General features: G+C 36.8%; 5 protein-coding genes across 7 annotated transcripts in view; 3 read left to right on the forward strand and 2 right to left on the reverse strand.

The window, feature by feature from the left end:
* Positions 1-4,125: 4,125 nt before the first annotated feature.
* lifra (LIF receptor subunit alpha a) lies at positions 4,126-19,741 on the reverse strand. The gene is made up of 18 exons (XM_079251416.1): positions 19,604-19,741; positions 11,698-11,900; positions 11,352-11,488; positions 10,785-10,938; positions 10,292-10,570; positions 9,812-9,938; positions 8,631-8,755; positions 8,323-8,459; positions 8,064-8,217; positions 7,634-7,698; positions 7,194-7,425; positions 6,716-6,898; positions 6,365-6,466; positions 6,110-6,256; positions 5,742-5,879; positions 5,432-5,525; positions 5,171-5,237; positions 4,126-5,063 (listed from the first exon to the last, which is right to left on the reverse strand). The coding sequence occupies exons 2-18, from the start codon at positions 11,798-11,800 to the stop codon at positions 4,374-4,376; spliced, it is 2,934 nt and encodes a 977-aa protein (XP_079107542.1). The 5' UTR covers positions 11,801-11,900; positions 19,604-19,741; the 3' UTR covers positions 4,126-4,373.
* A 3,526-nt stretch (positions 19,742-23,267) lies between these two features.
* Positions 23,268-36,661, forward strand: cep78 (centrosomal protein 78). The gene is made up of 16 exons (XM_079251130.1): positions 23,268-23,348; positions 25,043-25,304; positions 25,447-25,628; positions 25,982-26,054; positions 26,167-26,270; positions 26,730-26,904; positions 27,020-27,133; positions 27,381-27,445; positions 27,565-27,667; positions 29,926-30,043; positions 30,278-30,320; positions 30,499-30,651; positions 32,061-32,138; positions 32,840-33,021; positions 33,917-34,079; positions 36,062-36,661. Exons 1-16 carry the CDS (start codon positions 23,340-23,342, stop codon positions 36,599-36,601), a joined length of 2,364 nt encoding a protein of 787 aa, XP_079107256.1. The 5' UTR covers positions 23,268-23,339; the 3' UTR covers positions 36,602-36,661.
* A 12,461-nt stretch (positions 36,662-49,122) lies between these two features.
* cdo1 (cysteine dioxygenase, type I) lies at positions 49,123-53,493 on the reverse strand. The gene is made up of 5 exons (XM_079250965.1): positions 53,276-53,493; positions 52,268-52,345; positions 51,650-51,807; positions 50,996-51,165; positions 49,123-50,053 (listed from the first exon to the last, which is right to left on the reverse strand). Exons 1-5 carry the CDS (start codon positions 53,443-53,445, stop codon positions 50,024-50,026), a joined length of 606 nt encoding a protein of 201 aa, XP_079107091.1. The 5' UTR covers positions 53,446-53,493; the 3' UTR covers positions 49,123-50,023.
* A 3,628-nt stretch (positions 53,494-57,121) lies between these two features.
* On the forward strand, positions 57,122-68,882 carry ap3s1 (adaptor related protein complex 3 subunit sigma 1). Of its 2 annotated transcripts, XM_079251835.1 has the most exons (7): positions 57,122-57,358; positions 60,498-60,589; positions 61,371-61,482; positions 61,566-61,637; positions 62,783-62,890; positions 64,116-64,157; positions 68,136-68,226. In XM_079251835.1, the coding sequence occupies exons 1-6, from the start codon at positions 57,290-57,292 to the stop codon at positions 64,149-64,151; spliced, it is 489 nt and encodes a 162-aa protein (XP_079107961.1). In that variant the 5' UTR covers positions 57,122-57,289; the 3' UTR covers positions 64,152-64,157; positions 68,136-68,226. The 2 variants fall into 2 exon arrangements, with proteins under 2 accessions (XP_079107961.1, XP_079107960.1); XM_079251834.1 differs by lacking the exon at positions 64,116-64,157 and having other exon boundaries at positions 68,136-68,882.
* A 2,745-nt stretch (positions 68,883-71,627) lies between these two features.
* Positions 71,628-72,089, forward strand: part of commd10 (COMM domain containing 10) — a 79,464-nt gene continuing 79,002 nt past the window's right edge. For both annotated transcript variants that reach the window (XM_079251862.1, XM_079251863.1), the window contains exon 1: positions 71,628-71,742. In XM_079251862.1, coding sequence (XP_079107988.1) covers positions 71,714-71,742 — 29 coding nt within the window. In that variant the 5' untranslated portion in view covers positions 71,628-71,713. The remainder of the gene's footprint in view (positions 71,743-72,089) is intronic.

Genomic DNA, 72,089 nt, shown 5'->3' on the forward strand with positions numbered 1-72,089 from the left:
TAGACTTTGAGTTGTGCCATCTGCTGGCTTGCGTCTGCTACCACAGAGTTGGCATTCAGTTGCTGGAATTTATCACCATAATGCTGACAGGTTTTCTTAAGTTTCAGGCAAACATCACAATTGACCACCTGAGGAAGCTCCTATATATAAAAAAGATGCTTGAAAATAATTATTAATATCAACTAGTGATGTCAACTATACTGATTTTTTCTTCATTTGTTTTTAAAGGTGGTGAAACTATACAAAATTTACTTTGTACTGGCAGACTTTCTGTCAACATATCTTATTAATCAAAGTGAAGTTTTGCAAATAAACTAGCCTCAAACTAAATGTACATAATACAAATACATTTCCCTTACCCGATCCTCTGTGAGCAGGTTTATCCTGGCTGCAGGCTGCATTTTTGTTTTAATGAAATTTGAATCATTCTTCTTTTCAAGTGAGACATATAGTTGGTAAAGGAGATGCATGGCAGCACCAGGCTTCTCCTCCATCAGGTCTTTGGTTGTATTTTTATCTAAGTAGATTCCAAGAAGCTCTAATGTTGGCTCCAGGCGTTTAAAGTTATTCACTTTGGAGATAGAGGTGCTATAAAAAAAAAAGTTGATTCAATTAAAACAATTATAAAAATACAAATTTTAAAAACTTAGAAATACTTAACATTAGCTTTTTTGTTTGTTTGTTTTTTGATGATTTTACAACAAAGTACCAAGGACTGACAGAAATAGAGAGGGTGACTTACTCCATCTTCATAAACATATTGAAATCATCCTGAATTTGATGTTTATGAAGAATCTCTCCAATTAGGTATCCACTAGAGAAATCCCTGGCAAATGTCCTGGAGTCTGTGGTTGTTAACAAGTAAAATCAGCTTTGTGCAAATGTTTTATTATCTAAAATGTTCATTTTAAGTCGGACACGTTTTAATAAATGATCATAACTCATTTAAACTGGGAAACATTGTCTTGAGAAATTAAATAGTAAGGCATAATTTCGGTTAGGTTAAACCCAGTCTGCTTTTGTGAATGTTAGCGGATTAAAGTGCATTTTGCTGTACTGAAGCGGCCGGTAAGTGTGGCTTACCACCTACTAGCTGTAGCGCTAGCCGAATTTAGCTACACCGATAACCCCCTTCCCCAGTCACACTTACCGGCCGCTTGTGACAGCCGGAGATCCTGGTTAAGCCACCTGCACAGTATGACTGACATTCTGTGGAATAAAATTAAACTTTTTACTAAACTTTTAAGCTCAATGAAAATATGTAAATGACAGGCAAGGAGGGAAGCGTCAATTGTGTGGAGTTGCCATGGAAACAACTCATTGTGATTACCTGGGGTTTTTTAACGGAGCAATTCATTTAAATTAAATTCAGATTTATTTGCGCATTACTTCACAACGATATAATTTCAGGGCACTTTACAGACATATCATTTCAATCTAATTCACAGTAAATAGCCTAGCTAATAGAAGAATACCCGTTGAACTGTACCCGTTGAACAGTAGTATCGGTAAAACTTATAATGGTCATGTTAATTGAATTAAAGACACTACATTGTTGACTGAACACTGACCAAGGATTGAGTGGCCAGACAAATTACTTTGTATATAAAATGAACATTTATGTGTTCACTCTGAGGTAATGCAGTCTTGTTTTATTTCATAAAACATTTAGCAAAATACTGTAAATTTTGCAGCAATTACAAGGACAAGTGAAAAACACAAAGCTTTTCAGGTTGTCATTTTTATCATGCAAGGCATTTAGTTAGCATTAGTGTTTTAAAGCTGTAGTGTAACATAACTAAGAATGAAAGAGTGTATAAGCTATTTTATCACAGTGAATGTTTACACAGCATGCAGCAACTTCACAAAAATGCTATGGGTCAGAGATAGAAATGTTTTAGGCAAGTATACCCTTTACGCTGTTTGACAAAGATTTCATAGCTTCTGATTAAAATCTGGACAATGGATAAAAGAATTAAACTATGAAAATGGTGAGTACTCTGTCTCTGCTTACGCTGTCTCTGGCAAAGCGATACAGCTGTGATAAAATAGTGAAAGTAAGAAGTCTTAAGGCGCACATTTTCAACATAGCATACGTGGTTTGTCAAATTCTTTTCATGTGTTTCAGCACAGAACAAGATAACATTGTAATGTGACAATACACAAATATTTGCATTATTTGTGTCAACAAAAGTGGTTAGTGTCAAAAAAATCAAATCCAATCTATGATAAAACCATGTTTTATATTGTGAGAAAGACACCAGAACATTAAAAATATGTACAGTTAGTTGCATAAAATCACAGAGGAAATGAAAAAAGTGCCATTTTGCTGATATAAATCAACATAAACCCTGAAACACAATTTTCAAAGTCATGCTTGTTACGAAACTACACTTCAAAGGCAAAACAATCTGCAGCCATATTTAGACACACTTAAAAAGTATCTCCACTCCATGTAACTTCCTTCAAATAATTAATCATTTCTAATGCGCAGTGGTCTCTATTTACACATTTTAATGAGTGCAATTTAAAGCTTCTCCACCATTAAACATGTTGACTTTTGTAACTGCTTAACAAGGCTTAGAAAGGGACAACATAATTTCTTGGTTATAAAAAAGCAATGACTGCCCAGCTGTTATTAATCTGTGAGCACTTTGTTTTTAATAATAGTAAGTCACTTTTCATATCACAGTAGTTTTACTTACAGCTTGTTGACTGGAGACACAAAAAGAAAAAAAAACAAAGTCTTGCCACATCGGCAAGCTTTGGCCAAACTATTAAAAGAAATTTGAAAATTAACTATTCAGAAACTTGGATATTCCAATGAAAAGGATAAAATTTGCATATATATATATGCCTTTGAAAAAGCCTCAACAATTTCCCACTTAAACAAGGAGTATCTAAGAGACAAGAGATGCTCAAATACTTGACCAATGTAATTTTCACTTTTTTGTCACTAAAAAGGTAAATGACTTGGAAATTCATTTCACAATAAACACTATCCTCTTGGTCCCCTTTCCCAACCATAAACCTTAGAAGACGACATTCAAAAGTTTAGAAACTAAAAATGTAGTCTTGACTCAGATCTCCAACATCCCATCTCTTATTGCCCAACTGTGTATGCTTAAAAATTAAGCAAACAAAGACTAAAGATTCACAAAAATGCATTAAAAAAACAAAACAAAAAAAAAACCAACAAAAAAAAAAACATCTGCTGTAAACACAACTCCAGTTAAAACTAAATCTTCAACATAATGCATTTTTCGGATCAGCCCTAAATTGCATTATGGCAAGATATTTTAAACAAACACTTATAAGCAGGGTTGTGAAAGGTGATAGATTTTCTATTAAATAAAAAATGCTTATTATCAATCATCATATTGATAAATCACACCACAGCTTAAAAAAAAACGCTGGCCTTACTGTGAAATGTATCTCTAAAGAAGCAAAGCAGAACAAAAAAATAAACTCTGCAGGTTCAGGAAGACAAAACAAAAACAATCAAAAGTAACAAATACTCTATTTATTCATTAAATGACATCAGTCTATATTGATGTTCTAGCTTATATTAGTGTATATCCAATGGGCCCAACACCCACCTAATTCCAGACATAGTAGAAAGCACCACTGTTTCAAAAAAGCAAGTGATCTGTCGTAAGTGCATCTTTCAATTACCATCTCACTCTTCGGGCAGTAACTTGAGTGTCAGTAACAATGGGTACTAATTTAGTGCTGACCCAAGAAGTCATACCTTTAAACTACATTTTAAAGGCAACTGACATATTTGCTTTCACTGGTTTTTTAGCTGTCAGCAGGCAAGATTACAGGGACAAACAGAAGTCATGTACACTGCAATGAGTGGAAAACGTTATGTCCTCTATGCTGCATCACACCACAACTGTTCTTCTGTAGTGCTCCACAAAATACTGTGTAACTCAAAACTTAAAATGAAAAACTAAAAACCTAAATTATATATATATATATATATATATATATATATATATATATATATATATATATATATATATGCATATTCAGGTAAAACTCAAGACATGCCATTGCAAAACATGGCATGTCGAACAAAATGAAATGAGGAGACACCAAACACCAGGTGTCAAAGGGTGCAAAAAATTTACTACAAACAGAAAGAAATGTACATTTATCTCTATATATTTTTTTGGTTTGAACATCTTAAGAAGCACTATTTAACCTGCTTTCACAATGAAAGTTCAACAGTTTCGTGCTACCTTGGAAGGGATATTAACAAAGACCATAAATAGGTCAGAGTTGGTGATACATGACACTGGCAACAGAAAAGAATAGTTTATGTTAACCCCCAGAGTCTGGTTACTCATAGGGAAAATGAGATGGTATCAAGGTTTCGTGGAAGACAGCAGGTTGGTGAACCAGGATGTTGCAGATGACAGCTGTCGTTTCTCCTCTGCGCATTCCTCACCGTCAGGGAGGAGAAACTGAGTGGAAGCAACAGAAGTGGGGGACCCAAGAGATGGGGCCAGGCTGCCTCTTTCACAAGCCTCTGTGGGAGAGTCCAGATGCCAGGAGTTCTGGGGTTTGTACCCTCCACAATTAGAAGCCTGAGGCTCCAGGAATGGATCTGGGGAAGCAAAGCCCTTGTCATCTTTCGAGGCTGTAGGGTGCATTTGAGGCCGGTAATCCCCTCCAGCCCCACAGTTGACACTTGGATCAGCCTGAGGATGGTGGCCATTAGAAGAGCCCTGTGGATCCAGCTGGAAGACCAGAGAAGAACCAGAGGTCTGGATCCCTGTGTATGTCACATCGGTGTGCGCTGAATCCAAAGATGATGCGGATGAATCAGAGGAGTCTGGAAAACGTGGCCTTATGGGGCGCTCATCAACCACTTGGTTATAGTAGCGTAATGAATGTGGCTCATCCGTGTCGACTGGCTCATCTCCTATTCCATGTCCTTCGTCGTCTTCATCTTGTTCAGGAATGACCACAAGTGCCTCTTTACTAGAATCCCGCTCAGATCTTTCTACAATATGGACCAAACTATGGTGAGATGGCTTTACATCCAAAGGCCCCTAAAAGAGAGAGAAAGAGAGAGATTTTGACAGAAACAGGAAAAAAAAACTTAATAATCAGATGCAGCACAGACAATGAGTTACATTTGCTTAGGCTGGTACAATACCTGTGTTCTGGACCAGTCACCAGGAAGCTTGGGCTCAGGTATGTCTGGATAGAATGCCTTTTTTACCCTGATACAAACAAAATGCAAGTTCATAAATCACATAATCAAGCACCTAAAAAAAATAAACCACTGAGTAGCAGGTCCATATTTCAGCTGTGTGCCAAATGCGGTTTTAATTTTAAGAAATGTAGCTGATTGAGCCTGTAACGCATCATTGCAAGAACACAATGACATAAAATGGACACAAAATACAAGCCTCACCATTTTCGTTTCTTGTAGCAAACAAAGGTAACAATAATCAGGAATACGCTCACAACTCCCAAGGAAATCAGCATTTCCAGGATCAGCTTATATACTGTTTGGACAAAAGAATTTGAAATGTTACAATGGGTGGGAAATAATCAACGAATACATAACAAGTCACATAATATCTGAATTCAAGTATGATATCTGTAAGCATTTATGTTTACAAGAACGTATCGGTGGTCACAAATAATGACAAAAAAAAAAAGGTGTATAACAAACACAAATATTAGTCGAAAGCTAGTTGTGGTTGTAAGTGTTGACATACTGTTTCGCTCCAGCGTGATGGAAACAGTGCTGCCCACGTCCTCGCCCGCAGATGTGTAAGCCTTGACAGTAAATTTATAAGAGCTAGCAGAGAGACCGTTAACTCTGTATTTCCTTGTTCCAGGGTCTGGCAGATTTGCTACTCAAAGCACAGGATGACAAAAAAAAAAAAAAAAAAAAAGAGGACAGAGACAAGAATGCATTTGAGAAAAAGACCTAAAAAAACCAGTAAATAGAGTAATAAAGATAAAGTGACTTAACGGTACAAAATGTAGCTTTCTTAACATTTTCTTTTTATTATTTTTTGCAAAAACATAATTATTGTATGCGCTGTAACAAAAACAATGTATTGTTTACATAAAAATTTACCAAGAAGTGTGAGCTTGAAACCATTATTGCTGTAAACATTGTATCCCAATAGGAAGCCTTTTCTGTCAACCAGTGGAATCTCTCCCCAGGTGAGGAGGACAGTGGAGCCCTCCTGAGCGACTGATAGAGGGACAGGCCTGGAGGGGGCTGTGGATAAAAGGGGTTGGTGGTTTAACAGAAAGAAATCATTGGTTGTCTTAAAAAAAAAAAAAAAAAAAAAAAAAAAGAGATTCCTGCACAGAGAATTATCCTTACCGAGCTCCTGCATGTAACCCTGCCATCGCTGTACTACTCGTGGGGAATCATAAGGGCAACTGTAGAGGGAAAAATTGTATCTCACACCCGGCTGGAATTTTTCTGATGGAAAAAAGAAAAAGAGATAATTAAGGATCATAACATTTATAATTCCAGGGTGATTACAGGGAGTATGCTTTCTTGAACAGGTGTGTTTTGAGGATGGATTTGATTAACCTATCCCAGCTTTAACACTTGTGCTTGAGTATGCAGAAAAGTAACTGGCCTAAATCTGAGATTTTAGCTTTCCTCAACAACAAAAATGACATACATTGCCTTTGAAACTTTTCCAAACTTGCATCCCAGACATACCTGAGTTAATAGTGATGTTAGTGCTTCCAGAAGGCACTTTGATCCACTCCACGCAGTCATGGGAACACAAGGGATGAAGCCATTCTACAACATAACTACATGTGATGTTGCCATCATTCTGCCAGAATAGAGGGAAACTGCTGTCTGTATAAACTGCTCTGGAAAAGATGGGGGGTTCCACATCTGGAAAGAGGAACATATGCATGTCAACATAAAAGTAAAAGCAAGAAGTCTCCATATTGTCTATTTTGTAAATAACCACTGTTCTGGTATTTCAAACAACACAACAATTTCAGGGCTGTAAAGTCAACTCTGAAAAAAAAAAATTCATTCATTTGCTCTCAGAGCTTTCAAGTTACACATAAACCTCTACTTAAGATAAAAATACAGCAAATTTCTTTTTCTCTTATTAAAGCCTTCACTGTTTTAAGCTGAACAAACATGATCTATAATCTAAATAATATCCATTTTGACATACCTGTAAAACGCAGAGGGACACTTGCAGGTTGAGATACTCCGGCATCATTCTCTGCAGTGACGGTTGCTGTGACCTTCTTATCACTCCTGAAGGAAGCCAGTTCTGTGAGGTTGACTGGTACAGAATAAGTTTCTGGTGGCAAACGTTTTGTGCAAGCTGGATCTTCTTTGGAGTCACAGAGAGTAACTACATAACGTGTGATCAGACCATGGCTTTGTAGTTGAGTTAGAGGCTAAAAGTAATCAAATACAAAAAGGACAATATGAGAAGAGGAAGAAATAAAGATATTAGCGATTTCACACAACCTTGCATTCAATAGATATTCAGGTTGTGCTTCTTTGGACCAAAATGGCAGAAGACTGCAGGTAAAACACCACCATACCCAATAGTTACACTAATCTATAATTAAATCAATTCAAAGATGACAAATTAAAAATTACCTTCCAAACAACCCTCCCAGTATTATCTCTGTTCATCCACATCCAGACATCAGGAGCATCTGGGGCTATAAGAACAAAAAAGTTAAAGAAAAAAAAAAAGACAATAAATAAGTAAATAAATAAATAAAATAAAATAGCTAGAGGAAAACATGGTACCACTGCTGTTGATTTAATTTTTACCACAAAACAATACTCCTCTAATCTGTAAAGTAAGGGCTTTAAAATGAAGTTAGTATGAAAGATACTAATTATGATTAGATTACTAAATGCAGCAAGTCATCAAATAAAAGTGGCTGACCAAGCTTTTAAATGTAAAAACAAATAAGAAAAATAAACAATAAACAAACTATCACTTATTATAATTATTACTAAAAACCTAAGATTAGTAAAACATGCAAAAATGATGACGTGCCGTTAATAAACTATTTACCTGAGGATTTGGTTTTGAAGTCAAACCGTGTGCTCCAGTTTCCCCACTTCCAAAAATTCTTTTGGGCTCCACAGCGGACTTGAAGACTGTAATCCTCATATGGGAGCAGGTTTGACAGAACCACAGATCGGAGGCCCACACCAGAGAAGACAAGCTGAGCAGATATATCAGACTTGTTACTTATCTTGATAAGTTATTTGCTTCCCAGGCATGCAACACTTTAGTTTACATCCCCACAGTTTACACACATACTACTCACCTGTGTTTTGGACCCATTGTTGTTTAGTTCTACCTGGCAGACAAGTGGTATGGAGTAATTATACCTCCACTTCCACGTCACAATAGCATTCCAGGCATGAACATCAGCACCCAGGTCAACGGGGGCTACCGGACACACTGAGGAGAAACAGTGAAATGACATCATAGGTACATTGAAAAGTAAAAAGAAATTAGTAAATGATGTGAAATCATACATAAATGACCAATTTGCAATCAATCCAACTGAATTTGCTTAATTGGATACTATATATGCAGCGATGGCTGATAATAGCAGGTTGAGCTGCCTACCTCTCTGAGTAATTTCAGCTGAGTCAGATAGGCTGTACTGGCCAAGAGGATTAACTGCTACTAGGGTCCAGTTACTATCCCAGTGAGAGAAACTGCACTTGTTTGAGCTGTCCTTAAAGCAGTCCCTAGAAACATAACAGAATAGTCTTTTAAAAAAATGTGCGACAAACAGAGAAACATGTTGCAATAATTATTAAGCACTTTAAATATTTAATTTAAACTCTAATAGAGGTCACAGGCACATTTTGGCCAGCTTTCAGACCATTCCTGTAAAAGGCCTGGAAGCCAGCCAACCAACGATCAAATGAACACACAGAAGCAAGCTGTTACTGAAACTAAGTGCTTCTCTCTCTTTCTCCTTGTCCTGTTTTTTATACAAAAAAATTTAGAGGAAGGCAGATAAAATTGTTATAAATAATTCAGAACCCTAATCTCAAGAGCAAAGTCACACAGAACAGTCACTGTCCCAGCAATCAGCACTTTATCACTGCCACCCCTGTGATGGCCAATTCAGGTTAGACTCATTATTTCCCTAATTTAAGTATTAAATATTTAGATATAAATGCAAGTATCCAGAGTTTGTCACAATTGGCTAAAAAATGCTCATTCAACACTGTTGCAAACTCCCCAACTGCAATTTAGAACATATAGAAAGCCCTCTCCAAACACCTATTAATTATCTAAAATAATCCCACATCAACTTTACGTCCCGCTTTGACTCTCAGTGGAAAAGTACACACTACTCCTTTATCTAACTGTCTTGTTGCATTTATTACTCAACCTTTGTGGTGACATTGTCCTTGAATCAGAGCGGTTATTCACCATTGTAAGCAAGCGTCATCATGATAACTAAATTATTTTGTAATGTATGCCAGACAGTAAGATATCAGTTTGAGATTTGTCACGTTTAGTGAAACGAAAAGATAAAATTGATCACAATTTGTACTTTTTTTTTTTTTTTTTTAAATTATTATTATCACTGATTCAGTTTTAACTTGACCACCAACAGACATGTTATGAAACATTGTTAGAGTCTAAAAGAGCAGAAACATTGAAGCAAATCATTCGTCTTGTGAATGAATGACCAAGTCAAGCTGCATCGGTCAATGATTCTCTTTTTTTTTTTTAGATCATAGTCTAAATCTTTTAAAAATAGTTATATTGTGAAGGTGACCATGTACCTCTTATTCACTGAATAGCGTGTGTCTCGTTTGCCATGTAAGTATGTGTATCGTCCTTCCTTCCAACGGCACACTGCTGAGATCAAGTCGTACGTCTCGCACACAAAATCAGTAGGTTGTGGTGGATCTGGAAATAAAGCCCACAAGTAAAAATAGACATGCTTGATTAATTAAGATTAAAAAATTTCCACTGACTTCCATAATAAAAAGGCTTTAACATAAAACAAAGAAAAGCAATCAGACATGCTACAAATTATTTGGCAGCCACAAAATACTGATTAATTCCACAATATTTCTGAATAAATTCCTGTAGGTACAATAAAATAACATTTCCGTGCTGTAATGCTGATTGATACATAAACCCACTTCAAATGACATCTTGTAAATCAGTCTGAATAATCTAACCCCACTTTATACCATTTCTACCATATTTTAGTTCAGACAACCATTAGTTCTTATCTTTCAGTGTATTAATCTTACATCCAACAAACACGACAGTTCCAGTCAGTGATTTCTCCATGCTTTTTGAAGAGCAGACAACGTTGGTTCCCGTCCTGTCAGACGCTCCCTGATTGACCATTGTCGAGGCATAAGTTCGCCGACTCAGTCGTTTCACTTTCATGACTGTGCTGCTGTAGTTCATGCCACCAAACTCTGACCCCTCCTCCACAATGCAGCAGAAAGTTGTGTTGGCTCCTACAGGCACAATTCTATCCTGGGGAAACATCTGGAAGTACATATTGCTGGGAACATCTCTTCCTGAACAAAAGAAGAGATATAGAAAAATGGCAAATGAAAAGGAACAAACGGGAATAGTTAGAATGCTACGGCACATTTATCATCAGAAGAAACTCAGCTGTTTGTCCCAACAGGGGACAAAAATATTAACCCCAAACTGCCTGGTAAGGCATCCGTGTTTGTATATGTGTACTTACTGGAGAAGAAAACACATGTTAGTTATCATCAAACTGACCTTGCAGTATTTCAGTGTTGCTCCATTCACTTGTTGTCTGTCCATCTCTTGATCTGATTTTGACTGACAGTGATGTACATTCCAGAGGTTCAACAGAGGTCCAGTTCCACTGGTGCCTGCCACTCATTTCACTGACTGCTGCAGACACTGTGTCCTATCAATTATGCACAGAAAACACAAAAGAGTACTGTTGAAAGGAAAGTTTGTGAATTAAGTAGTACCTCAAGCAGGAAAATAATCTAATTTAATATATTATATGTGGAATAAACCAAATTTACCCACAACAGATAGATTAGTCCTGGTCTTTATGTTAGGAAATATATAACTAAAAGGAAACACTAACACATTTGAATGCACATTTCTGGACTGAAGCTGTAAATAAAAAACTACATATGAATATCCGAAATGAAAACATGCACGGTGAAAGAAAGGCGGTGCACAGCAATTGCTTTCTGACTGTGATGCAACTCCACCCACATAGAAACATAATAAACATGCTGTACCCAATGCAACTGAACAGTGAGAGGGGAAAAAGATTTAAAAAAAAAAAAAAAAAGATGTTCTTACAAAGAAGACAGTTTCATTAAATTCAGTTCGCAGAATGATGACATCAAAGGTTGCGGCTTCTCCTCCCAACCAGGATATGGATAGCTGCTGCGTATACGTGTTAGGTGAAAGGCTCAGTTTGTGAGGTACAGTAAGAACTGTAAAAAAAAAAACAAAACAAAAAAAAAAACAATTTGTTATATAATTTGTTAACTGAAACATTCGTAGCTGAAATAAACTAAATAAACTTTACACTGCTTCATAAAAAAAAAAAAAAAAATCATCTTTTCATACCAACACAGAGTAGCAGACTGATCAATAAAACAAAATAACAGTGTATTTTGCTTTAATGTATTTTGGCCCTTACCAATCTTAGTTTCAGTGTTTACAGCACAAATGCTGAGAAGAACAGAAATGAGCCAGAGCCTACAGTATGGCCTGGAGGCAGGACCGATGCTTGAGCAACGCATGACTCAACTGGCTGAGCGGCTGATGTTAACGTGGTGGTGTTCTGCACTACAGCGACACTGTGCTAGACATCCCGAGAGGCCCGATGCAGACAGACAAGCCCTGCGGGAAATAAAAGCAAAACAGAAAGTCAGAGATGTGTGACGAATAACAGTGAAAAACTTTTCAAAAACAGAAACGAACATAAAAACAGAGCAACACCTACATTGCAAAGCAATTGTAAAAGAGAAAAAAAAAAGGGTACTGCAGATGAAAAATAGCTTTTTAGATAACTTTTTAGCTACATTTACACTAATGTCTTATGTACATTGTACCAATACAATAAAACAATACATAAATAAATAAAAATCCACCACAAGGATTAGAATCAAATGAGAAACCCATGTTGGTCAAATAAACAACACCCGGCATCGTTGATTTGCTTTTGTCACCATTTATTCAACATTTCCATCTATTACTCTCTATTCAGCTGTTTGGAATATCTGATAAGTCTCTCTGCTCGCTGCTCTTTTTGTGGGCTGGGGGTCAAAGTCAGATGGACCACTGCCAGGACTGTTTTAAGGAAAGACAGAAAGAATGAAAGAAGAAAAAACGCTGACAGCTACCATTTAGTTACACATTGCAACACATTAATCAGAAAGTAGTACCACCATAAAGCTAAAAAATGTTTCTCACATTGCTTACCTGTCCTCTTTTAGACCAATTTATCATTTATAAATTCTGCAATCTGCTGGTTTTTAAAATATTTAGACAAAGATTCTACACAGATAACAGCAGTGAGACCAGAATAAATAACTTTAACCAGCACTTTTAGTAATATCTGTTATTAGTGCTTTATTCATTCATGCATTCATTTTCCGAACCGCTTATTCCAATTCAGGGTCGCGGGGAAGCTGGAGCCTATCCCAGCCGGCTTTGGGCGACAGGCAGGGTACACCCTGGACAGCTTGCCAGTCCATCGCAGGGCTATTAGTGCTTTAATCAAGTGAAATTAGATTTTACATCCAAATCTTTTTTGATTTGCACAGTGTCAATCCATCACAAGTCAGACATCTTGGGGCATAAAGACAAGCCACAGCCCTCTGCGCAAACACTTAAAAGTGAACAGAAAATGTGCTGGCAGACCACAGAGCAAAAGCATGACTGGATGCAACACAATTAGCATAATGCCAACTGGTCACACAAAGCACATCTCTGTTCTAACTTATTTTCTAAATTAAAGACAGCACAGTGGACAAGAATGACATGCCCCCCCAACAAAACTCAGTTCATGCAGTCTGCACACGGTCCATCCGGTTAACCGGATCAAACGATTGCCAGCTAAATGTAATTATTTGCAGAGTTTCCACACAGTGTTGAGAGGTAAAGCCACAAAATTTGCCAAAGTAACAGCTAAAAATAAAACCTCTCAAAGGGCTGGGGAGTGGGAAATGGAGCTGCACATTCTGGGAAATCTCATCAAGAAACTGATAGCTACATATAAACACAAACACACGGATCAATAAGCCTCTACGGGGCTCTGGTCCTTGTCCTTGCTGCTGTAACAAATGTAACCACAAGTTACAAAAACCACAAAGAAAACGCTGCATAGAAAGCAACAATAAATCCCACCTGTCTGTGCAGCCTACAACAGTAATCCCATTTGCACATTTTTAATGTCTGTGCACAAGCAGTGATGGGAAGTAGGCAAGGAGGTTCCATAGAAAATATGTGCAGGATGGACTATCAGCGGGATCTTACAAAAACAGTGAAAGATATTAAGCTTTTTGTATGATGTCAGAATGGACTGAAGCATAATAACCTTTACAGATTAACCTGATTTGACCTTTTCTAAACTTCTGAATGCATTACTCACTGAAGAACATGCTGTTCTTGAACAAGGTGATTACTCCAAATAAAGAAAAAGAACTGTGTAAGTATCAACCCCTAAATGTTCTGGTCCATTGACAATTTTATTTAAACAGTCCTCTTAATTATACTTTTCATATTTTGACATCATCAGACCAGGACGAGACCTTATACTTAAGAAGTTATGGTGGTGTACCTATCACAGTTGTTGGGTTTTGTTTCAGTAAGAAGTTTGAGGTGAAAAAATTAACAATAAAAAAAACATTTTGGAAACAAAAATAAAGTATGAACAAAACTGACTACATGAAAATGGCCTTTTCAGAATCCTGGTAATAAGACTGCAAAATGTTTTAATTAAAATAAAAAAGTAAAGGGAAAGAAAAAGAAAATGCAAAACAAGAGAAACTGTGTCATTGCACAAAATGAAAGGCTGCAACTGTGCCATCTACCTGCATGAGCATGTTTAATGGTTTTTATTGAGTGTTGAACAATCCCAGTACCAGTTTGCAGTTGGGTTCATCGAGTTTCCCTGACAAGCTAGGACAGGCCTCAAGTGCGACCGATCCACCAGGTCCTTCTACAACAGCAGCGTTACCTTAACATAAAAATACTAAAAAAAAAAAAAAAAAAAAAGCCTGTCTTTCATAACTGAGTAACCAGGAAGCACAAGAAGTGTTCTTAACACTATTAACACTGCTCAGCAATACACTGAAGAACTTTGTTCATTCATGGTGCAACCACTGCAAACTTTGACAAAGCAAACAAAGTAGAGTTTTCCTCCAACCATTTTCACAACTAATCTGAGTTTGCTAAATCGAGGTTAAAACAGATTTATTTAATGATGTGGTAGGAATCTCATAACAAAAGTGAAACTGCTCTCAAATCCTGGCATCCTCACATTTCTGAAGAAAAGTTTCCCACTCTCACATCAGTAAGCAAAACAAGCCGCTACAGGTGACAAAGATAGCATCTGTTTAACAGCACTGCCTGCAAATCTACACGCTGTTTCCAGAGAAAAATTGTTTCGGACGGTACATGACTATGTCATTCACATTTATCCAGCTGCTCACTCAGGTTTTCACTTTAAATCCCTACTTTTATTTATCATGAGCTGAGCATAGTAACATTTTCTTTCCTCAACAGGAGAAGCAGAAGGAGAAGTTTTACATTTCTGGAGTAACTCTTTCCAAAATGTTGTCGTTTTTTTTTTTTCCAAAGAGCTGCCATCTAGACAATAATAAAGGTCACCAAACATGATGCATACATTTCATGCAAGACTAATTATTTAAATTCATCATAAAGTCTTAAAGACTGGAAACGAGGCTGAGCATTATGCTAACCATAATGTTTTTACAAAACGTCTTCATTTTAACCATAAAGTTTTTACAAAACTTCTTCATTTTAACACAATTAACAACATCTGGACAGCTCGCATAATGCCAGCTGTCCAGATGTTCTGGACAACTGGCATTATACACAGCTGCAGATGTTGCTGCTGTGTTCTTCTATAAATAAAATACTTAGACTACATTCCTGTCCCAAAAAACATCACCTTTGTCTGAAATTCAGAAGCAAGGTTAAAAAAAAAAACAATACAGTCACATACACACGTGGCTAAGCCAAAATGCTCTTTCACACCAGAGTGAAATGTATCACAATCAGGAAAAGAGTCCGGGTATACTCCCACAAAAACATGTAATATGCATGACTGACAGCTACTATAAAAACAAGATTTTCTTCCAATCTTTCATTTGTTTCTGTGTAACCAAACTGTAAGCTGGTACTTTGCCAGTCTGGTTGTCTGCTACCCAGTCGGTACATGTTCCAGCTATTAGGACTTTGCACAAGTCAAACATTGCAGACATTAACCGACATGTGAAAAAAGCAAGTAGATTTACTGTAATTACATGCCAGTAGTCAATTTATCCGTTTGTTTTAATACACAAAACATAGGGGGTGGGGAATCAAATTGGGGGGAAAAAAATTTTTTTTTTAATTTAATGATTTTTTTTGCTTCACAATTTTAAAAATAAAAACATAGATTTTTTTCTTTTCAAATAAAAAAAATAATCCCCTGTAAAATTTTTGTAATTGCTTTGTTTTTATTGATCTTTTTACTTGTCTTCTTTGGGAATTATAGCAGCAGAATGATGGTCTGGCTACTGTGTTGTATTTTCCTAATTGAAATTAAGAAAAATGATGAGTAAAAAAAAAGTTTTGTACAGTTTTTCTTTCTTTTTAGTCTACAAAAATCAGCAATATCAAAGAATTTTGAGATTTGCAATTTAAATCAAATCAGCACCCAAAAAATCGTATTCAAATCGAATCAGGATGAAAGCATATCATCACAGCCCTAACAAAACATCAAATATAGATTTAATCTAAAAGAAAAGAATTAATGGTAACTGAAAAATGGTCTGTAAATATACACTCCCTGGCTACTTTATGCAGGACACCTTTTTAATTGCTTTTTAACCCAAACAATCAATTAGTCAATCACACAAGTCAATGTATGTAAACATGTAGACAGGTTCAAAACGACTTACTGAAAAGAGGGGATTTAAGTGACTTTAGACTTTAAACTGTATAGTCACAGGCAGGTGTTATTATATCCAAAAAGGCATAACCATTTCAAAGACATATAGAAGGTGGTCTGAAAAAGAGAAAGTATCCAGTAAGCAGTGATTACCTGGGGAAAAAAATGATTGCACAAGCTCACTGAAAACTACAGAAAGGCAACAGTAAGTCTGAACTGAACGCACTGAACATGCAACTTGTGAAACCTTGAAGTGGATGCTCTACAGCAGCGAATACAGTGGGTGTCACTCCTGTCAGCTTAGAACAGGAAGCTGAGGCTACCATTTCCACAACCTCACCAAAGCTGGACAGTGGAAGAAAAAAAGAACACAGTTAAAACGTTATCAAACTTTTTATATAATCTAATGTTTTTATATTTTACGCAGCAAGCTAAAGACATATTAAAAGTGTTTCTATATTTGTCCACTGTATAAATGGCAGCCAATCTGAAAAACAACTTACTATCATAACCACACTTTACATCAACAATCAGCACGGCTGATAGCATTTTCCTTCAGCCAAATACAGGGAAAAGCCTTGTGTTTGCTCTCAGCCTACACTCGGCAACGCTGTCATTACCCTGTCATACAATGACCACTAGAACTAAACAAGTAAGCGCAAAGTGGCTCTGAATCGCTCTGGAAGTGTGGGTATATTTTGAAATATGAGCTGAAATTGCTACTAATTATGTTTGACCTTTGAATGTGATGAGAGGAAGACCGGATGCTGGTGAGAGAGCAAGTGAAAACAGGGAGATTTTAACAGACGAAAGTGTCCGTGTGAAAAGTCAGCGCTCTGGCCTCAGTGGAAAAAGGACATTCAGTCCTGTATACGCAGCTTTTGGACTTGAACCAACCAGTGTTTCCTTCCTTCCTATTCTGTGGAATCATTTATGGATGCAAATCTTTAAAGCAACAGGAACTAAGGAAAAGCTCATTTAAAAAAACAAAAAACAAAAAACAAAAAACACAGAATTTGTTTTAAACATGTCTTTTGTCAATGAAACACACCCAGTCAGTCTCAGGCAGTACAGTAATGCCATGCCAGCTAAATACACATATTAGTCTGATCCCTTTTTTTTTTTTTCATCCTTTTTTTAAACCAGAACTGTTTGCAAAGAAAACTCCCTGACAGGAAGGATACTGTTCTACCGGGATTTATATTTATCCACCCTGCTAAGATGACTAATGTTAATTCAAAACAACATGTGGAATTAAAAACCCCATTTGTGCAATTCGCTCTCATTTTAGACTTTAGCATATTTATAACACAGGGACATCTTGAATAATATAAAATCCAATGACTCCATCTCCTTATTGCTGAAAACAGACAAAAAAAAATGTGCCAAACAAAAGCAGTGTTATCAATTTAAAGGTTAATAATTCTTTGTTCACAGCAATATATCAGAGAGCATTAAGGGATAACTCGTTGCTCTATGAATGTACAGACAACGCCCACGTCTGCTGATCCACACCTCAACTGTCATGCTGTTTCTCCTTTTTTTTTTTTTTTTTTTTTGGAACAAGTATAAATGAATGCATAAATCATAAACTACCCTGTAATTATAACAACTGTTTCCATGTCTACAACTGCTTATAGTTTGTACAGTACCAAGTATTCAACTACACCATCTATTTTGTTTTAACACAGCATTGAGGTGTGTACCATGTAAACAAAATCAAAATAAAACCAACAACCAAGTATTTAAAAGTACACATTTGATTTAAAGTTACTTATTTGCAATATAACAAAGGTAAAAATCCCAGACGATCACAGCCATTAAATGTTATTTATTCTTTTTGTATGCAGGTATCCCATCACTCTTTGAATTTGTTATAGACAGTGTGGGTGGTCATGAAATCCACAGGACTATTTTCAGCTAAAAGCATGAGATTTTTTTATTCATAAATTGATCAACTTTCTATCTTATCCCCTTTTTTAAAAAAAAGGGAAGCTCTTCCAGTCTTTATCCCTGAAAAATGTTTCCATAGCAAGAAAGTCTTTAATGATTTTGTTTAATATGAACACTATTACAATAAATTACTCTAGTGGATCATAATAAATTGGATAATTGGATTATTATTGTATTACAGTGTGCTAGATTTGACTGGACTCTAAAAGTGCAAATTGAATTTAATCAATTAGATTAACAACCTACATAGTTATGTTCAATCATGTGCTAATAATTTCTTTTAGCATTTTACAATTCTAATATCACTTCCATGTCTCATCATATATCAATGTAATGATTTCAGATCATATGATCTTATCTACATAACCACCTTCACAACCAATAGCCAGTTAAAACAAACTTAAATATGATTTTCCCACATTCCTTTAAACCATTTCATGAAGATGACAAACTGACATTTTGATCTTAATCAGTAAAATGTTATTATTTACAAGGCTCATATGACTTAGATTATTATATATTAGTTTCTTCAATAACTGGCTTCAAAATGTATATAGTGGGTTGAACTGTTAAATACAGAAAATTCATAACCATGTCAGTGCAGCACTATTTCTGAGTGAATGTCACCAAATTGTTGCCAAACAGTTGGATTCTAATTTTATTTAAATATTAAACATTTAGTGAGAAACAAAGTACTACAGAAAAGGCTAAAAGGTCAGAAACAAAAGATGATCTGAGAAATCATTCCAGAGAAACATGTCCTATGTTTCCAGAGGAAAGTCTACGCAGGTATTATTTCAGTAAAAGTCTACATCCTTCCACAGGCCAGAGGAAAAATTACTACAGACCTTTCTTGAAGGACTAAAATAAGAAAATCAAACCCCATGTTTCCTACATTGATATGTTCGCTGGCTTCACTAACGAAGAAAAACATCTCCAACCAATGTTTGGCCGTAAATCGAATTATCGATGACAAAACGCTCATCATCACAATGACATCTCTCGGTCCCAGGAACAGATACGTCAAATTAAACAAGATTAAACCATGCATCTACTCCGTTAATTGAAATGTTTCACTCTTTTTTTCTGTCACTATCTTAATTGGCCATTTCCTCGAAAAATGGTCTTTCTACTTTCCGATGACATGAACAGCATTTTCACGGGACCCTTTACATCACTAGCGTTAGCAACTGGACTGGACGGTACACACAACAAGTAAACAAGACACTTCGTTAACATAAATAAAAGAAAATTATCTGCTCTTGATACAACGTAATTTAGAGATTATCAGGCTAAATAGATTAGAGAAATAAGCTGAGGTCATGGTCGTTTTCAAATTTACTTCGCAGTCAGTTCCCAAGCACACATGTGGGCAGGCCACCGATGTTTGGAAAAAATACTGCTAGCTCGAATAGCGGCCATCACCAAACTCTAAAAAGCTGAAGGTGACCAATAATATCCCTGTTACCTTTCATGTAGGACGAAATCTTTGTCACTGCTGTTTTGGTCAATGATCCAGTAGATAAGAGTGATTAAAAACGCGATAAACTGCAACCAGCTAAGTAGCTTTATGACTCCAGTACAGTTAGATCATTCCCAACGTTTCTCTCCCGAGCCTATACGGTCTATGCTCCCGAAAAGACTGCGATTCCAGGAATGGGGAGAGCTCTGAGTTTGATTGACGTCCTCTTTGACCAATGAGCTTCGAGAAAGCGGTTTGGCTCATGGAGATGGCGTTGCCGTGATTCGTACGCATGAAAGGTAAGATAACGTGCTCTTCCGTGACATCTTCTTTCTGTAAATGGTGTATTATGACTGCTGCATGGTGAAGTAGTGTTATTTCAAATATAATGAAGCCAGTTAATTCTTGTTTTTTTATATAAACGTAAACAATTTGAAGGACAATGATGTGATCTAGATATCCCTTTGAAATTGACTTTAAAATTGTTGGTAATAAAATTTGAATGAATATTGTCAGTCTCAAATTAAAACTGACATTGCTGCAGCTTACTTGGAATCAAAATGAATAAAAGCAGAGAGAGTGAATTGGCACTTTTTTGCATACAACCTCTGTAGTATTTCCTGTTTTGTGTGCTGTCCAGGTGAAAACCACCTTCACCACCTCACCACATCCATCCCAGGTTAGAAAGAGGATTACTCATACTCTAAATTTCACAATCACCCCCTTTGTTTTGTTCACATTGAAAACACAGGAATTGTGTGTGCAGGCAAATGTACTGTTCTTCATCCTCTCAGCTTCAGCTCAGGCAACAGAAATGTGCACGCGATGGTATACTTTAAAGAAAATGTCTCAAGGGTAGCTGTGCTGGTTAATCATCCATAGTCCTCCGCCTGCAACATATCTTGCAGGTTGGGAGAGATGGTTCTGATGGTCCATTTAGGTGAGGTGATAAGTGTCTCTTCCAGACTCAAGAATGTGAAATTTAAGGTATTATAGTCACAGATGAAAAATAGATTATAATTTTTAGGTACTGGAACAAGACAGGATGTCTTCCACTGAACTGGAACTTGCTCCTGAAGAGCTGTATGGAGGCCTAGGGGACCTCAAGGCAGACCCATCTGGATCTTTTCTGGTTGAGTCTCTCCAGCTGCCTCCTCTCATGACTACTTGAAACAAAAATGAAGGAGGAGACAGATGAGTTTAAGGGCTTCCTGATGTGGGGGCAATAAGTTGAAGAGGTTATGTTAAGGTCCACAACCGAGAAGTACAGGAAACCTGTTGCCCAAGGACACAACGAGACCTGCCCTACATCAGACTAGATCTGATGTGTGGATTGATTGTGCAGCACTTTATATTTTACTTGTTAGATTTATACAAAACTTATAATTTGGGTAGCACTAGTTTTAACATTACACAACATTGTTCTGAAGAATCACACTGAAGGCAGTCAAACTGATTTACAGTTGACTTTATAACTATTACACAATCTCAAACTCTTGTTGTGATTGTATATTAATAGTTTGTTCTAGATACTGAAACTCAAACAAAGACAGTCCAAAAAGACTGTGAAAATAAGAATTTGAATTTGAAGAAAAACAAATACATTCATTCATTCATTCATCCATTTTCCACTTTATCCAATTCAGGGTCGCGGGGAAGCGATGCCTCTCTCCCAATCATTGGGAGAGAGGCAGGGTACACCCTATACAAGTTTTCTAGTCCATTACAGGAACCACACAAAGTGAAAAACAACCATTCATGCTTATACTCACTCCAAGGTACAACTTAGAGTAACCAATTAACTGAACGTGCATATCTTTAGATGGTGGGAGGAGGCCAGAGTACCCGAAGGGAACCCATGCATACACAGGGAAAACGTGCAAATTCCACACAAAAAGGCCCCCGTTCGAGCCTCTCCCCAACCAAGGCTCAAACCAGCAAGCTTCTTGCTGTGAAGCCACAGTGCTAACCTCTATGCCACCATGCAGCCCCTAAAAGTGAAATGCGACAAATAAAAGCAACAGTGCATTCTGTTAATATACAAGGTAGAACACATACAAATTGTATACTGTGCTGTATTCAATTATGTGTTGAAAAACAATTATTCATTGCATCCATCAATCTCTCCTGTGTTTAAACTTAGAAAATGCTCAGACCTCTTCCTGATTTGCCTGTTAATTTTAGATTTACTCAGTAACACAGACACATAGCAAAGAATGTCTAATGAAAATCTTACAAGGATCTGATGAAAACCAGAAATTTAAATCTTTCACTGATCAAAATGTTTGCATGGACAGTGATAAAAAAAAAAACATTTGCTGGTCCCCACAAGATTATGAGAATACTGCAGCATTTGAGAATAGTGGTTTTTGTGCAGATTAGAGCGGAATCAGCACATCGAATGACTGCTCCTAGATCCCCCAGAGAGAGCCTGTTTACAAGGTGGTCTGCAGTCATCTGATTTTTTTTGACCTCTTCTTTGGAAATATGAGAAAGGAATCTACTGTCTGTCCTTCATCTCATAGCATGATCAACATCTTCGGTGATAATGCATTTAACAGAGGAACTAATTCATTGCATAGATCAGAAATGATTTGCAGCAAGGGTATTTATTGACCTCAAAAAGCTTTTGACATGATTGATCATGATATTTTGATTAATAAATTAGAGCCAAGGGATAAAAAGGGTTGTGTTGAAATGGAGAAAGCGCTGCATCCAGTTCTGGAGAAGACTTGCAGCAGGTTCTCAGAAAAATCACACAGGAAATGAAGAAAGTAAAATGACTGTTTGACAGAAATAAATGATCAGTGAATTACAAATAAAATACAAATATGCAAATAAAAATATTAGTTGTAATAATTTAAAGGGTATTTGATTACAAATGTCTTATTATGATTTGCAACCATGAAATATAAATTTATAATTCAGTCATTCATTCATTCATTATCCTAACTGCTTAGTCAGATAAAGGGTCGCGGTGAAGCCGGAGCCTATCCCAGCATTCTTTGGGTGAAAGGCAGGGTACACCCTGGACAGCTCGCCAGTCCATCACAGAATTTATTATTCAAATAGTCTAAAATTTGCTCAGTATGTGATTAATGACTATAAATACATTATAAATTTAAGCCTTAACTCTAGATAAAATTACATAAATGCTTTTGTTATCTTTGCCTAAAGATCTGATGATCATCGGTTTTTAATATTGTGAAAGTTTATATTATACCTGTTGCAGCTTGAAGACACTTTCCACTGTTTGACCTCCTAGAGAGTTCCTATAGCCTCTGCAGCACGGTATATCCAGCAATCATATTTGTCCCAATGTATATGATTACAACAACCTAGCCTGTGGCATCTTGTGGTAACTGTGCCTCGACATGTTGGTGCTGTCATGATTGCAGCTTTCTGTATTCTGAAGTCATATTACCAGGTTAACTTTTTAGCATGTTTTTGCTTCTTTGCCATCTTGTCTGAGCACAATAAACTCATTCGGGATTTATTTAATTTTTTTTTTTTACTCTAAAGAGTCAAATGGAAAAAGGAATCACAGGGGAGTGCATTTGTCCCTGAAAGTCAGCAGGTGGCAGCAACACACTAAAACGAGGCTTGTTATGATAGCGTGAGGAAGAAAAGAAGTGGGCGCTGTTTTGCTACTATAACAGCGCCACTTTTGATAGCGCATTGTCGCACTGTATACATTCAGTGGTTTGACAAGAATGCCACGGCGATAGAGCCCCTCAGCCATATGTTTAAGGTATACTCTATTGTTTTGTTTCCATTAAACGTGACTTGCACGAAAGAGTGGTTCAGAATATAATCTATTCAAGTTTGTTGGAAGCACGATGGCTTTCATCTGCTTCACTGTGAACGGTTGCTAGGAGGTGAGCTTAGCTTCCGTTGCTAACGCCTGTGGCATCAGCTGTATCTGCTAAAAAGTCCTGTCAAGCCAAAGGAGAAAAAAGTTCAAATGTTGTGAAGATAAACAGTAATGTGCAGCTTTACTTTGTTTTTATCTTTCAAACTTTTTCCACTTAGATAAACTTCTCTTAAAGTGTTGTGTGTGTTTTGGGAACAGCAATTAGGCGTCATATGGACTGTAGTTTAGTTAAAGTTAGTTGGATTATTCGTAAAGCAAACACTGATCCTGAACTGAACAGACAGTACAGATGCTGAATCTACACATAACAAGCTATTCTATACTTCTAAGTGGCCACCAATTTCCTTAAACATAGTTTACATCAAAGACTGTAGAACCTGCTTACTTGAGAGACTCATTTCAGATAATTATTTACCATTTATCAGTGTTACATGCACGACCGGAATAAAAGGGCACAGGCCCCTGGGCCCAGAGTGTTCCAGGGGCCTCCTTCCTCACCGCAACATTGTGAAAATTGTGAATGATACACTGTGAAATGACATTTCTAACACCTCTCAGCCAGTGGTACCAATAGCAACACACTGGACACTGTGGTGGAACTATCTGGCTTTTATATACATTTTGTTTTATGTCCAAACTGCTGGTGTTTTCCCTACATGGGGCCCAAGTGGTCGTGGGCCCCTGGGCCTGTGCCCATATGGCCCATTGGATAATCCGGCCTTGGTTACATTCAGTCCTTATATAGCAAATTGTATGTGAGGATTGCTGATACTGCTTACTTAAGGGGAACTTCAAGACAGCCTTAGGAAAATTAGAGTTTAATTAGAAAATGGTACAGAAAAAAGTAAATACACTACTCACATAAGTGAGGGATCTTCAGCTTGTTGAATGGCATCAGAATGAACCATAAATTTACACTAACCATTACAGGTTAACTTTATGTGAACTTTCTGTAAAGTTTTGAGTCTATGACTGTAAAGTAGTACATGCACAAAACACTGTTTTCTCACAAGGTGAAATCCCCCCCCTCAACAAAAATAAAGGAAGCGTCAGAACCATAAATCTACCATAAAATGTTCTGGTTCACTTGCACCATGTACCTAAACAGTCCTTTTCACCATGCGGTTGACATTTAGACATCATCAGACTGAGACAACACCCAACACATTATGATTTATTAGGAAATTGATACTTTTATGCTTTTGTATATCCACCACAAGCAGTCTGAAATGAAGGAATTACCAAGACATTATTCTACTTAAATGTCCTACATTCCTTATATAATATCACAGTTGGATGAACATCTAGCATTTCCTGTATATTCAACCCAAATAGTTCATGTATGAGCCAGGTTAGTGTGCTGTTGTGCCTGGGAAGAAAGTTAAAAAAAAAAAACTAAACAAACTTTCAATATAATTCTGCATTATAACTTTTAAATTGTATTGTGTTGTAATTTTTATATATAAGATTCTATTAACCCTAAAGTATTATTTCATGTGAGAACATTGAGTTTAATAGCATGTTTTATTTATTAATTCATTGTCATATTTGTGTTTTCTCTCAAATAAAAGATGGTTCAAGACAGTGCTGGGATTTGGCGTCAGGGTGCCCACAACTTCGAGGCATATTATGACGCTGTCTGTGCCAGACAAGAAACTGTCCCTCTCCGAGGTGTTAAGATGAACCTTGATAAAGGGATGCTGGACTTTAATGGCGACAGACTCAAATTAGCTGACTGGCCACCAATTCTTCAATCTATAGCTATCAACAAACACCTGCACCACATTGCAATAAGCAGCAGATACCAAGCTAACCTAACTTCTGGAGATGCAGGTAAGTCAGAAACAATAGGAGTAACAGTCAAATGGAGTCTGCATCATCTTAAATAACTGTATTATACTGAGTGCATGATGAGTGTAGTAAGAAGCATGAATCACAAGGTAATTTTTTATATAAAAATTTATGTCACCACCAGTTTTGGATAGAAGGTACCACAAGTCTACGTTCAGGAGGAGGATCCCAGTCATTCGCTCCAAGGATATGACATTAAAGTTGTGCAAGGCCCTCAAAGAATGTCTGACTGTCTCTCCCAGCCTCAAGACGTTGCACCTTAATGGACTTCCACTGAGGGAGAGGGACCTCATCATCTTGACAAAAGTAAAAAAATAAATAAATGTGACTGCCATCAGTAATATTTGTACTGATTTAATTTGATTTCACTTTGATTAGTTTAATTATTGGCCCATTTAGATGGGCTAACACATATTTGGAGACTTGTTTATATTCATTCCATACTTTAGCCTTCATTGTTTTCCTAAAGCTGTTTCTAAAATGCGCTTTTATTGTTTTTTTTGGGTTTTTTTTAGCAAACAATGTTCAGCCATCTTTGTGGCTGAGGCAGAACTTTCTGAATCATGTGTGGTATTTGAAATCTGAGTGAACATAGAATCCAAGATCCTTTGTGTTGGAAAAACAGATTAGGTCTAAACTACCAGTTTATCATGTTGCAGGGATTGGCAAAGAGCACTTTCTTGGAAAATCTATCACTAGCTAATTGTCCAATCTCTGATGATGGCTTAGAGGGTATGTGTATACATTCTCCGAATTATTTATTGGTTATTTCATTGTTTGGATTTTTCAGAAATTCCACTGTAGTTGACTGTATTGTTTTAATGCTTATTTCCATATGTTGCAGTCATTTGCCAAAGTATTAAGTACTCAACAAGCATCAAGACTGTAGATTTCACAGGATGCAGTCTTACCTGGAGGGGAGCAGAACATGTGGCCAATATTATCAAGGTATTACATCCACGATCATCAAATCACATTTCTATAAAAGTAAGGAAGTTTTTCTGAAATTCAACAAATATTTCAATCAGTAATTGTACATTCAATTAAACTGTATTTCTGTTTTTTAATTTTAACACAGAATTATTGTTGGTTTTACTTCCTCAATGTAGTTTTTTGTGTCTCAACTAGTGGGATGAAGACTTTTTTTAAACTATTGTTTCTGATTTACTTTTCATTCAATTTATAATTGTTTTAGTCATTTAGGAATTACCAATACAAATTTAAAGAGTGCAAAATGCAAGATATCTGCTGATCAGCAGTTTGTGGTTTATTCATCTCTTTATCATGTGCACATGTGTGTCAGTCAATTTATTTAGGTAATTTGTATGTATTAATTCATTTTAAACCCAGAAACTATGCTAGAAAATCTTCATTGAAAATTAATTTTTAATTTTTTTCCCCCTGAAGTATCAGGGAATGCATAGACATGGTGCTGCATGGGCAGAGTCTCTGAGGTATCGCCTGCCACAGTTTGAAGGAATGGGGGGTCTTCGTCGCGTCACCCTCAACTGTAATACCTTGATTGGGGATCGAGGTGCAACTGCTCTTGCACATGAGCTGACTGAAGACCTCTGGGTTAAAGGTCAGTAAATACATTTTGGAAGACAATAAACCAGTTAATAGAGCTTCTTTTTGTTGCTGCTGCTGCGTTTTGATTCATTTTTGCTCAGAGTTTCTGTTTTGGACTTGTTGAACAGCTGTGGATCTTCAGAGGTGCGGTCTATCCAACGATGGAGCTCGCCGCTTGTTGGAGTCCCTGAAAACTAATTCTTCCCTGTGTGTGCTGGATATCCGTAGTAATCCTTTAGTCGGTAAGGCTGATTGTCTTAATATCGTTTCAGGCAATAAGACTATACTGTGTCCACCTTCCATTGTTGGATTTTAGTTCAGACATTCAACACAGGGAGACTAATTCCAGTTTGAGTATAAAACTTTTTCATATGTAGAAGAATGTTAAAAATTTCTTTACAGATCATTAAATCTGTAGGTAATGTTCAGAAACATGAATCTCAGTAAATCTTTCTTTTCTGAAATTTCAAAACATTTCCCCCCTTTCAGATAAAGGCATAATTAAAACTGTAATAGAGAAGGTGCTAATGAATGCTGATGGACAGTCACCAGAGGTGAGTCTCACAGATTAACATTATCATCCAGTGTCGCATAAAGATAAGTTACATGTTAAATGAGTGGTTGTTTTTGTAACTGTGTCCATAACTCACGTCTAACTGTTGTTATGCTGCAGTACTGCTGGATCAAGCCTGCAGCCACAGAGTTGCAGAGCGTCTCTGGTCCAAAAAGGCGACCTCTTCCATGTGGAGTCAGAGGAAAAGCTACATTTACCATAGGTATAGACACACTCTTTATCTCAAATAATTGCACCCACCTGTCCTATTCCCGGACAATTATTGTATCCTTGATCAGACAAAACTTAATGACATTTCTTTCAGTGACCACAAAATCAGCCAGTGATGTAGAGTTGACAAAAGCAAACAAACTCTAGCAGGAATGCCTCATGGTTAAAGTGTGGAACATTGCAGTGGAAGGACTACCATGTGTCATTTTAGCTCATTTTGGGTTGGCCTACAGATCTGGTAGTGTACACAGGATCGATGCCAAAGTTTGAAGGTGAAGTATTCAGCAAGCACAACAGCACAAAGCATGCAGGGAGAGACAATCTGACTGGATCTCTGCTTGACTGCCAGCTGGGTGTTGAGTCCACTGATGAGACAAGTTTAACAATAAAAAGTTTCAGAAAAAGCAAGGCAGAGGAAGTTAATATATTTAGTAAATTTCATGGACAAGAGGCAGCCAAGAGATTTAAAAAAAAAAAAAAAAAAGCCACCCAGTGTAGTTCTGCAGTGTTCACCTCAAACCTCCCCAACTGGACTTTCTACTGTTTTATCACCTCATTTACTGTTTCTGTTCCTCATCTGAATGGTCTGAACAGAAATCTAGACTTTATTCCCTAAATTTATATTAAGACACGGCCATTAACATGAGTCCCAGTTCTGTAAATTGTTTTATTTGTGCACATCACCGCTTACAAAAACAAAGAGCAACAGTGTACCACCACACTTACATCAGTTTCACCATACCACCAATTCATTCCCTGCTTATCTGGGGTCAAGTTTCAGGGACAGTAGCCTAAACGAAGAGATCCAGACTTTCCTCTCCCTGGCTACTTTTTCAAGCTTCCTTGGGGGTAATCCTGATGTTTTATTTTTAGGACCACATTTCATCTTTGAAGATGATGTTTCCCTACTATCCGTCCTTCCACTTTTTGATAATGTGTTGGAGAGTTCCTGACAATTTTAGCAATTGCAACAGTCCTTAAGGTCAATTTATATCCCCTTTATGTGGGTAAATAGCTACGTCATTTTCAAGCTTCACTGCCCTTGTACGTTCTTTATTTTGGTGTAGATGTTGGCCAGTACATCCACCAGAGGGCACTGCAGTTTTAGAGCTCTCCACCAAATGGAAATTTCAGAAAGTGACATAAATAGATGCAGTGCAGTAGACAGCAGTGGCCTTTGTGGGCATCAAATATATTGCGTGTAATTCTTCTTCTCTCTTCTTTTTGCTCGTCACACATGGACTTTGCTGGGTCTACTCACTGCATCACTTAGGGTTAAATAACTTGTTGCCAACTGAAATAAAATCATTCATGTAGTCATTATCCATTTGGAGGCTCTTAACTATTTGCTTAGTTAAAATATGGGTGGTGACTATTTTTTTGGACAGGTAGTATATATCTTATAGTGTGGTCATAATACAATTCGATCTACAGGATTTTTCGTTTCTACTGTCGCTTCTTGCAGCTCAGGATGGGGGATTGCATTGAAGTGAAGATTTCATGCAATCTGTTGGTTTTATTTATTGTGAAATATCTCAAACTTATGTGCCTGCCCTGAGGTGACATTGTTGTGAAGTGGAGCTACACAAATAAAGCTGAATTGAATACATTTGTTGAGTAATCTTCAACCAAATAACTAAAATGAGATAAAGAAAAAAAAATCAAAGGGATCCTACAAATGTCATTAGTGTTATCATCGTACAAATGTTGTGCGAACTAACACATTTGTAGACTTTATCTCAGAAGGGAAGATAAGCAGAGAATTCCAACATTATCAATTATTTTGTGAATAGTTCATTTGTCATCTGCAGGTTAGACTAGGCTTTTTTGGAATTTTGTTTTAAAGCTGTATCTGTGTATCCAATTTAGTATTTATTTGTACTTTTTTTTTCTTCATTCTACATGGGACGAGTCCAGTTGATGACACCTTGTACTCAGTAACACTGTTTGACGTCCAGTGCAAGGCCAGTCAACAAACAAGCTTTGGTGTTTTTTAAAAAGTCCAGAATGCTGTACCATACAGCTAAACGAAGGAATTCTTTTGAGTCTTTCTTATAATAGGTTTTTTCTGCCTACCTAAAATAACAACTGGTGAATCCAGAAAACTCTTCTTTACACAATTTTTTGTTTGTTTATCTTTCTTTAATTGGACCAAACTGTACTTTTCTTGTTGTTATGGAAATGCACAATGTCTATAAAAGTTTTGTGTTTGTGAATTTCCAGTTCTTAAAATGACTCTTTCTGGTGCAGCTTCTCATAAAGGAGCATCCGCTGGAGGATGGAGTTCAGTTGTTGCTCAGACAAATAAGTCCTACTCCCGCTCTTGTTATGTACCCTGGCGTGCTGCTGCAAGGGCTGGACGGCAAAGGTAAGATGTTAGCAAACCTACTCTCTTATAGCTCAAAATAAGTCTGGTTTGAGAGGTGATGGAAATTTTGGGCTTTAGTTTTCAGGCACGTTACAGTTTATGTCCCCCTAAACCACCAGAAGAAATAATTAAATAAACTGTACGTCAAATATTTATGTTTTGTGTATTTAAAACTGTTTACTGCGTACTTTGGATGTGATGGGACTGAAATAAAATTGGATTCTCCTGTTTCAGAGGTTTGCCTCCTGGTGTTACTGTGACAGACCAGAGCTTTCAGGTAAGATTTTTTTTTTTCTGTTTATGGACAATTTTATGCATTTCTGACCTGAGTTGCAACTTTTCCTAATGTTTGTATATACTTTCCAAATTCTAGCATAATGATTTCCTGGCGAGAAAAGGGGTCGGATTCCTTTTCACCAGTCCAAAATGTGTTATATGTATTTATTTTTTAATAGGATGCAGTTACGGTAAAAGTTACCGTGGAGTCAGATTCAGAGAGAGAGGAGGACAATGACGAAGAGGAAGACGTCGTGGTGGAAGTGGATCATAGGCCGTCTAATCTGCTTCTCCAGGACGCGATCACAGGACGACAGCTTGATCGTGTTCAGGTCAGCCATCGGAAATTCTAAGACATTTTATGCTTTTTTTTTTCTACAAATGTCAAGACTTTCAAACCTAAACAGCTGATGTAGGCAGTGGTCCTCAAAGTTTTTATATCATGTACCACTTCAGATGATATCAGGCTCTCCAGTACCACCAGAAGAGATCTACCCTTTTCCATCCATATTTCAGACAAAGATGCGTTGATTACAAAATATTATGCATTGTTGAATGATGGGAGCTATCCTTGTAAAAGGTTTATCACCAGAACTTACATTTTAACTTTAAATTTTGTTGCATTACTCAAGGTTATTCCCTCCCTCCCTTGAGGACAGTAAAATCTACATATAATCTCATCTGAATTAAAATAAAAAGTACCTTTTTTGGCACAAATAACAAGACCACAAAAAAGCCAAATATAGGAAATGCAGTCCTTGTCCGTTACACTTTTATGCTCTTAATATTTTTGTATTATTGTATAAAAACCACAATACCTTAGTTTATCAACGTCACACGAAAAATGAAAAAGACGTTTTAGATCTGCACTTTCCAGTGAACCTGACCACAGCACTCCAGGTGACGCACTTATAGGATGCCAGTGTGAAAATGTCACTTGGGATCATGCCGATGTGCACAGATCCAGGGGTAATATCTCTGTCTTTAGGCTACGTATTATCTGAACATTTCTAGACTCTGTTGTCATGAAAAGGAAACTCAGAAGGATAAATGCAGTCAAATCTTAAGACTGAAGCTAATATCTGTTAATCTATGTATTTCCATGTTTTTTTCTGTTTTGATGAGCCATGGCAAAATTTAGCTCACAAGTTAGCTCTAGTTTAATCCTGCACTTTGCAGTAATATATAGTAACATGTAGTGTTTTTATTAAACATTAAAACTCAAACGGGGCTGACTGTGTTCACATAAGTGGAAGCATCCTTCTCCTCAGACTAATATGGTAACAGTTTATCTACTTACAAAACTTTCTAGTCATCTTTAACATGATTTGTACGTAACAAGATATTTTTAAAATAAATTTGTTCACACAATGTTCTGACTTCCAGCTGTGCATGTGTGAGAGGTTGTGTGAGGTTTAACATCCTTAGGTCTGTGATCAAGCTGGCATGATCAGATCATGTGACATTTTCAGTGCTGCAACAAAGAAAACTTCCCTTGAATGTTCAGATTTGAAATTCGCTTCCAGTTTTTGTTTGATGGACAGTATAAAAACAAAAATAGTAATGATTTTATGTAATAATATGAAAATAATAATAGTGTATAAATTGGTTGATGTTGAAAAATTGATGAGTGTACCACTTAGAGGGGTTGCAAGTTCCATCATGGGAACATGTACCAGTTTGAGAACTGGCATAAAGGAGCTCTTCACGTTGAGTGTGAGTTTCTGTATCTGTCCTGCAGATGGAGCTGAAGGAATGTCGTCTGAGACTGGCAGAAGAGCGAAGGGCAAGACTGAAAGCTGAATCAAGGCTCATGGAGGTAAAAAAAAAATCTTTAGAATGTAACTTACCAGTTTCCTTACCAGTTTATGTTTAATGACACCGACATAACAGAGTTGGCTCTCAAACATTTTACCTGCAAAAAACAAAACAATACATACAGATGTCCAAATTATTTTTTTCTTCCTCTAGACTGATTTTCTTCATTAAAAGTCATCTTCTAATACCTACTTTAAATTTTATATTTGCATGCTGCTACAGGGCACAAATGCAAATTACACACTGTAATTCACACTTTGGTTAAAATAAAAGACATTGCAATGTGAATACTAGTTCTTGCTGTTTAAGTATAGCTGTTAGCTTGGTTAGCTCCCCATCTGACTAGTGTTTATTGCGGTGTCTGTCATGTTGACAGGCTGGCATCTTAACTATTTGTCATTTTTTTGTTCAAGGCAAATTTCTCCCTGTGGAAATAAAGTTGGTCATACTTATACCACTTGATTTACAAGCTCCTGCCAAAACTCTTTAGAAAGACCTTATTATGGGGCAGCTCACATTAAAGAACAGAAACCAGGAGTTAAAGTTTAATCAATGACCCAAAACCAATGAAAGGGCTTTGACTGGGACACTGATCTGATGCTGGTTGGATGGGAACATTTACTTGGCATATTTAGCTGCCAAATTGGTTATACTCATAAACAAAGATATTTCTTCAAGTGTTTTTTTGTTATTCTATTAAAGTATGAGTTGGAGAATGCCCGACTTCGAGATGCCAACCACTCCCTAAATGAAGCGCTTGCAGCCACAAGTTCTACATCAGCACCAGCTGCTTTCAGTGCACTTGATGATGAGGCAGTCCTTGAGAGCATTGAAAGCTCATTTACTAAATTCCACGCCTTCCTGGATCTCCTTAAGGATGCTGGGTAGGTACTGATTCTTTTTGGACCTTTTGGTTTCATTATGCATCACTGGGCATAATGTTTGTTTTGTGCTTGCTGTGGTTGCTCACACTTAATCATTTGATTGAAAAGGTGATACACCACTGTTTCATTCCTTTTATATCTACTTTGAAAGTCATCTGGATTAAAAGAAATGTCTTGTCCTAAGAGGTTTTTACAATAAACTGTCAGTCTGATTATCATGCACAATTTCAGAAGATGTGAAAACCTCAGCAACACTTATGCAGCATTATGGCTTTGCTGCATAAAGCCCAGCTATATGGTGAAAAACAGGATATCACTTTAAGGATAACAGAAAAGTTTGTTTCCTGTGGAAGCAGTTCTTGTAAATGATCAATTTTTAAAAAATCCTTTGTTGTTTTAGTTTCATTCTGAGACCAGCAACACATCCCATGCCTACGACAGACCTCTTGGCATTCTATATTTGTCTATTTGGTGAAAAGCCAAGAGTTGCCCTTTAACAGTTGTTGAAAGCAAACACTTCTCAGTCATCATTGGGGCTATTTATGCATCATACATCAAACATAAAGAAATCCAAAACATTCACATACTGGAGTTCTGACTTATGTTCATTTCTATCACACATTATTTATCCTGTATTAACGGTATCTATTTTGGACTGGTAGAAAATTATACATTCACATAATTGCCAAACTAAAAACTAACTCAGATTGGCTCTGAAGCCCACCATGTTTCATTTTGCGTTTTGTGTTAAGTTACATTGGTTGTGGATCAATGCTTTGTTACGGCATACACACCTAATTTTGTTTCGGTATCCTCTGCAGCACTTCTTCAATGAAGTGAATGTTCCAAATCTGGATGTTTCATTTGAATTTGCTTATATATCTTTTTCCTGTAGGTTAGGTCAGCTTGTCTCGATGGCCGGGATCGACAAATCAGACTTCCAGCCTCTGGGAAGACCTCAGCTCTCCTCTACAATAGGACCACATTTAGATGGCACAGCATCACACACCATGGGGGAGGTCAGGGATGTTCAGAAAAAGACTGATGCTCTGTCTTTGGTAAGCATGTGCAGAACACAGCCTGGGAAAAGCCTGCAGTGAATACTTGTAGATGATGGGATTATGTTTCACATCATATCAACGACTTCATTTATTCTTTACATATAGCATGTAGCTTCATTAGCCATGCTGCACTACAATTCTGCATGCCCTTATGAGAATTTATCAGCAGCAGGGCAAATTTTTCTTTTACAAGCTAAAATGTGACTTCAATTAATAATGAATTTTGAAACTGATACTCATATTCTATATTTCATATACAGATTTATTGGCCTATCTCCTCAAGAAACCTCAGATGTGTTTGTGGCAAAACTCTTTTTTTTTGTTTGTTTTTTAAAAAAAATCAAATTTATGTATATTGTGCAAAAAAATAACATTTTAAATTAAATTAAAGTTACTATAGATAGAAAATAAATCAGTCAGTCATCAGTAAGTCATCATTAACTGACTAGAAAATAAATGTACTGTACAAAATAGTACACCAAACAGTTCACTGCATCACCAGCAGATTGTCAGAGCAGCTGTAAAGTCACTCTCTCATCTAACTGCATGCTGGGAGTTTAGTAGTTGGTTAGATGCCATACTGAGAACAAACCCAAACACCTCCCAAATGCATGCCATATTTAGATTTTTATACTGCTCTTATCAGTGGAAAATGCCAACTAACCACTTCCTCTATGTAACAACTAAGTGAAAGCCAGTGTTTAAGCATGTATTCATCAGTCACTTAAGCATTCACTTTAGTTTGTTGTATAACTTAATAGTTTCTATCATGAAAATTAGACATTAGTTTTCACGATTAGAAGTTCCCCATAACACATTTTCATTGTTGCATCTTACTGATCTAGCATGAGATGCACCATGTTCCCCATAACTGATCGCAGTGACGTTTTTCTTACAAAAATCCTCTTTTAATAACTGTTGATTTGTTCAAACTGTTGACAAGGAGCCTACATTATAATTTAAAGAAAAATAGTAAAAGTAGAAGTAACTTTGTATACTTAACAGACTAGTTAGAAACCTGCCTTAGAAACATTTTGTCTTGCCACCATTTAATCAGCTGACTAATAAATGTGTCGAGCTCTGCTAATAAGATATCCAAGTTGTATTTGATGGAGCTTCATGTAAAAGGAAATTCCACACTGTGGTAGTATAGCTAAGATTCAGCTTGATGCTAATTATCTACCATTTAGCATTTTATTACTATACTATGGTTTTGACCAAGCGGCAACCTCCGGTGGTTAAAAGTGAAGCCTATGCGGAAGTGCATAAAACTGCAGTTCCCCCTTCATGCGCTAGGGGCTCCAAAACAGAACAAATCCCCATAGACTCCCATGTTAAAAAGACCAACAGCAGAAATAAACGTGTTTACAGCCTGGTTCAAAAATCCACTTTCGGTTTTATAGGTCAGGTTTACCTTCAAGGCAACTGTGGGGGGAGTGAATTTTTTTCTAACTTGCCTGTTTTAAAGTAATTTAATCTCGAAGTTCAGCAAATTTAGGGGCGTGTCCTTTTGATTGAAAGGTACCAATCTCCGGCTTCAAGTAAGAAGGATGTAGAACAACTGCGGTTTATAGCCGGTTAACAACATGACTTAGCTTTAGCCCGCTTACCTCCGTTAGCTAGTTAGCTCCTGTTATCTCGGGGTTAGCTCGGTTAGCTTTTAGCTACAGAAAGTTTGGAGTCGCTCTATGTCAATCATCCACCATGACGCTCACGGCTGCCCTCTCAGCTCCCCCTCTTTGCCCATATTTGTATTTTCTGGGCAAGACACTGCCAACATGGTGACGGTAGAAACCGCCCTCTGAGCTTCAATTCAGCTCTTCAGAAACCTATGGGAGACGTCACAGAGGCTACGTACATCTCTTAATATACAGTCTGTGGTTTTGACCTAAAATAAAATGTGGGGTCTGTGCCATATTTATAGTTTGAAAACATTTGCATTCAGCAGTTACTTTCAATTTCTACTTTCTGCATTTTAGGCGGACAATGTGATTCCTAATCTTCCTGGTGAAGGTGCTGGCGCCTTCACTCACAGGTCTCCAACACCTCGCAGTGCAACTTCGGATAGGGACAAGCATGTAGACATCACCCTCAGCCAGGCTCCAGGACATATAGCAAACCCTGCCGACAGTGGAGAAGAGGAACCGCTTCAGTATTTAAACCCAGATTCCCAGCCTGACTCAGGCTCTGAGCACAGTTTCCGTTGCCAAAAGTCCTTAGATAAAAGACCCTGGAGAGGTGATGCCAGTTCTCACAGAAGCAGTGATTCCCATAGATACAGCCTCAACAACAGCTTCATGTACAGTCAGGCCTCCTACAGCAACAGATCTCATGATGATTTGTCTGAGATTGTTAGTGAGACTCTAAGTGACAAGGCAGGATCAGTACGGTCTAGGAACAATAGGAACGGAAGGCTAGTGACAGTCAGTCAGTCAGGGTCAGAAGGATCAGAAAGGGGAGACTATCCTAGAATGGAAAAAACTGGAATTGTGGAAGGTCAGTCAGATGATTCCTTCTGATGGAATGACTACAAAAAAAATCCCAAAACTTGGACCTCTCATATTGTTTCTGTGCTTTTTCCCCACACTTAGAAGACATCTTTGTCAACGATTATTAAAGATATTTTCTGATAAGGTTGTACTTTATAAAACTTAGTTCACAAGTCTTAGTTGAAATCTGCAAAGCATTATAGATTTAATGAGAAGCAATCTGAAAACTCGCTGTAGTTAATTAAAATGCATTGTTTTATGTTTTCTGTTACTTTCTGTGGCTGTTTTTAAAACCATATTTTTTATCTTTAAGAATGTTGCGGAATTTATTGATGTGTGTGATCCTGTTTTGATTGTTTGCTCATTTCTCAAATTCTCAAATTTGTTTTCTACAATAAACACATTTGTTATTTAAAGTCCTGGTTTTTTTTTTCTTTTAGTTTACAAACATTATTTTGGACTTAAATCGACTATAGATTAAGATTTCTTATGTGCGTCCTAAAAAAACTCTTTGCAGGATCAGTATAATGTGTGTTTTTTGGGGACATTTTTGTTTATAGTTTTGTGGTACACACTTCTGAGATCAACAACATCAGTGCATGATTCTTGTGGGTTGGATAAGACGCTACATTCTTTTGAAATGTGCATGTACCTTCAATTTGGCCACAATCCATCAGGCCAAAAAGTATGGGATTAGATTTGCACCTAAAAGAACAAGACATACGCTTACAATATTAAAAAAAAAATCAAGAGTGGAAAGGAAAACGTTTAATAAGTACAACTTACTATCTGCAATCAAATGTTTAAACCAACTGTGGGAAGTTTGTCTTTTCTTTCTGTGACTACATATTTTTGTTGTCAGTTTTCTGTTTTATCCTCACTGATCAGAGATTTGCTGCCATCTTTACAGTTGGGCTTTCTGTCTCCCTTTGTGTTCCCTGACGTTTTGTTTGCACTTCTGACAAAAACCCCTCAGGTGGGACGAAGAGTCTTATGGGACATTATGTCCAATGAGAAAAAGTGTGACCACTTGTTAACTTTTGTAGGATTTCTGCTTTATCAAAAGTGAGTATTGCTCATCCTGTATGTGTTTACGCACTTTAAAGTATTTTTTATAGTTAATAAAAGGTCACATTTATGCAAATAAACAAGAAACTACTGTGCTGTGGTAACTGAGAGGTATGCATACTTGCAGCCACTGCATAATAACCTGAGTTGAATATTTGTCATGACGAGTCAATCCTTAAAGCATTGAGAGCTCACGTTCTACACTCCGTGCCTTACAGGATTACCTTAAAGATGCACTATTGGCGCTGATCCATTTTGTGTGTCATGTCTTCTGGATCTTTTGGTTTCATTATTTGTCACTGGTCATCAATGTGTCAGTCTACTGAATCGGTTCTCATTGGTTTATTATCCAATCCAATCCAATCCAGTTTATTTATAAAGCACCGTTAAAAACAACAAAGTTGACCAAAGTGCTGTACAGAAGAAACAATAAAACATACATATTTACATCATAATGGGGCATCAGCACATTGTTAATAGTAAAACAACCCTTTAAATTAGTCAAACGCCAAAGAGAAAAAATGAGTCTTCAGACAAGACTTAAAAACAAGAAGCGATTCAGCCTGTCTAATGTACAGGGGCACCTTATTCCACAGCTTGGGACCAATAACAGAAAAAGCTCGGTCACCTCTCAGTTTACGCTTCGTCTTAGGAACCACAAGCAGAAGTTGATCTGTGGACCTCAGAGAGCTTGTAGGGGAATACCTCACCAGCAGGTCTGACACCTGGTTATTACCTGGTTATCAGGTGACACACCAAATTCATCCTTGCTGTAGCTTCTCTGCAAGTCATCTGGATTATAAGAAATGATGTTCCATTATTATGTGACACTCCTTATAGCACTAAGAGCCCATTTGCTAAGTTCCATCCCTTCCACGCCAAGCCTACATCCTGCGTCAAGGGTGCATGTTTGGTGCTGACCCATTTTATGAGTCATGTTTCTTTATCAGATCAGGTGACACCCCACTTTCACTCATGGTGTAGCTTCTCTGCAAGCCATCTGGATTATAAGAAATTGTCTTCTATTATTATGTGGTAATATGATCTTTTTTAATAAAAAATAAAAGCATTCATGCAAATGATCTACTGGTGCAAGAACCCTGTGCAACAATTACAAAAGAAATACATTTTTTGTCAAAAGGTTTCCAGAAATCATTGATGTTACTTTATATGATCATCTGGTTTTATTAGTTATTGTATTTTTTATTTATTTATTTTTTTTAAAGGGGCAGATTTGAAATTTTTGCAGGTTATTGCAAAGATTCTGTCTTTGCTTTGTAGTGGAAACTGCATGCAAACATTGCTGCATGGAGCTTTAAAATGTTGCAATCTGCCTCAACCATGGCTTCCCATATTGAGAGATTTAGTTTCTCTTAGGAAACTAGCTAAGTTTTCATTTACTATTTGTACTATTTATAATTTTGTTATACATCATTATCGACTGATGTATTGATTTTTTATACTTTTAGAAAAAGAGAAAAAAAAAAAGCTTACAAGTTGGAATTTATTTTGCTTTATTTTTGACACCTTTGTTCATCCTGTATTGACAGTATATCCATCTTACATTGATTAGGTCTTTACAAAATTACCCAGCTAATAGCCAGCTTAGTTTTTTTTATATTTAAATAATCAATTATTATTCCTTGTTTCATATTTAAGTAATTTGACATTTGTGTGTTACGTTTTTGTATAAAAATATGTTGTTTTATAGATTCATCATTTTCAGTATCCTCTGCGGCATTTTTGTATACTGTGAATGTGCTCAGTCCAAATCTTAATTTAATTTATTTACATCACTTTTTGAAGCTTTGATTGCTGAGATTGACATCACATTTCAAGCTTTCAGCTCTCCTCTACAATAGGACCACATTTAGATGCAGCGTCATATTTCACAGGGGAGTTCAGGGACGTTCAGGTAAAGTCTGATGAGTTATGAAAAGCACAGCCTGAGAAATGTTTGCAGATCATAAGTGCAATGCCACTGTGTTTCACATCATATGCAGTGGTTTGTTCAGTGTGTTTGTGTAGTATGTATCTAAATGAGTCACTTCTGTTTCATATGGCCACAATTCCAGATTGATGCAAGAAAATTTCTCAGCAAAAACACAGACTTGTCTTTTACATTATGCGGTGTACTTACAGTAATGCTAATTTTAACTGAGATACCAAAACACCCTGAGAATGCAGACTGAGCTCTTTATCTGCATGTGATTAAAAAAAAAACGGTCTGGCATGCACATAGTACATCATATGAACAGTTTGTGGTATGAATGAGTATTTCGCTATCACTGTTCTGAGGCCACTTGATAAGTAGTTTATCAAAGCTCTTCCGCTTTTTATGGCATTATAGAAGGTCCTACATCAATGGCCTGTTGTTATCATTGTAGGCACGGTCCCAGACTCTACTTTGCACTTTTAAGTCTCAGCTTTCTCAGTACAAAGCAGGAGTAACCAGAAGGGAACAACTTGAAATCATAATTTATGATCTCTACCTGCTGCTCCACAGAAAAGGAGACATCCGAAGCAACCTGAGTTCAGAAACATGTCTATGTGGAGAAACAAAGGGAGAGAAGATGTGTTTGAGATGCGGAGAGAAAAACAAAACAAAACACACAAAATCAGACACATCTCTAATTATTTCAGGAAGTTGTTGCGAGTACAAGTGGCCTTCTGTTTGAAGAAAAAAGTGATATCTCCGAGGTCAATATGTAGCCTGTGGAGGCTGCATAGAAGTTAATTGCACAAGCTTTTGTCAACAGGATACTAGGACAATGGGTATTCACATTTTATAGGCAGAATGGGCTGATTAAAATGGGAAATTCAGTTGCCATTTTGAATGGACAGAAAGAAAGAAAAGTAGTATCAGGCAGCAACAAGTACTGCACTGTGTGGACAATGGGTCATACTGAAAGAAGAAACTGGTCTTCCTGTATTGCAGAGAGGGAGGGTCGGCAAGTGAAAGTATTGTGGCTTGAAGCTGCAATGGTCCCAAGTTACTGGAAGGGGTCATCAATTTCTGTTAAACCTGTTTTGTTTGATGACAGATACCAATAAAAGAATGTGGACACCATAACACAAACTTCTGTGTTGAAGTTTACAAAACTTCAACACAGAAGGTATTTTCGGGATGAAGAGTCCTTTTTTTTTTTCTTTCTTTCTTTTTTATTTTAGGAGGGGGGGCACAGCGTTATAATAGGAAGCAGATTTCTATTATTCACGATGTCAGAATGACAGAAATAACAGAGCATATTTTAGTTGAGTTATTTTGGTAAGTATTATGATAATTTACTAGAAGACATCATGTCTTTCATCACACACCCTCAATTTTATGAAGCCAAGCTAAGCAAAGCAAAGACAGAATCTCTGCAGTATTGTGCAAGTAAAAATCTGTTTTCTTCAATTAGAAAAATACAGTAACTAATAAAACATAATGACTATATGAAGTATCCTCAATTTTTTCTGATAACTTGTTGGCAAAAAAATGCATTTCTTTTGTAATTGTTTTCCAGGTCTCTCACCCCTGTAGATAATTTGCATGGAAAATTATGCTTTGTTTTATTTTATTTTTTTTATTTAAAAGATCATAGAACCTCATAATAGTGCACCTTTTCCTATAATCCAGATGACTTGTAGAGAAGTTACACCAAGGGTGAAAGTGGGTTGTCACTTGACAACCAGCTGATAAACAAACGTGATCGCACACATTACCAGAGATACATAAAACCAAAACATCCAGCAAAAAGGTCAGTACCCACATTCTGCAAATTTGACAGACGCATAATGAAACCAAAAGATCCAGAACACAATTTCTTATAATCCAGATGACTTGCAGAGAAGCTACAGCAAGAATGAATGTGGGGTGTCACCTGAAAACCAGCTGATAAACAAATGACAACGATTCAGTAGACTGACACATTGATGAACAGTGACATATAATGAAACCAAAAGATCCAGAAGACATGACACACAAAATGGATCAGCGCCAACAGTGCATCTTTAAGCTAATCCTGTAAGACACGGAGTGTAGAACATGAGCTCTGAATGTTTTAACGATTGACTTGTCGTGACAAACATTCAACGCAGGTTATGATGCAGAATGGCTGCAAGTATGCATACCTCTCAGTTACCACAGCACAGTAGTTTCTTGTTTATTTACATAAACATCTTAACCTGTGCTCCTTAAATCTTTGAATGTAGGTGTCTGTCAGAACAGTTGGTGTCAAGTCTAAAAGTTGAACCAGCTTGACATGAAAACTTTATGGAAAAACATCAAAACTAAACTGGCCATTGAATACACATTGTTTCTTGCCCACATTTAAGGGAATGATTTAAGCTCTGCACAAAAGTAAGAACATTTCAAAAAGCAAAGTCTTTTCTCCTTTAGGATTCAGGCTGGAAAAACATTCCCCATTCCTACCACATCTTACTCTGCAGAGCAATAACCACCACGTTAGTCATTTTGGTATTAATATAGTTTATATAAACCAATTTTCAGATGCTAGTTTGTTGAGAACTTTTCGTTCACCTCACTTTGAACTCAGGTAAAATGTCAGCAAAAAGTCAGCATGCGTTGTTGGTTACAGAACACACTACAATGCCAAGCAGTCCCCACGAGTTGCAGTTTTTATTAAAACCAAATGCTTTTTAAAATAAATAAGAACATATATACTGATCTTTTTTATGAGAAAAATGCTAAAGATCTCTGCAGAAGCCGATGACTTTGGTTGTTTAGGCATTCTGCAATAGTGTTCATGTGGAGCATGCTTTCTACCGTGTATATATTTCTCTTTTATTTTCATTACCTCTGCCATAAAGGTGGCGGACACAGTATCTTTTGCTGACATTTATTTGCCTGTTTGTCAGTCTGTCTGCAAATTTATGCAAAAAATAACAACAACAACAAAAAAAAAAAACAGATTGATTTTTTAATGAGAATGAGTCTTGGTCTAACTTAGACTCCATTACATTTTGGGAGTATTTTTGCAGAAAACTCCATAATAAATGGTAATAGTGTTTGGCCATAAAACTACAGGAGAAGTTCCCATCAGGTTTTACATTTTTATCAAAGTTAGGTCAGGATCTTGGCAAAATTCTGGATACTACAATCCAGAACAGGAAAAATGACTGGATTTTGGCATTTTCATCACCATTGCAAGAGAACAAATTAAGATAAAAACACACAACAAACGTCATAATATAGCCAAGACAATGTGGATTCATTATTAATACATCCTAGAATCTGATGGTGTTTACACATGAAATAAATGTAGGACTACGATATAAGGTGGAAATCACAATACAAGCTGAAATGGGCTGCTTGGCTGAGATCTGTGCTATCTGAGTGCTTTTCTAGTTTTTGACTAAACTATTTGTTACAAAAGAATAAAGCTGTAATTCATATAAACAAAAAGGGACTAGATCATATTATACTGTGACTTTTGTAAAAACATCATGTTGTAATGTAATAAGTTTTATTGTAAAAAAAAAAAAAAAACCCACAAAACTTATAAAGTTATAATGCAATTGGTTTTGTTGTGAAATGTGGAATATATTGTATACCGCATTCATCTTTAAATGAAGAAACTGTGCGAGAAGCAGATGTTGGGATGAAGTTGATGTTGAGATTGTGATGGTGTTATTTGGAGGATACTGTGATAAACCAGACAGGACGACGTCTTTGTGTTGGATACTTAATTCTCCCAATCCTAGTGGTGCATTTTGCTTATATAATTTTAATTTTAGTTTTCTGAAGACAGCAAGACCATAAGTAAGTGGTACATGTTAACCAAAAGCAGCACACATACCCAGACACACAGCACCATCTGACTTCACACACGCAGGCATGTGATGTGTCACCAGCGTTGGAAGTAATGTTTTACAAAGTCATGTGTTACAGTAATGATATTAATTTTTGGGTGACGAAGTAAAGTAACTCATTACACTTAAAATATCAGTAACAGAATTACCATATTGAAGGAATGCACATTCCTACAGAAGGTTTTGAAACTCAATGGAATTTTCATCCTACCGAAATTATTTTATTTGACTTTACAGATCAGTGGAATTGAAACTTCTCTGTCTGTTGTATCAGCCGATCACTTTGATCAATCAGCAGTTTTGCAAAATCATTCTGCTATCTGAAAATGCTGATTATTATACTGCATAACAAATAATTTCCTTCATTGCACTCAGTAAAAACCTACACCTGAGACCTGCTGGAAGTTTAATCTGAAGGGGGGGTGCGGTTCTTCCAGGACAGCATTAACAGATCTAATTTGCACGAGAAAACATCCTTGATGAGCCGCGGTGAACTTCAGCCTCATGAACATTTTCATAGTTTCTATGAGCATCTATCAGCTCAGCATGACCTCATCATAGCTTCCTTTGTCCTGTATGTGGATTTTACAGTGAGGCATGTTTCCTCCTGCAGAATGCATGTGTCTGCACGGTGTATGCCCCGTATATCTACATGGTAAATTAAGAAATGGGAAAGTAATAAGTAGTTATACTTGAATAAAGTAATCTCATTACAATGTACAGAAGTAACGATAATTAGATTTTTCTGGGTAAGGACTCCTACACTGTATTTTGCTCATAACTGACCCATATTTCTTTGTAGAGCAATAAAGCAGAACGGAACAATTAATCCTTGGCATGAAATGTTTCTGCTTGACAAGAATAATTTCCATAAAATGTATTTTGTGCCAGTATTTCTACGTCACAACATCTCACACACAGTACTTTGTGTTTCATGTTCTAACAACAAAACTTCAAGCGTAAAGTAATTCATGTCACTTTTTTTTACTATAAAACATGTCGTCACAACATAAGGTCCCAATTTTTTTTAAATTTGGGTGACAAAGCTACGCATCAATAATGTGTACATCTACTAAAGAGAAAACAATCTCTGAAACATCCATACATTCTCCTCCACTTATTTAGGGTTGGGCAGCAGGGGCAGGTGCCTCAGCCCAGACTTCCCTCTCCATGGCCACATATTCCAAGTTATCTGGAACTGAAGTACTCCCAGGACAGCCTAGAGACCGAATTCCTCCAGCTTGTCCTGGGTCTTCCCTGGGGTCACCTCCCAGTGGGACGTGCCCAGAGCACCTCACCAGGTGGCTTCCTATCCAGAAGCCCAAGCCAACACCTTATCTGAGATGCGACTCTACTCTGAGCTCCTCACCGAGCTTCTCATCTTATCTCTTAGGGAGTTCCTGGCCACCCTACGGAAAAAACCCACGTCAGTTGAATGTTTTCATGATCCTGTTATTTCAATGACAGTTTGCAGGCATAGCTTAGGTAGTACCATAGATATGTATATTCCCAACAGTATATTAAGAGCTTCACCTTTTGCCTCAGCTCCTTCACTCACCACTATTGACGCTGCTCTGATCTGCCTGTCAAGCTCCTGCTCCATCCTTCCCTCACTCACTAATAAAACTCAGAGATACTTGAAGTCATCCACTTGGGATAGGACCCCATTCCTGACCTGAAGAGGACACTACCTTTTTCTTGGAATGAAATCTACTACATCATAACACGATATATTTCATCTTTTTTTACAATCAATCATGTTATTATTCGGATGACAGGTCCATGCTTACTTAACAGATCGATTTAGCAAAAAAAGAAAAAAAAAAGAGCACTCAGATAGCACAGACCTATACCAAGCAGCTCATTTTCACACATACTGTGATTCCCACAACATGTTCTAGTCCGGTATTCATTTTCCATGACAGCCCTAGCTTCCGTACAGATCAGAGACCAGTTGCCATCAGTGTTGTGAAGAATGCTTGCCTCTGTGAACGGCTGGAATCAGTGACAACCACTCAAAAGACTTCAATTCAAAGTCTTTATTTTTTTTTCAGGGGTAAATATTTGACCAGAGGATCACCAGACTGTTGTGGAGCAGCCTCGCCTCCACCAGCAGCCGTCGCCAATGAGCCAAATGGCCCCATTTATACCTTCCTCTGGATTGGGCCAAACCACCTTCCACCCAACAGAGGTGCTTCCCATACAACAAACTACATTCTAATACATGCTAAAACTCCCTAAATGATAATTATAAATATTTTTTTTTTTAAAAAACCTACCCACAGATACTAATTTACATAACTAAACCTACAACCATTTCCCCAACCTAAAACCCAAGTGCCCTTGCCCAAGCCCCACCCATCTGCCCCCAGGCCCTTGGGGAAACACCCGCCCGACAAACCAGGAAGAGGACACCAGCCAGGTGAGCTAAAGGCCATTACCATCTACCACATCTGCACATTTACACACACCTGCTATTAATCATCAATTCTTTTCCTCCACAGCTATCTGCAAGACAAATTACATCAGTAAATATTAACAAACACCTGCATGACTCCACGAATATCCACTGCAAAAAAACATGTGAACAAAGTGCAAATGTGCCCAAACCACAAAACCCAAACGTTCCACCATTATTTACTTTAAATTTTTATTATTTTTCTTTTATTACTTAAAACACTTTAGGTAACGGGCAACTGCTTCGTCAATGTATATTTTAAAATAACCAAATAAATCACTGAAGTCAAACAATCAGAAAGTAGTTTTAATAAATTAAGTATTTGTTGTGTATATGTATTTTGCAAAATGAAGGTATTATGTAAGAAACTGTTAAATGAAAGCAAAAACTCTATGAGTGCTTTTCCTACCTTTCTGACTTGGATGCCAATTAACTACTGTACTTGTTGTGTCATGTAGATCTTGTCAGTGCATGAATGAGATGACATGTTAATACCATGCCGTGCAATATTTGAGAACTCTATTAGCGATGGGAATAGTGGCATTAAAGTAAACAGCCTTATGTTTTTTTCACTAACTTTTTAATTACTCTTTCCATTGTCACTGAAATTAGGTACAGTTAAGCTGTCATCATCTGACATTGTGTTTTTACACACAGAAGCAACCATATTGCCTGAGCCCTAAGTGATGATGATGACTGACTGACGAGAAATCAAATGTCTTAAAGTCAGTGGGTGCAGCTGAACACACACACCCACAGCCACACACACAAATGACCGAGAGGTGCACGTGGCAACAGTGAGTCCAGAGAAAACAAAGGAAAAGTTTTTTTTACCAACGTCACAGACTTGTGTTTTCACACAGAGATAAAATGACAAGAATTTAATGAAAATGTTGATGAAAATGACCAGAAAAAAAAAAAAAAAAAAGTTGGCTACAAGCAGTTAGAATCATGTGATGCTCTCCAGGGGAGGAGGTGAAGCCAACATCCAGGCAGCCTGAGATTAGTGTAGATGCTTTTTTCTTAGTAATTTATTCCATTAAGTTTCCTTTACATTCATCTCATATTCCTTTTTAAAATGAATAAATCAAATCAAATCAAATCAAAGATACTTGATTCATCCCCGAGGGGAAATTCAGAGTTCAAGCCAGCTCGTCAATGAGTATGCAGATTCATTTGAAGTTCTGTTAAAGGAACATACTTAAATATTTTAAAAAGTATTGTAATAATTACGTTCCACAATAATTATTTTATAATGCTGTAACACTGTTTGTAACTCGGGAGATGTAACTAGTAACCATTAATTAGTTTACCTTTTTTTTTTAAGTAATGTTCCAGACACTGGTGTTTACACTTTTATAAGATTATTTCTTTTGTGGAATGCTTCTCCACCAACAATGCTTTCACAAGGAGTGTTACTGTTTTATTTACTGTAACATTGTTCACTATGGGGACTAATATATGGAAATGAACATTATTGCAGCTCTTTACGGAGACAATTTTTTTTTTTTTTTTTTTTTTTTTTTTGCTTAATTTGTGTATTTTTAATGGTAGTGTTAGGTCTCATTATAGTTGACCATCGCCACTGTTGAGAGGTTTCTAAATGTTGTAGTGCAGACATTAATACATTTGTTTAAATATCACAGTTTTTAGTGGATGCAGTGGTATTTACATATATGTGCAAGCCCAATGGTTTTGTATTTAAAATAGCTTTTAATGACTTAATACTAAACATTGACTCTAAACAGTTGTTAACTGATGAGTATATCATCTAAAAATGGCCAGAGGTGGCAATTCCTGGCCCAGAAAGTAACAATTCTGTCCTGCAGCTGTTCCGACCAGTCAACAAAAAAGCTGAATTTAATGAGCAGAGTTTATTTGCCAGGTAAACGAGCCTGTCAGTGAAAACATCTGTTCTAAATCTATAGGTAGATCCAAAAACATGGCAGGACTTCTACTTTCTGGACCAAGAATTTCCAACTGCTGTTGTAATGACAGTTTGTTGTCTGAGGAAGGTAAGTGAAGTGGATGGAATCTCACTCGGTCTGGCATTCAGTGATCATGGCTTCTTGTTGGTCCAATCAACACTGTTGCTTCTTTATTGCATAACTCTGAGTATTTGCTGTTCCGAGGTTGAGCCGGTGCAGAGAAACTGTGGAAACTTTGACAAACTCACTTCTCAAATTCACTTTCAGAAGGGAGTTTGCTTTCAGCAGAGGCAGCTGATGAAGAAATGTGGTTTCACTAAACTGTTGATTTTATTACTTGAAGTATAAACCATCTCTAATGCTTTTAATCTTTCATGTAAAGCACTTTGAATTGTCTTATACATAAAAAGTGCTATACAAGTAAACTTGCCTTGCCTATAAATATAAAAATCATCAGTGTAACTGTCACCGAAATGGTAGGTGAATTAGACTGCGAAACCCCAAAATTACTTTGAAGATGACTTTGTGTTTGCATGTGTGTTTCATGTGTCCAGTTTCATCCTAATGCATGCAAATTCTTTTAAAAAATGTTAATAATAAAGACACAGTTAGAAACCATTTAAGATCAGACATTCTTCTGAATTTAGTGTAAAAGAAAAAATCATTCTATGATGTAACTTTAAAACTAAAATTCCCACCGCAGAAACACATCTGACGCAGAAGACAATGTAGGATGTCAGCATAACAAGTCAGCTGTACAGGCAAATTGATCTTTGCACATACGCACTCTTTGATTGCACCTTATATCTCTAATTCAGTCACTAATTCATTCACACTATGGCACTAATAAAACCCTTTTTTCCTGCCAAAGACCTGTTGACTGTCTACTGATGCTGATGTTTATCATTTATTCAGTTATCAGTGTACTCTTAATGTAATCTATTTATTGCTCAAGGTAATGGGCAGTCAATAGTTCCCTCAAACCCAAAAAACAGATTAAAGGGCATGCTGGAACATAGGTACCTGCCAGACCAGTGTCAGATGCAGCTTATCTCTACATAAAAGTTTGAACCATGAGTCCAGTATTTTACATTTAAAGTGGTTCAGTAACTTCTTTATTTTAAGTAAAGATTTTTCTTTATATTTAAATGATTTTGCATTTCTCCCCTAAAATTATGTGAATTAATCACAAGTTTTCAAAACCATGCAAAACATGAGTAGTGAAGACAACACAGAGGGATGTTTTGTAAACTGTAAATGTTTAATGGTCTACGATTACAGCAAGATTTGTGACTGCATTACAGAAGTCATGTAATTGACAGAGGTGTGAGATTTTATAGACTATGTTACTACAATCAACAGATGTCAAAATCCTGAGAAAATAGATCTTATCTTTACGTATAATCCTCTAGTAAACAAAATATTACATCTAATCCTCTCTTTATATGAACACACGCAAGAGTTTCCAAATTTAAAAAAGGAAGGCTTCTGTGAGCAGGTATACCTGCAAATAAATTACCAGCAGTGAACTTTCAGAAACAACACAACTCTAAAGCTTTGCATATCGTCTTCAGAATGCAAACAGAACAAACATTTGTACTTTACACAGTACAAATATAACATTTATTGAACCATTTCAAAACAAGCATTTAGACATTTTAAAATGGTTAAAACTAACAGTAAATACAGCAAAAAAAAAAAAAAAAAAAAAAATCAGTTGACAGCAAAACTATTCATTGCAGAAATATTTTTCTTCTCTTAAAATACATGAGATCCTCAATAACAACAATATCTCCTCTTATTAAAACGCTAATGCTCTATTTTTTGTCTATAGGCCATAACCTTACAAAAGTATGGTTACACAGGTTGTGGACAGACCGGAATGTTGTTATTGGAAAAAAAAAGGTCTCCTCAGGCCCAGCAAACAAAAGGCAGATTCAATCCGTGTCCGAGCCTATTCATGCGTTCCTCCTGTGCTCATCAGTATTTGCCAAGCTTACAGTAAGCAGCGATAAAGCCATTCTAATTAGTGGGTTGTACTTTTGAACCTGTACATTTATGATTTTAAAGAGGGTTGCTTAGTCATAATAAGCCCAACTTTTTGTCTCCCCAGCAGTTTTTCTTTGATTAATTGCCTATTATGTAAATATCTTCATCAGCTGCAGCCTCCATTGGTGATTTCTAGTTGTTCTCTTGTGAAACAGTGGTCTCCTGGAGAAAGAGTGACAAACAGAGGAAGACTGAATGTAGGATCTTTACTCATTTAATCACATCCCCTTAAGTTAAGTCTGAAATTCAAACAGGATTGTTAGCATTGAGTGTCTATGTGATCCAAAATCCCACTCAGACTACAGAAGCTGTTCAGAACTTTGCGCATATATCAGGTTAAGTTCATTGTGTGCTTACACTCATGTGCTTATCTTATCTTTTGGTGTTGCAATATAGTGGACTAAAACAATTTCTGGTCAAGGTATGCTTATCCAACTTATGGATTTCTGATAAGATTGCTGTTATTGACAGGATGGCTGAAATAGGCAGACATCCTGACCAGCATATTTTTGTGTGATTCTCATGTAACTCTAACGTTTTTGCTCAATTACAGGATATTTTAAGTTTAAGGTTCGATTTTAGTTTTAAAGAATTAAACTGGGTGTATTTGCTTCCCTCTTGACTGCTAAAACAGCAGTTTTATTATTACATAAGTTGAAGGAAACTTCTTCAAAGAATGCTGTTTTAACAGCTTACATGCGTAGCTGAATGGCAGAAGCAGGAAACAATAAAAACCTCCCACCTCCTGCCCAGACAGCATTTTGAAGGGGTGGCAAAGTCTTAATTTATTAACTGTTTGCAGGGTTCCTGCCTGTGGAAATGCTCGGCAATTTCCAAAAAATGTCTACACAGTAAAGCATTTACTCATAATTTGTTGCACAAATTATATATAGACTGAACACATATGCATTTTTATGAGTATGAAGTTAGGATTCGAGGAATAAATTAGAAGGTATAATTTCTGTTAATCTGTTTTTTTCTCAAATTAGTTGATTTTGGTTGTCTTAGAATAAATATGCATAATTGCCAAAAAAAAGGTGTGTCAAAACCTTTGAATGATGCATCAAAAGTTTAGAAATTTTTAAATAAGAAAATGTCTCTTACAAATGGTGTTCTTTCGCCGTATTTGCTCCAGAATGTCATGCTGACCCTGTTCTTGTGGCCTGTCCTCTGGTCAAAGGTCTGGCAGGTGTCGAATGGGGGGCTGTACAGATGCAAACTCACAGCGCCTTCCGTGTGACTGACATTCTCTACACGATGCAGGCCGATGGAGTCTGAAATATTCACACACATACACACAAACAAAAAGACATTAAAATCTATGTTATGTTGGTGAAAAAGTTTAAAATGATGCTCACAAAATATAACTGGGAGCGCAGTAACCAGCAGGAGAGCAAACATCACAGAAGTGAAATGTTTGCTTCTGCAGCCATTTTGGAGAAGAGACCTAAATAACATTCATTGTACTGTCACAACTCGTTGTGAATTCCTGTTGGGCCAATTTAGCATGACATAACTGGAAAGGCTGGAAACTGGAGTGTTACTCTGCCCAAGGATTTAGCAGTTTTGCACACAGTCCTAACTAATGCCAAACATGTCTGACTTTCACAAACATGTTACTTCAACATATGTCAGATGGGACCGGATCATACTTGTTCATGTAGCTCTCATCTCAGCTGTATAACATTGTGAGCATCATACTATGTCAAGATCTTTAGATAAGCGATAACAAAGAAAAGAAACAGTCTGGCTTCTTACCATTGATGTAAGCAACCTTGTTTTCCTGGAGAATTCTTTGTGATTTAATGATCATTTCTCCCTGTGAGGCGTTCTCAGGCCACTCAAACAGAGACTCTTTCAACTGTCCCTGCAACAGCTTCATGAAGCAGTGGGAGTCTGTGTGGTCATGGATGCTACTGCAAAGTGTTAAAAGTACAGAAAAGAATACAGCATCAGAATATGTTATCACTAGCTTTGACCTTACATTTATAAAAGGGAACATGGAGCAGTTTTTTTTGTATTGTAAAAAGTTGGCTATCATAAGAGAAATAATGCTGTGCAATGGTGCAGCAGTGGGGTGGTTTAACTATTTCTGGCTTGATAACAATGTGGCACAAGCGATAAATATCATTAAATAATGAGGATTTACATAACCCCAGTGTAAGGAAATGCAGTCTTGGACTTTCATATCTTTATGAACAAATAATAATTACCAGAGCAGTGACCTGGGTATGTGGCCTTTGGCATTTAAGTTAAGAACACAGCTAACATTGAAGGTGGATGTGGTTTAAATCAATATGTTTAAAGCTGTGACACAGTATTAATACAGAATAATGAAATAAAATAAAAAAATGTTTGTACTTATGTTTAACTCACCTGCCATGTCCTTCACCCCAACAGAGAATTATAAGGTTGAACTTTCCATTACCACTGTCAACCAGGTTCCTTGTGTACCTGATAAAAAGAAAAAAGTAAAAAAAACAAAAGGTTAAATTAACATGACTCAGCATGTTGAGAACTGGTCCACGATGTATTAAAACATGACAGATTAATCAGCTTTAAATAAGTGTAGATACGGGTGGGAAAAAGTGTGACATTAAACAAAACTATACATCAAAATATTTCAAACCTTGACCAACTTAAATATGAGGCTTTAGCAGTATTTAAATATGTTTTGTGTGTTAAAATAATCATTTGATTTGAATGGTTCTATTTTATAAAAGTGCTCTGAAATATTAGTGCGTCACTTGTACTACAGCCCACTGACGCACGCACAGATTGTTCAGCGGTCATTGACACTATCAAAGTTTCCACGTAGGCTACATCCCACCCAAAAAAAACTGTTTTGTGGTCGATCTTTTATGAAGGTTTTCTGCACGAGTTGCCTCTGCCAACTCCGAGCCGCAGCTCCGTCAGCCATCGATCTGCGCTGCGGCCGCTTGGTGTGTCTCCATCCGCGGTGTTGATTGGGTGTCACACTCACCCACCCTCCATTGACTCAATGCTAATCAAAACACTGCTGCAGGAGCAGCCAGATTGTACGCAAACAAGTTCTCATTGTGACAAGGAATACACTATTCCTCTTTTCTTTTTTAATATGATAAACCACCGCAGATAAGTGATGCATTTTCCTCCCCATTCAAACAGAAAAAGTCTTCACAGCTTTCTCGAGATGGAGACAAGTTTCCATTTAAATGAAGTCGTATGAAATAAGTTTAACTTTTGTCTCGAGAACAAAATGATGCTTGGAGAATTAAAAAAAAAAAAAAAAAAAAAAAAAAAAAAGGAAAAACAAAATAGCAGTGTGCATTTTGAGCCAAGACTAAAGCATAATAAATGTGTAATATGCTACCTTAAAATAAATTGGAAAAAATAAAAAATTACCTGTACGGATCAAACTTGGCAAACTTCGCCCATTCGAGAGGATTGCTCTCATAGGCTTCCATCACAGCTTGAACCTCCTCAACATTGATGCTGTCACTCTCGAAGATCTTATGGAGTGCTTGGATGAGCTCATCAAGAGTTTCGGGCTTGATCACCTCGGTGTGCGCCATCTCAGTGCAGCTGCGGAGGATGAGGAGGAGAGAGGCTTATTCTTCTCTTCTGTTATAAACTAAACTTTGAACAAGTTAGCTGCGATGCTGGCTAATTTATAGCCCTGGACTATACCATTATGACAGAAGAGCAGGTGAACGCCCACAACTAAATCTGATTTAAATAAAGTGGCTGCGCAACATGAAATATCGCACACAAGTGGTGCATTTTCTCTCCATCTGTCTTAAAGAAGAGGGTGTTCATTCCCTCCAGTTTTTGTGGTTTGATAATTAGTGCATGCGACACATTAACAATATGGTCTCCCCCCCCGGCCCTCCCCCCCAAACATTCCTCTAACGATGACTGTGACACCCTCTGCTTCACTCTCCAAAGTGTGCGCAGTTTAGAAACTCACGAACAAGTGGGGGAGGAAGACAGAAACGGAGGTGCAAAGTAAATAGCAGAAAGGGAATCTTTGCATTGATTTTTGAGGGTGAAAAAAAAGTTATGAAGCTGATTTTGTCAACTCTAAAGGATCATCTGAAAGAGGACGTCATAAAGACACACTTTGTGAGTGTGGAGTGATGGAGAAGTGTCATAGCAATGTAACGAATGGCGTGCTGGTGTGCATGAAACATGTATAAGCAGTAAAAGTCCTTTTAAAGCATTTTGAATTCCCCGCAATTTGGATGGAATATAATCTGTGCACTATCTCCATTTGAGATAATGTGTTAACTCTATCAAACCAAAAATGTTTACTTAAATCAGTGTGTGGCAAGTGAAAAAAAACTATTTCAAAGGTGTGTCGCTGCCAAATATGCATTTGGGTTTTCAGTTGCTCTTTCTTTGCTTTTGTTGGACACTTTTCCACTTCCATCATAAATCATTCTGAAACATGCAATTCATTCCTCCCTAGATATAAATATGTCAGTCATGCACAATCCTCTATCTTTCTCTCTCTCTTTTCTGAGATAAAAACACTCTGTGAATATGCAGAGTTTATTATAGACCACGTGTGATTGAGACAAAGTGTACAAAATGTACAATAAGATTTCTTTCTGTATGCTGCTCTACTCCAGGGTGCCTAACGAATACAAGATGTCATATTCATGCAACTTTGAACATGTCCCCCTTTTATATAAAACTTTTCAACATGTTTGATTAAGTCAAAATAAATATTTTAAGAAAAAAAAATTGAATGGGTTACTTTTTACCCCTTTTCAGAATTAAATAGTGAAATATTGTTTGATTGTGAGCAGGCACGGCTGGCTAGGATATTCAGGCAGGAGAAATGCCATTTGTTTCCAATCACCCAACATGTGTTGTTATGTCAATGGTAAATCCTCCCCGGCTGAGGAGAATCCAGGCTATCATGATTAGTGTAAAAAGTGGAGAACTTTCCTTGAATGAGAATCTGAGCCAAGTTTTACTTTCAGCTCAGCTGCCACATCATCAGTACCAAACGTTCTTGGGCTCCACCCTGTGGCTAAAACTTACATGTACTACACTCAGCATAAACCATATATATATATATATATATATATATATATATATATATATATATATATATATATATATATATATATATATATATATATATATATATATATATATATATATATATATATATATGTATATATATATATATATATATATATATATATATATATATATATATATATATATATATATGTTCTGTTGATTTGATATTATTTTATGTTTTGGAATTGAATAATCCAGACCAATGTTTGAAAATAAAAAAGTTGAGACACTGTCTAATATTAATATAAGCTGATTGGAAATTCAAACAAATATAAAATCAATATTGGCACTTGTCCCAGCAATTAGCAGGTGGGGGCAGGCTATTCTCTGAACACACACCTTGCTAGTGGATGAAAGGTTCACAGAGACCTGCTGTCGCGATGTGAAAACAGTATGGTTGGTATTGTGGATTGGAGCTGCAAAACCTGTATAATAAAACCCTTTTTTGTACGATCAAGCCAGATATGCATTAATACTGGTGTCATCTGCGTGCACCTCCACAAAATCATGGATGTTGGCTTTGAAAGTTTGTGCTGGGAACAAGCATGCCTGGAGGAAAAACCCTCCGTCATCCACAAAAATAAAGAGTGTAAGCATTAATTATTATTTTCACAAGCTGTGTTTGTAATCTTTAGTGGGCTGGATGTGAAGCACACCTTTGAGTTTTTGGGTTTAGTTATACATTACCAAAGATTTCACCTAGACTCCTGACATCATTGATCTGATCGGATCCATAAAACTCAACAGAGGCTGCGCTTTTTGAGAAGTGTCTGAAACATTTAAGTTGCCAACATCACTTCTTTGCAACTTATACCGGTGGACTACTGAGGTCATTTTACCAGAGGCATTGTGGTAGATTATGGGAGCTTCACACATGTAGACTGTAGATCGCACGTGTCTGCAGAAGGTGATCAGGTCTTAACAGTACATCAGTCCATTTGGATTATCTATTTTCTATTCCTGCTTTATTCAAACCAACATTGCTTAACTCCACAAGAGGTTGGGTATTACACTGGACAGACTGACAGATTGTCTTTCCATCACAGAACCCACAAACACTCATGCTCAATACCAGGAAGTCACCATTCACCTAAGTTTATTAATCAACCAAACATGGACATGCTTGGTTTGTGGGAAGAGCATTTGAAAAGAACACAGACACATGTGCTACCATGCAGTCATAGATGCAGAAAAAGCAAGTCTAAAAGTGGGCCTGTTCATATTTTATTCTAATGTGACCTGGATGATCCAATCACAAGTGGACTTTGCTAAATACAGATATGAAACAGCCAGGATAAAGAACATGATCAGATCCGATTACTCAGGTCATTAACTTCACTGCCAAGATCAATTAAAACTGTACAACTTCCCCTTTTCCTCTCTCTTTCTTCACCAATAAAATAAAAAGTGAACAAAGATCAATTTTCACACATAAAAGTTTTCATAATTTCAAACAGCCTGCCTTTATATGTTTGAGTGCCTGCAATCAGAGTGTCTACGGCATGCTTAGCATTCTTTCTTATTTTTGTGAATAAACTTATTGGTTAGTGCATTATATGGACTGGGAAAGGTGTGAGAATGTTTGCGCATTCATTTTCTTTCTTTCTTCTATTTTTTTTTAACTGCGAATGGCAATGGATCTTTCAACCTATTCCTTTTCTAATCAAGTTTTCCTTCATTCTAAAATATTATCTTTATATTTTAATATTTAATTTAAGTTATTTGCTCCTAAAATTTTAGTAAATGTGAAAATAATAACTGCGCACACTTAAAAATTGTTAAAGTAAAGAGACATGTTAAGATTCACAGTTAAAACACAAACATTTTAGCTCAAAATTTAGGATTAACCTTAAAATATTTTGTTTAGATTTAGATTATAGGTTCAGAATAAGTTCAAGTTATTTTGCACAACAGTAGTTAAAATGTAAAAACTCAACATACACAGAACGTTTCCATGACGAACGGATCAGACGAACAGGTTTTCTGTCCTGTGGCGCCCTCGCGTGGACAAACCGAGCATCACATCAAAAATGTAATAGTCCTTGAAATCGTTCCTCATTGGCTGAAGAGGTTTGAGCTATCCCGGCTGCCGTAGCAAGAGGAGGGGAAAAGATGACTGGTCTTTTGACGTGGAATATTTCCGTAAAGAGACGATGGAGGAATAGAAGCGTGTAAGTCGAGGCCACCCCGTCCTAACCTCGAGTCGAGACGGGATTTAGCCCTGAATCTCAGTCAGGTGCGGGTGAACCGGAGCGGACAGACTCCAGTCTTCCACAGACTGACACCTCTCTGCTCCCTGCCTCCCTCTGTTCAGCTACAATCATGATAAAAGCCATTTTAATATTCAACAACCACGGGAAACCAAGGCTTTCTAAATTCTACGAGCATTATGTGAGTAAACAATCCAGTTTTAACCACTGTTGTTCATTCTTCCTCACATTTGACCGCGAGTTTAAATGACTTATTGTCCAAAATAGGAGAAAAAATTAAATTAAAGATAAAAAAAAAAAAAAAAAAAAAAGAGTTTGTTTGTGCAGATGGTGAAATTGGTCAGCAAACACTAAAGTAACACCGTGGCAGGCTGTTTGAATGGGAGTGTGTTTTTATTTTAGTGATGTGGCTGCTGCTACACACTGATCCTGATAAGACTGTCAGTGTGATCCGCTTGATCCTTTAAAAATATGAATAATTCAACACGCACAACCGAGAGCAGGGCTATCGTATTCCAGCTGAGCCTGTGTAAAGGGGGATTGCTGTCTTTTAATTCACGTTTCCTGTTTGATCCAGCTATGGTGACGAAGTGAGTTCACTGTTTGGGTCACATGACTTTAATGACGCCCTTGTGAGCATCTCGTGCTCACCCTCCTCCTTTCAACACAACCGGTGCCGTTAGTTTATTACCAATATCCGAGCCCAGTGCGGCGTGCCGTCTCTGTCAGGGAATCTGCAGATAATAAATGACAGCTTATGTAATATTCTTTGCTGAACAAGCTGCCCTGGATGCTTCTCATAATTGGATTTATGTCTCATGCTGACTATCCTTGACCGATGTTGGTATTACAATAACAATGTGCAGAGACACAGTTCCAGCCACACATCTGATCAAATACACCGCCAGGATGAGACAAAATATACTAATTAATTATTTTGTTAACAGTAATTGCTGAATGTTATGTTGCACGATGTCAAAGGTGAAAATTGACAGATTTTCCTCCCTTCTCTTTATTTTTATTGATTTTTTTTTATTTATTTTAGAACTGACATGATTAGATTGCTTATGCAAAATAGGAAAAATGGCTCAATGCTTCTTCCCCCTGCGGACATTGTAACAGCCACTCGATTGCAAGGAGACTAACTTGGCAAGAGCTTGACAACTTGCAGTGAAAAAACCTGTTGACATGTGCTGAACTTAACCTCCAAGCAGACCAGGTAGTCATACAACAAGAACAACTGGAGTGTTTGCACACCTGTTTGCATGTGGAGCATAGCGAGGTATAACTCAGACAAAACAAGGTTTGGAAAGTTGTGACACCACAGTGACTAAAACTGATTACATTTGAAGTAACTTAGCATGCTCATTTATGATAAAGATGATAGTCTTTTCAATTTCCAGTATTGCATAACCTTATTTTTGAGATCAACATTAAATCTCTGGGAGATATATGGTAAGGAATTGGATTACAAGGCAGCGATACGTAGTCGCCATCTGTTATATTAGAAGCTGAGGTATTGGCTTACTGGCTGGCAGGATATAATTTCACATGTAAAGAATTGTGAGCTGTGAACGCTATGTTTGGTTTGTTGTAAATGAAGAGTATTGTTTGAGCTGGACATTGCACAGACATTAAAAAAAAAAGTGATATAAAGTTTTATTTTTTTCCTCCATGAGAGTTTGTGTTTATGTGTGTGGAATGGCAGAGCTGAGGAGGTGTTGCTTGTTAACTATAGCCCGCCTTCCTGTTCAGGCATCAAGCCAAAACGTCCTGGTAAATATTGGTGAGAAGAGACTGATTAATTGCATTCACAAATTCAAAAACTATTTGCAAAAGTAGGGGTTTGGCCCCCCAAAAGTCCAAATTATGTAAACTATAATCTATTTCCTGATTTAAAGGCCGTTCATACTGCAACAAAAAGCTCATATTAACTGAACTGACCAAACTCTGGTCATCACACACATTCAGTTTTCCAACCTGGCTTACACTCTGTCACCCAAAACCAGGTTATTGTGGTGACCAGCACAAGGCTGGAGCTGATTACTTTTTGCTGGGTTGCTGAACAGAGTTCAGTCCGCATCAGCTGGTTGTCAAGCAGCCAGTTGTCGGTGCATCCATATTAGAATCTGTTTAGACAAAATTACAAGCAGATGGTTGTTTGCACCATTAGCTGCTGTTCAGATCCACTGTGTTTGTAGTGCTGTGTAGACTTTCACTGGTTTACTATATAAAAAAAAAAAGACTGCAAGCATATGGGAAAGGGAAGTAGCGTTGGAGGTTTACTAGCAATCTGTACATTTACTTGATTATTTGGCATGTATGTTAAATAATAATATTAAATAATCAGTTTCTTTTACACTGTATTGCATTTGAGATAAGTAGCCATATTGTAATTTCTCCTATGTGCATAAGTGGAAGGCAGTGCATGAATAATGAATTAGAATAAAAACACACTGTGGTAATGATATAAACTCATCAAAGCAGCAGGTATAAAAAGGGTTTAACATCTCTACATCTGAATGCAATCAGGTTACACTGTGTGGAAAAAGACATTTTTGCATTTTTAGTAGACAGTTTGGAATTCATTCAGTATCTTTCTTTGAATCAAACTGAGGACATGGTTATGGGCTGTACACCTCCACAGTCAGATCTCCACATATGAACCCAGAGTTTGTTTGAGCCCTTAATGCATGAAACATCTGAAATAAATATGAAGAACTCCGTTCCATTCTTCAGTCTCACTGCTGAGCTTGTTTGTATCGCTAAGCCATGAGTACTGTTAATGCTCCTGGTCTCATGCTATGTGTCACATGACCAGTTTAGCCTTCCAGCCAGCTGCATACTGGTCACCCTTTTCTGTCTCCTTGTGCTCATTGACCTTTTGTGGACCTAGTGAAGACATGATGCTGGCTCAGTTTTTAGTAGTTTTTTTTTATTGCTGGGTTTTACATTAAAGTAACAAATGAAATGCTTTTAGATGCTTTGTCCAGGATATTAAACATACATTTTATTAGAATTTATATCACATAAAATGTGATTTAGGCCAGACAGTAATCAAACTCAGAAGTCTAATTTCAAACATGCCTAAAGATATTTAATGTTTTGAAAAGAAACTTGTTTATAGTTCACCATTTATGGTTTCTGGTGTTGAAACCATGTTTATTCACTGTATCAATATGCTTATTATAAAACAACACTATTTGTTCTCTGGTTTGCAGTAATGAAGTAGCTTGCTGGATGCAGTTAGGTCCATAAATAACACATTGTTTAATATAACCTGGTTCCTAAGAGCCTTTGTCTTCTCATTGTTCCTGCAGAATGAAGACACAGAGCAACAGATCATTAGGGAAACCTTCCATTTGGTCTCAAAAAGAGATGAAAATGTCTGCAATTTCCTAGAAGGAGGAATGTAAGTCCGGAGCTGCTTATTTCTGGTCTAATGATAGGGCATTAGACTTTCAAGATGCATGTTCCTCTAAATCATTTGCTGTGTTGGAACATTTCATGAACTGTTTTTCCTCAATAAAGGAAGCTCTGAGGGCTTGATGCATTGAAATTGATAGCAGCAGCTATCTATCATTCATGAATGGCGGAGCTGCGTATTGTTTTCCCTTCTGGATTTCCACCTCTTTATCTTGCTCCTGATGTTTGTCTTTTTCTTTTAAACACCTTCTAGTTAAATTTGATCACAACAAAGCCAAAAAACAAATATCACAAAGTATAAAGCTGTAAAAAAAAACCAAGTTTCAGCAATTTCAAGGTAAAAAAAAAATGTTTAAAAGTGTGATTTTGTTTGCAGGATATGACGTTTCCTGTTGCAACAGAAACAAGGCCACTGATTTCTTATCAACCACATCGACAGATTTCATAAGCGCTGCTTGTTGTTGCTTCTCATATCACAGTATTTTGTGTTTAATCTCTTCCTTCATGACTGCAAACCTGTTATTTCTCACCTTCTGTTTCATCTGTCATAACATGTTTGCTTCACGCTGATCATATCGGGTCATGGCTTGGGGTACAGTACAGTGTCTGGCATTTACTCATAAACTTTATCTTCTTTGTGTCCGTTTCCAGGAGGATGATAAAACCTGAGATTTACCTCTGGAAAAATCCAGTAGGAAATGTTTGATGCTTAGATGGTGCGTGTGGGACCATGCAACAGTAAAGTTTCTTGTCCCCCTGGCTTTCAGGTTGATTGGAGGATCAGACTACAAGCTGATCTACAGACACTACGCCACGCTGTACTTTGTGTTTTGTGTCGACTCTTCGGAGAGCGAACTAGGCATTTTAGACTTGATCCAGGTAAAAACCAGAGTTTCATTTCATTAAATTTCTGGATTTGTTCTGGTATTACTGCTTTTTTTTTATTGGTGTATTTTTTCCAGGTATTTGTGGAAACGCTGGACAAATGCTTTGAGAATGTCTGTGAGCTTGACCTAATTTTCCATGTAGACAAGGTATGATTTTTATTTCCTGTTTAATCTCTCAGTCATGTAACATCTCAATGATACAGCTTGCTGGAACTTAGACATTTCTTTGATCTTTATGACATGGATATAATTTTCCTCAGTCATTGTCTCCTGATACTATAGTCCTCTAGTGCTTATCTGATGACCTGAAATGTGTTCAAACTACTGTTGTTGCCATGAACAGCTTCTTAAATACAGTACACATCCAGAGCAGAGAGCATCAGTTCATTTATTAATTTACTATTAAATTAATTGATAAAAATATATAGAGAGCTCATGTTCTGTTAATTTATAACTGAACAATCTTGTTGTGAGGGTTGACTTGAATGCTGCTGGCTTGTGTTACTGCAGCCCCTTTTGTCGACTTGTGTGTGTTTGTATCAAACTACAAGACAGTCATCATGCAAATGTGTTATTATTTTCATGTCATTAAATACCGGTAATAAGAAGGCCTGCATTTATTGCCTTTCATTGTCAAGCCTGTTGGTGTTGGCTAAATGTGCACTGGTCTCCCTACAGCAACTGGTTTGTAGGGTCAAAGCTGATTGCTAAACTGGAACAAACTCCGGTTTGTTAAATGTGTTGTTTAAAGGCCAGTTCAAACAACACCAAACTAGAGTCGATATCAGAATAAGTTGTTTGACATTGGCAGACATGACTGCAAAGGGTGCAGATATTCACCTCTGCTCCTCACTGTGCAAATGCATTTTCCTTACAAATGTAGCCTCGTTCAAAAGGCAAATAAACAGACTTTTCAACTGTATTCGATTTATTATCAAGAAACGTTACAATAAAGAAATAATTCACAATAATGTATATTATGGTGGATCGGCTGCAGTTTTAAATGAATATTTGTATGTTTAAAACACAAAATTTTGAATGACTGACTTTAACATTGAAAATAATTTTTCAGGGTCACTTAAAAAGTGATTGTGTGTGTAGGTCTTTTATTCTATTAATGAAATAGTTTTTCTTTTAAATGTAGCAAAGATGATTTTTCTGTTTTGATTCCAGCTGCTGTTGTGAATATAAGAAGTGTGTTTGATACACACCAGCAGCCACATCTCTCTGAGCATAGATAAAGCAAGTCGTTTTTATCAATTTAGAGATCAAATCTGTTATTTTTTTCTCAGGTCCACAACATCCTAGCAGAGATGGTGATGGGTGGGATGGTCCTAGAGACCAACATGAACGAAATCATTACCCAGGTGGACGCCCAGAACAAGATGGAGAAGTCTGAGGTGAGTGTGTCTCTGCCAGTGCGGTGTATGTATGATTATACCTCCAGCTTCTCTGAAATATTGTGCACAGTATGCAGGCATGTGTGTATGCTGCACCCTGCATGCTACTCTCCAGTGACTTTGTGGATGCTCCCTACCTGCTCTTGAGTGTTTGTGCTCCTTTTTCAGCCTCTTCTCTTGCTGCTGCGCTGCTTTCAATGCAGATTTAAAGACTCAACATGCTCTTTACTGTACACACATTTCTAAATGGAGAATGGTATCCATCACTTCTTGCATAAGCTTAAGTGTCCCATAAAGCACTGCTAGAATCTGTGACCATTAAATCTTCCCTATCCTTTAAATTTGAGACACACATGTTCAGTATTTAAAGAGAACATAAATTTGAGTCGCTATTGATATGTGATACATTGTTTTTTTTTAAACATCTTCTGGGCAGTGTTCCTGTCAAGACATTTTCTGTAAGCTGTGTTTTCCATAGAGCCTCAGCCAGCAGATAAACATTCATTCACTTATTGGAAAGTTTTTATCAGCCAGCCAGCCAGAGACAATTTCATTAAATCCATTTAGTTCTGCTCAGTATGGATTTTTTTTTTTTTTTTAGCATTTGATTGTCTTCATGCTTAACTGCATTAATGATTTGGCTTTGTTTACTTTTTGTTTCTAAATGCAAAATGCTGACAGTCACAAACCCGTTGTATTTTCTGAGCCCAAACGATAAAGTATTGACAGGTTTTGCAATGACAGAACTTTTAAGTTTTAAAGTACATTTTAACAACAACCTGAGCTGCATACTCTGCTTTAACCAGATAGATGATTCTTGTTTGACATTTTCTTTTTAAATGCGGAATCTTTTACTGTTCTTCTGTCATCGGTGCTGCTCTGTCTCCTCACTCTTGGACTGATCATAGACCACAGTTTGTCTTTCACGCTGATGCTAATTGAAACCGACACTGTTCATTTACATGACAGCATCTGGCAAACAAGGAAGAAGCTGCTCTTCCTCCAGATAGGCAAAGACTAAGTGGCATTGGTCTTATTAAAGCAAATCCTGTAATTTAGTGTCAATAATGTTAACAGAAGTTTTGAGTTGACAGATGTGGTGTATGATGGGTCCTGTCACTTTTCTGTGGAGAAAAACTGTAATTACTTTAATCTGCTTTAACATTCCTCATTCCTCTTTTTCCTGACCCTGTCCAGTTCTTTCCATTCTTCTCTCTCTTTACAGACGTTTATCTTTCAGTCTACCAGGCAGGACAGGTAGACACAGGTACTGCTAAATTTACAAACCAATGCTGTCACCTTAACTAAAGTTGACATCCCCTTTGAGCCTCTCCAAATGGTCCTCCATGTAACAGTTAGACTGATGTCACTAACATGCAGTAGCAATCTTTCATGACAGACCCAAAAATATTGACTTGTTGCCTTGAGTACAGTGCATTTACGCTGGTGATGGACAAAATAACAGAAATTCGAGCCAGAAGTACCACCATCCATTACAGTAGTTTGCTAAATTTGTAGTGTTGCGTGTGTCAGACAGGAGGCAAACTGGGAATTATACACAGTACATATTGTCAAAGTGTTTCTAGAGTTTTTGTTTTTTTTTTTGTTTTTTTTTTAACCCCTTTTTTCTTTTACTTTTTAAATCAGTGCATTGATATTTCTGTAATGTAGGAACTTAATTTGATGTCCAGAAGGTATGCATGCAGCTACAACAACTGGACAATAAACAAGGGAGCATGTCTCTGCACTATATAAAACATTGAAAAAGCAATGATCAGCTCCTAATAAGTTAATAATTAAACACACTTTAATGGAAAGTCTTGTATTTTCTTAATAAAAAAGATCAGTTGGCCCTCGATGTTTTAGAGAGGTTCATTTGTACCAGGCTATTGTAAAACATACAAGTCCAAACCTAAATCTGGGATTATTCTTATGAATAAGCACAATTAAAAAAAGAAAAATTTCCTCCAAAGTTTAGTTTTTGATGCACACTTCTTTATTATTATTATGGCTCAGGTTTTGTTAATGATAACCCGCTGCGACATGTCACACATTGTTGATCATCTGAGGTTGTGTTTGCATGGGTTTAAGACAAGATCTAATAATTTAGCTTTATTATCTCTAAATGTGTAAAATATTAGAAGTTAAAGTGACAACAGTAGGAGACTTTCTTTGTCAAACGACTAATCTAACGACCTAAATGAATCCATTATCAAACATGAATGATGTTACTTGTACCTCCAAGGCTAGTTTAATCTTAAGGTTAGATGTTGGCACCAAAACGTTCTTGTATCCACTGTAATCTTACTCACCGTGTTCCAAGTTATTATGCATAGGCTGTTTCTGAGATAATTGGTACAAATGATGGTGAATAAGATTCTTAAATTGTCAAAAATTATAGTGACATACAATAATTTTGATTTTTTTTTTTTTTACAGCTGTTTTTGCCAATCGATCAAAATATGGTGTTCCAGATTAGTTGCATAACGGCTCCACATCATTAAACAGGTTGTAAAAAAAAAAACAAAAAAGAAAAACTTAAATTATACACGTGTTGTCATTTCTTTTAATTAAAAGAAAAAAACATTTTTAAAGATCAATTTACATGTTCATATTGGAGCCTTTATTTGCTATCACCATAGCAACTCTGTCATCCTGTGTTGAATCCGTTGAATAGTTTCTAGCAGGCTCTTATTTGAGGTACTTGAATTGCCTCCCAAAGGTTTTGTGTGTAGGTACGCTGCTGTCCTCCTCATAGATGCTCCTCAGGTTCTTAAAAGAGCTGAGGTCAGGGAATGATGGCTACCACACCTTGCGTTTTTCTCCCTTTATCCCCGTAGCAGCCAAAGATTCAAAGCTATTTTTTGTAGCATGAAGTGGTGCATTGTTCTGCAAGAAAATAATTTTTCTGCAGAAGACACAGCTATTCCATTGATAACATGCCAGGAAAAGGGCAGATTTAAACTGTATGTGTTTACCCTGCTATTTTGAAACCCTAAAGGAGTGTACCATCTCACTTCCTATTATCCCAGAATATATGTCAGTCCTTCACCACTTTGCCAACATCATAGCCTTATTTTGACACAATATCCACCCAGAACTCCATCCAGCCGGACCTTTCAGTGTAGCCCAACATTTATCAGTGAACAAAACAGTTTCATAGTTAGTCTTCATGTATTTCCTATCTCGTTGTAAACATTTCTCATTGTGAACATTGGCCTACAGAGGCTTCATTCCAACTGCAGCCTCCGTAGTATCTTGCATGGAAATGTTCTTGGGATTCCATTAACACAAGCAGCGTCCAATAAAAACTTTCTGCTCTGTAGGTTCTTCTCTCTGAATACAAAGCATTTGACAGACAGAGACTTTCCGTAATCTGACTTTATCTGAACAAACCCAGGAACTCCCTGAATAACACAGTTTTAACAGAATGATGAGCTTAAAGTCTTAGTTAAATATCCAATGTTTTCAGTACTTTGACAAGGCATTGCAGTATTTCACACTTCTCATTTGCTGAAAGGTCGCTCTTTTTCCTCAAGCTGGATGGAACCTGGGACTTTCTTATACATCTGGAACAACCTTCTCAAGTAACTATCTATCAAGCTTGTCTGAGATTATTAGTGATCTAATCTGATGGGAGAAGCACAAGCTAAAGCTTCCACAGAAAACTAAAATCCAAATGTTTAATCAACTAAAATCCAACATGCTGAATAATTTAGAGCACAGTGTTGCGTCTACTGTTGACTGGTCAGACAGCCACAGCTCTGTCTGTTTTTCTTAAAAAAAACAAAAAAACAACTACATTTCTTCAGTTTGATTGGGGAAAAAATATTAACTGTAGACACAATGGCCAAACAAGTCACATTATCTGTCTTTAATCATGCAGCATTTGGTTAAAAACCCACTATAATGGGCTAAGACAGCAGCTTCTCAGGCAACCTGCTAAAAGGAGAAACAAATGATCTCAGGTCTGAATACTGAGCCCGCGTGCTGCATCAGCATTCCTCTAGTTTACTGACATGACTGCCCTCCCATCTAACACCAGTCTCCTTTATTCCTGGCAGAGGAAGGAATCCCCTTCAGACAAGTGGTGCATTTAAATATATTTGAAAAAAGGAGGATTCATTGGCATGCCAGACATACTTTGTATCTCTCTGGTTTACAAGGATTTTCATTTCAATGTCTTTCTAAGATGGGGAGTAAACACGTAGTAGAGCTCTGTTTTTAAAGCTTTTAGGTCATTTTTGGGTCTGTCTGCTAAAGATTCATTGAGCGGGCTCTCTAACCGCAGTGATTCTCAAATGTCTGCTCACACTTAATACCACAAGGTCGAGTCTCTACAGCTGTTTAAATTGCACTAGAAAAGCAACCTTGCACTTAATAAAAACAGAATTTTGCTTGGACAATTTGACATTGAGACTCACTGTGTTAGTGTGATACCTCCTCTGTCCCCTAGAGTAGATCTGTCATTTTAGTTTACACCAATAGGCTTACAACCTCCTCATATCACCAGTAATTAACACAAAAGATGTATACATGGCACAATACTCATATTCCTCTATTCATAAACTTGTATTTAGACAGAAAAATGGTAGATATTGTCATGTGTAGACTCTCCAGAAGCAACTGGACCCACACAGAGGTACAGTATCACCCGTACTTATTATGGCTAAAGCTTTGATGCACACATTCTTTACATACCTATCTTCCCAAGCACCAATCCCGTCTACATATCCAAATCCATTTTTCTGCTTTACCTAATTCTCCGCTTGCATTTTTACCCTTATCGGTCCTCAAGAGTCCGGTGGGTTCACTTCTCAAGCAATGCTGCCTTTTGTCCATCTGATAAATGTCCAACACTGTTCAGTACATCAGAAGTGGAGAATGAATAGTCTACTACAGTATGTCCCTACAGTTGACCTTCAATTGGCTCTGGTTGTGATGTTCATCATTGTAGAAACGAATAATGCATGTGCATACGAAGCTCTAAAAGCATCTGAACGTACATTTGCACATGTTGTCTGTCTCAGTGCTTTTGCATTTTGTCAGCAGTTGACTGTTTTGCGTCCAGTTCTCTGTTTAGCACTGTGTGTGCGTGCGCGCGTGTGTATGCGTGTCCAGTGTTCACTGTTCCGCGTCTTCTAGTGTACAGCATGTTTTTAGCTTCACTGGCTTGTATCTTATCAACCCTTCTCTGTTTTGTGTGTGTGTGCGTGTGTGTCTGTCTGTTTGTATGTGTGCACAGGCCGGTATTGCAGGAGCACCTGCTCGTGCCGTATCAGCTGTAAAGAACATGAACCTCCCGGAAATGCCCAGAAACATCAACATTGGTGACATCAGCATAAAAGTGCCAAATTTACCCTCCTTCAAATAGTGGCAGCGAGATCGTGGAGCTGCAGATGTCAGCCAATGTTTACTGTGATGCAATCTGTTTACCAAAACCTCAAATTACTAACTTTTGTCAAAACTTTGCATCTTGAAGGGTACTGTGTGATCTGACACTCCTTGCTCTGGTGTTATATCTTTGTTTTTTCCTGTTAAAATAATGTTGATGTTTTTTTCTTATTGAAGGACAAATGAAATATTTATTTATCAGTGGTACATTCCTTTTGTCATCCCTGGAGGCGAACTCATAACATCACAGATCTGTGGTGGTTTGCAACTAAAATGACTTTATTTAGATATTTGTTTACTTAGAAGAAAAGGTCTGGATGGCAGTGTGGGACAGCCTTAATGTGTTGGTCATTCCAGGCGAAGGAGAAAATAAATAATGAAACCATTGTAGTTCATAAACTGGAACATGTCTACTACAGTGTTAAATGCTAAATGACCTAATATTATGATTATATTACATTACAGATACTGTAAGCTGTGTTACCAATATATATAAAATGCTGAAATTACTTTTTTTTTTCCCTTTCTTTGTATGTCAAATATTTTAAAGATTTTTCATGTCTTATCAAATATTTCTTTTAGTTTTCATCTGCGCATGATCCCCCCCCCCCTTCTTTTTCAACAATAAACTGTCAAAATGGAGTTTGTGTGTTTTATTCAAACCTGAGCAGCTGCATCGAAGAGCTGTAGCTTCTCCTTATGGGATGGCTACTGAACCAGTTGAGCTAAAAACAGCCCCATATGTTGTATTTTCTTGATGTATTCAGCACTGTCGCAGCCATGGCAGGTGGAGAAATACTATAAGGTGATGCACTGATTGTAATTTGTACCTCTTTTCTAAGTGGCCCTGAAGACATATTTTGAGGAAAAATACATAAAAAATCACGTGCAAAGTAAATTAAGCCTTACTACATCAGCATTGAACTAGAGGAACCCCAGAGAATGTATTCCGATTGTCTAAAAGGTTATGTTTTTTTTTACCATGCTGGTGTAAATTGCAATAAAACTAGGCAGAAATGTGACATTTCTATCCTTACCTATTCGTTTCCCCTATATGACAAAGGAAACACTGTGCTAGCAATGATTCTGTACCCAGAGATGGCTTTGATCACTCGGCAACAAAATCATTTCTAAACATTGTTATGGCATTGGGGTCTAAACTCTGAGCCACAATTGAAAACAAACATCAATGTCCTGTTTTTTTTTGTTTTTTTTTTCCCAATTTTGTTTTTGTATATGCAAAAGGTGATAATGTCTACCTTTTCCAGCCCATATAAGAGCCAATCAGGTTTAAAGGGTTAAATGTTCAGTAGTAATAGTGTAATGGATAAGCTGCTGGACAGAGGTATGATATTTTAGATATCTCAGTATTCAAATGTGCAAAAATGAATGATGTTTTAATCTGAGGAAAGAACTTTAAAAAATAATTGTTTATTGTACTGTAATATATGAGATGAGAAAAATCTCAGTGAATGTAGTAATGGAGCTGGGTTAGCAGTTGCAAAAACGTTCATAACTATGCATTAAAAAGACCATCTTGGCTATGGCAAAATGTTTATCAGTAAACGCTACCATGTCAACAGCTTATTTAACATTCATTGATGCATCATAATGAAGACAAAGCAAAGGATATTAAATCTATTGCACCCTTGTGGTTGCAATTATGATGCAGATGACAAGTAGTCTGACATTAACTTGGTGAATATTTTTTTATTTCCAATCCGAATATATTTGAACATTTACTGGGGCTAAAAATCTTAAGTTGATTTACTGAATACGCTGAATGTTAACGGTCCTTCAGATCTTCTTCCTTTGTGGGAATCTTATTATGAAATGTCAGTGCTTGTTGCCACATACTCAACTGTTTAATAGCTTGTCAAAATAAGCTTAACAGAAAGTGACATAATAGTGTGGCCTCATTTTGTCACCCTATAAATCTCGTAAAGAATTTTTGGGCCCTTTTTATAATTAGATTCATAGCAAGAAATGCCAATATGCTTTCAAAAGAGCTGATTCACGAATGAAAAACTGGTAAGGAAAAAAGTGCACACACTAAAGTAATTGTTAAAACATAAATTATTAGGCGTGAGGTAAGATCAGCAGGTGTTCATGAGTTTTTTCTTTTGTTATCCCTTTTTCAAATATATAGTAGCCTATATGGGTTCATTCGTTCATTCATTTTCCTAACAGCTTCATCCAGTTCAGGGTCACAGGGAAGCTGGAGCCTATCCCAGCAGTCTTTGGGCAAAAGGCAGGATACACTGGAAAGCTCGCCAGTCCATTGCAGGGCCACCTACGTGGGTTATATTCACATTTCAATTTAATTTCTGACATCGTGGGTTTTTAAATACAATTTTTAAATTAAATGCTAATGAAAATATTGTCAAATGTTTTGATATTACATCCAGTTACAACCACATTTCATATAATCTTCATAGTTCAGTTTGGAAACTATTTTGGTGTGTATATGTGTGTGTGTGTGTGTGTATATGTATATATATATATATATATATATATATATATATATATATATATATATATATATATATATATATATATATATATATGTATATATATATATATATATATATATATATATATATATGTATGTATACATATATATACACACACACACATATATATATATATATATATATATATATATATATATATATATACATATACACACACATATATATATATATATATATATACATATATATACATACATATATATATGTATACATATATATACATACATATATATATGTATACATATATATACATATATATATGTATACATATATATACATATATATATATGTATACATATATATACATATATATATATGTATACATATATATACATATATATATGTATATATATATATATATATATATATATATATATATATATATATATATATATATATATATATATATATATATATACTGAACATTTACTGGAGCTAAAAAAAGACTATGTACAATCCTGAAAATGTTAGGAGTTTCCCTGCTGCAACACACCTGAGTCAAATCAATGGCTAACTAGCAGGCTTGTGCAGAGTTTGATGTCAAGCTCTGCACAGGTCTGCTAATTAGGTCTGATGTGTGCCAGGTGTGTTGCGGCAGGGAACTCCTAACGTTTGCAGGATTGTGGTACTTGAGGACCGGAGTTGCCTACCCCATGATATATAAATATATATGTATAAAATCATGAAACAATTAAACAAATGAATGCTTTTCTGTCTGTTCTGTCCTCTGTCGGCTGCTGTAACGAGCTCCACTTCACTGCGCATCATATCGCGCAGCTTTGACGGTCACGTGAACCGTCTTGTGACAACAGGAAGAAGGAATGACAACAGTGTGAGGATGCTACAACCGCTGTGACACTTGTTAACTTTTCATTTGTTAAAAGTAAAAAGAACAATGACTTCTATCATAAAAGAAACACAAAGGTGGGGCTGTTTCTATTGAATTAATGACCAGCTGTTATTACTTTTTTTTAAATTTTATTTTATTTTTTACAATAGCTAGCGTTTTTACCTGTAGCATCCTGTACGGAATTTGTAACATGAGAGACACCAAAGTTGTTATTCATGCCATTATTTATCCTCTGTCGATATCGGATTATATATTATTTCAGGAGGATCAAATTTACTTAAGTTTATTCATTCTTTTCCTTTTAAATAACACTCTTAGTAATAAATCTACGACTAGTCTCTGTGCTAACATTAGCATGTGTCGTGATTGGCATTGTAGGTTGAAGTGAAATGTTATGTTTTACTTGAGCAGCACTTTGTTG

The sequence above is a fragment of the Telmatherina bonti genome (assembly GCF_933228915.1).
Source record: "Telmatherina bonti genome assembly, chromosome: 13".
In the NCBI taxonomy this organism is placed as follows: domain Eukaryota; kingdom Metazoa; phylum Chordata; class Actinopteri; order Atheriniformes; family Telmatherinidae; genus Telmatherina; species Telmatherina bonti.

Bases quoted from the DNA above. Each gene is read 5' to 3' on its own strand.
- ap3s1 (XM_079251834.1), top strand. From the start codon at position 57,290: ATGATAAAAGCCATTTTAATATTCAACAACCACGGGAAACCAAGGCTT. The intron at 57,359-60,497 runs GTGAGTAAACAA...TTGTTCCTGCAG, and splicing joins CTAAATTCTACGAGCATTAT to AATGAAGACACAGAGCAACA. The intron at 62,891-68,135 runs GTGAGTGTGTCT...ATGTGTGCACAG, and splicing joins ACAAGATGGAGAAGTCTGAG to GCCGGTATTGCAGGAGCACC.
- cdo1 (XM_079250965.1), bottom strand. From the start codon at position 53,445: ATGGCGCACACCGAGGTGATCAAGCCCGAAACTCTTGATGAGCTCATC. The intron at 52,346-53,275 runs GTAATTTTTTAT...TCTTTTTATCAG, and splicing joins GCCAAGTTTGATCCGTACAG to GTACACAAGGAACCTGGTTG. The intron at 50,054-50,995 runs GTAAGAGACATT...CTCTTTCTCCAG, and splicing joins ACGGCGAAAGAACACCATTT to GAGACCACTGTTTCACAAGA.
- lifra (XM_079251416.1), bottom strand. From the start codon at position 11,800: ATGCGTTGCTCAAGCATCGGTCCTGCCTCCAGGCCATACTGTAGGCTC. The intron at 10,939-11,351 runs GTAAGAACATCT...CATAATTGATAG, and splicing joins TTAATGAAACTGTCTTCTTT to GACACAGTGTCTGCAGCAGT. The intron at 6,467-6,715 runs GTATGTCTGGGA...TTTTTCCATCAG, and splicing joins TAACATCACTATTAACTCAG to AAAAATTCCAGCCGGGTGTG.
- cep78 (XM_079251130.1), top strand. The intron at 26,905-27,019 runs GTCAGTAAATAC...CTTGTTGAACAG, and splicing joins TGAAGACCTCTGGGTTAAAG to CTGTGGATCTTCAGAGGTGC. The intron at 27,446-27,564 runs GTGAGTCTCACA...GTTATGCTGCAG, and splicing joins CTGATGGACAGTCACCAGAG to TACTGCTGGATCAAGCCTGC.